The following is a 72,089-nucleotide window of genomic DNA, read 5'->3' as shown; positions in this document are numbered from 1 at the left end:
ATGTTGAGATTGACCAGCACTTCATCAAAGAGAAGCTGGAACAAGGAATTATTTGTATTCCATTTATTCAGTCTAGTAAATAGTTGGCTGATATCCTTACCAAAGGAATCAGTACAAAATTGTTCTTTCCTACTGTTAGCAAGTTGGGCATGTTTGATAAGTATGCATCAACTTGAGGGGGAGTGTTGTAATATGGGTCCAAGGGTAAATCTATCCATGGGGGTATTCTTGTATGTGGGTTTTAGCCCCAGATTGCTTAGTTATATTTTTGTCATATGATTTCAATATTATAAATAAAGGCTGGGCTATGATCACATTGATCAAGCCAGTATTCAAGAAAGTGCACAAATCACACCTGTCTTATTAGTCACCATTTTGCTCTGAAATATGGTAGTTTAGTTTATTATCTACTTTTCTTATAATCTGATATAGTTTCGGTTTAATTTCCATATTCTTTTGTTGTTATAATTTATCCATAATCATCCCATCACACCATCTAGTTTAGTATAGGCTTCTTGTGGTTTAATTTTATTGATAGTTCTGAAATTTCAACTTGAATTCTATGTTTAGTTCAACAGACAATTATTTTTAGAATTATTGAATTTCTCTCTCTAGATCCATATTCTATTCATATCAAGTTTTTCTATTTTAAAGTCTAGTTCACTGTTTAACAGTCTCTAACTTGGATCTATGATGCTGGAATAGCTCATTGATAAAGCTTTAAATAAGCTTAACCTTCCTAGCTCTTGTCAGACTGATCTGTGATCAGCTAACTTGAGTGTGATCGACAGGTTGTTTGGTCATAGAATGTGGAATTAAAAAGGTAGGAATGGATTGTTTAATTTGCTGAGAGAATTAGATGTGATAGCCAGAGAAAATTGATTTTTTTTCCCTCTTGAAATTGAAAGGAAGTGAGGGTTACATGAACAGATTAAAGTAGGTTTAATCCAGCATAACATTTCTGAAACTGTAACTTTTTCTCTGATTTTCCATGTGTGCTGAAGCTATATAAAAGTCTTAGGGTTCTTATCTTGTTTAATCACATTTTTGTTCTTCCCAACTGTCTACTCAGATTTGTATTATGCCATGAGGGACCCCTTCTTTTGGGCTCTTTTAACATCTTATGGTGTGCATTACCACTGCAACTGTGATCCATTTTATATTCGAAATACAAGTGAGATTTTGTTTTTTGTGGTATTTGAGACCATGGCACCCACAAAGATCGACACTAGGGGTGTGTACATGGGCTGAAATGGGGCTTGCACTATAGATTTCAGGATGATCCCAACCTGATCATGGGCCTAATATCATTTTAGTTCAGGCTTAATGAGTTGGCCTACGAATACTCTTAATTGTGGAATTGCCAAAATCATTGTAAGTAAATTAAAATTTGAAATTCCATGTCTGGAGTTGTAAGGTGTGCAAAGCTGATATACTTAGAACATTTCAACCAGTGTTATAAGAATCGGGATTGGATTGGCCGAATCTGATCGTGATTCTGGCCTATCCAAATTGGTTGTTCTGTATTGGATTTCTAGGGCTAGGGCACATTTTGGCCAATTCTGGCTTATTCTTGACTGATCTAGACCGATGACCGGGATTGATTTGGATTCTGATTTTGTTCTTTTTAACTTGATTTCAATGGGACTCCAGCCTTCATCTGATTATGTGAAGGGATATATACGCTGAGCAATCCAAGGCGAGGAGGACAAAAAAAGATTGTTAAAAGAAGCAATTCAAGACTTTGAGTAAAAGACAAGAATATTTAGAGATATCCTTGATGATATGCAGAAGCTTGACTTGAGCAAAGGAGGAAATTAGAACCCCATCTGGGCATGTTGCTTTGCAAACTCTTTTAGTAGAACATACTGATGTTTACAATTTGACAATTGGACTGTAAAACTTTTAATCACGTGGATATTTTTATTAGTTAAATTACATCATTTCGTAAAGATATTTTCATTATTAAATTTAAGAAATATTGATTGTAATGGACTAAAATATGATTTTGATTTCTAATCTAATGAAATGTAATGTCAATTACATAAGTAGTGGGGTTATAGTATAAATGGCAATTCTATAATTATTGGTAACAGCATAAGAATCTATTTCCAGAAACAGGTTTTATCAAATGCCATTGGTGTTTCAAATGTGTTCTGGAAACGTTTCCGGAACAGGTTTACCAAACGTTATTCCACACCCCCAAAAACGGTTTCTCAACATAAAAATGGAAAAAGACTGTTTTTTGCTATTTCTCAACACAGAAACAGCAGAAGTGTTATCAAACGGTACCTTTAGTCTCGAGTTGTGTTTGTCTCTCTCTCTCTGGATTTTTTCCGGACAAAGGGCTCACACGTGCTTTCCTCTTCTCAGTCTCTATCTCCTCCACTCTTCTTCGCACAAACCCTACCCTCTTTCTCCGTTCTCATTCCATTTAGAAACGCCATTTCTATCTATCTGACTCGCACGCATTTTAATCATTAGTTATCTCATATTTACTGTCGAAGACAATACATCCTACAAAGCAGCTTCAGGTATTTCTTAAGATTATTGTTATACTATTATTACTCACTTTTATTTTTAAGAATCTCTGTATACTAAACTAAGCTTTCTTTCTTTCTTTTGAATTTATATTCAAACCTTTAATGCTTACAATTGCAGATGGTCTCTGTCTCCCTATCTTTTCTCTCTCCCTCACCACCAGGCTTGGAGTGGAGCGAACAACAACACAGAAACAGACACATTCAACGAATAGATTAGTTTTGTAATTTTAGTATTTTTCTTATTTTTTTTGGTTGCGTTTTATGCTTTCTCTGTTAAATTTAATTTCCTTAGTTTTCTGCTTGAATTTGCTCAGAGCACTAGCTGGATTCACACTATATATTAGTGAAGGCTCGGTCTTTTTCTTTGGGATACTAATACTTATTACTCAGTTACTGTTAATTTGCAATGATGTCCATACATAGCAGTTCTCCTAGCCAATTACGATAGCAAGAACTAGTCCTAGCTCTAAGAGTATAAATAAAGGGGAAATGTGGTGCACATTGTTGCTAGTACATGCCCTCTCATACTCTCTCTCCTCCCTGACAGTATCTGACACTCTCACTTTTCTTTGACCATGTGGGCCTTGTATATGAATTGTCAAGCATTTTCTATCGTGCGCCAGTTGGTTTGGCGTGGGAGATGCAATATACTTGGGTGGTATGTAGATACCTCCTGCATAAATAAATTTACATCTTCAAAAGTTCACATACAATCTGTACATATAGAAAAATGTTGAACAAGGTCGGTCGCTAGTCTTGCATCTGTTTATGAACTGCTCCATTTAGCTTCCATTTCTACATCTAAAGCCAGTTATGATCGTTTTTTGTACAATCACTCCAGAATCCCAAGGTGCTCAACAAAATGCCAAAGTGAGTGGTGTCATTGGACAACTAATTATATGGGGCCCTCTAATGATGTCAGCGTAGTTGCTGAAGTGGCAATAGCAAGACGATGTAGCAGAGCCACGTGGCAGCACTGCTAGCGCAGCCAAGCCAGCCAGGCCAAGCATGCAAAGCCATGGGACCACGCAGTATAGCCGGCCACCCAGGGCTAGTGTGCATGCAACACACAAGGGGCAGGCTTCCACGTACGGTGGCAGCATGACTGTAGAGGTCCCCGCTTGTGGGTGCCTAGCCATGAGCCACAATCAATGCATCTTGTCTCATGACTAAGGCATTTGATGCGTGTCTTGTGTTCAACGGATAATGGCATAGGCGGCCTCAAATGAGCTGTTCTTGGGTTACAAAACCCTGAGACACAAAATGACATGATGTTAATCAGTTCCAAAGTTATGAGAACCATTGGATCAAAATTCAAGAGCTCAGATCCACTTTCAACGAGCTTGATTGGAAAGCGCATTGCGCATTAGTCACAATAGAAAAACTGCTCCCAAGCAAGCTCTGATTCGTCGCTGATAGAGATTATATGTACGCAGCGCCACAATAAATCAAATCATGATCCGATGTATCACACGTATACTGTGTGCACATCAAGGATTTCTATTTTTGGCTTGTTATTCATCCTGTGCCTTGTTCTCTCCGTCACGCAATCGATCGAACCTTAATCCATCTGCATTCTGGAGCAAAGATTGGACTCTCCATAAATGACCCGCTGGACTGCCATGCACCCCTATGGTCCTAGATTCCATTCTAAAAGATCTTGGTCATTCCCCCTTTGCCCTAATTAGATGTTTCAGGTCAAGTGGCCATAACTTAGTCATTATAAGTCTATTTTGCCCCCAGTTTTTGCAAAATGCTCTAAATTGTCCCTAGAATGTGATTAAAGGGTGTTGGAGCTTTGGCTATTGATGTTATCATTGTTGTCAACATGGTCAAATAGTCAACACACTCACAAAGTGGTTTTGGGGTTGTTGTAAAAGGTCATTGGCTTAGTTTTCAAGGCCTCGCCTAGGCGCCTAGGCAAGCGTCTTGGATTCCTTGGTCATCTTGAATTTTTACCCACTCCAACGCCTTAGGTCGCCTAGATGTAGTAACAACTATGGTCATTGGTAAATGACATGTGTGGAAGATTAGAGTAGGGCAGAGTAGAGAGGCTCGCAGGCATATTGATGTTGTGGTTAGCTTGATGAGGATGCAGGCACTAGTCCTAGTGTGCATGAGGAGTTGTTGCCGAAGGTCAGGAAGTGTTGCCAAAGTTGAAAAATGAAGTTATGCAAGGAAGACTATATGTTTATGTTGTAGCGGTAACTTCATGGGGATTTTGGGGTAACCTTTAGTTGGTTTTTATGGAAGATTAAAACATGAGAAAGAAATTCATTTGAGTCATCTTTCCAACCATTCAAATTTCGGATCAATCTGACATGAGATTTGGAAGTTATAGCAAAAACATCCTACATGGTCTATTGTGTTTTAGGAAGGCAGTGTTCTGCACATCAATCAGCTACAAGGCCAGTTTTGAGGTCCATGCATTGTTCTTCAGTTGAAGGTGGTTTCATAAGAAATGTATTCCTTTGAATACTCTTTACACAGAAAATAGAATTGGGTCAATTGGAGGTTGAGCGAAATAGATATGGCCTTTTGAATAGAAGTGTGTAATTATCCATAATTGTCAACGAGCCACTGTCGGTCAGCAATGCCTAGATGTCGACCCAAAGTGTCCTAATGTCGAGTTTGATGTCTGAAATGCTCAACAACCAAAAGATTTTGTTTGATACTCCAAGGGGTACCTAGACAATGAGCTACATTTGAGGGAAGGTGCCTCATTGTCGAGTCGGGCCTTTTGAGTGGCGAGCGACATCAACTCGTGACGTTTTCAGTTCATCTGACTTTGGATCAATTTTTTAGCATGTTTCAGGCCGAATTAGAGGAAGTCTATTTCTAGCATAGTTGTAAATCTTGAAGTTATCTTTCCAATGAAACTAGAATCAGTTCAATTGGACTTATATTGAAAGAGATATCATTTTGGCAACATTCCGTAGACACTGGTCTAAACTAAACTTTTGGACCATGCACAGGATTGGGGCTATTGTTTGTCTACTTAATAAAGGGTCTCTTTGGTATGATTTTTATTTATATTTAAAAACTTTTGTTTTGGCATCATAAGCTTGTTAAGGATGTTATTGATTGTATGTTAATGCAAGCATGCAGGTCTTCTGTCACCCTCCAGTTACTATTGTCAGCTTTGGTCAGGATTCTGTAAGGTGATGGTTTCTTCTAGAGCTTCTCTATCTGTGGTCTGGATTCTAATTCCTGCTTTTTTACTTTGCTACCAGTGTAGGCATCAATGGCATCATCCCAATGTCCTCACAACATCAAGAACCTTCCTTTGTGTTAGTGAGGGGCTCAGACCAGATCTGGTGGTCAAGAAACAGGAAGTGTACCCACAGAATGTTGATCTTCCATCCATACTGCCAAAGAACAAGAAAAAGCCTTATCCAATCCCACTCAAAAAGATCCAGCAGACAGCAAGGGCTGGCAAAAAAATCGCTGAAATGGGAAAAGAGAAGCCTCTTGAGCCTAAAAAAATGGAATAATTATGCCTGATCTGATTCATGTTGCTTATGATGTATTGGAGGCCTGGAAAATTTTGATAAGGGGACTGGGGTAGCTTTTACATGTTGTTCCTATCTATGGTTGCAGGTAACTAGTATTTGTTTTGTAGTAATTGCCACATTGTTTCTGCTAATTCATATTTTCCATAATTATTTAGCTAGTCAACCCTTGATTCCACAAATCTGGGAGGAGAGGGGTGGAATTTGTTTGATCAGGCCGGTTGAGGCTAGATGTAGCATAGGTCTAAGGGCCTTATGCCCCCTGGCCTGTAGTTTAGCCCATATCTGCCTATGTCAGCTAGAGTGCAGGCAGATCCCTTCTTGTGATTTCTTCAGTGATGATATATTTATATGTATTTGTACAAACATTTTATGATGCAAATCAACTTTGGCTCAGTATGGTAGCCTGTTTATATATTAAGTGAAAAGGCTTAAGCCATACTGAAAACAAAAGCATTTCTTTTTCTACCCAAAAGAAAATAATTTGTATTATATATGCACTTAAATAGTGGAGATCATTGAATTTGTACATATCTATATAATCTTCTATGTATGTCTAATATGTATTAATGTCTAATATGTATTACAAGTTTACCAAACAAATATATATATATATATATATATATATATATATATATATATATATATATATATATATATATATATGTGTGTGTGTGTGTGTGTGTGTATTACAAGTACTCTATTATACATATGTCAAAATTGGGCAGGGCGGGTAAGTATATCTGTAGCCCAAGCCCAACTCTAGTTTCACCAGGCTTTCACTATGTTCAATCCAGGCCTGATGGGTTTGTTTTGAAGACTCTAGCCCACTCCCACCCAAATGCAGGCTTGGCCGTGTGTTTCCACCCCTACACATTCCTAATGTATTATATTTTCTCTTTGCAGTGACTGCTCTGAAGTCCACGTGGGCCAGACAGATCATAATATCCAGGACTGCTATGGCCCAGATAGCCAAAAACGCAAAAGTTTCCACTCATGGGTCAAAGGTTCTATCAATGATGTTCTTCTCCCTGTTGAATCATACCACCTTTATGACCCTTTTGGTTAGAGAATAAAGCATGAGATAAGGTTTGACTATGACAGGATTCCGACTGTTGTGGAGTGGTGCATCCAAGCAGGGGTGGATTTACCAGGATACCCTTCACGCAGAAGAACCGAACCCATTAGAATGTCTGGGAAGAAAGTGATCGACCGAGGTGGATTTGTTGAGGAGCCAAAACCATGTCAATCTGGAGACTCTTACTCACTCATGGAACTTGATACATTTGAGGATCATGTTATGCGTTTTTCACCTCCTGCAGCATCTAATGTTTCAAAAATTGCATAGGAGACTCTCGATGCGTACGAGAAGGTGAGATGAGGTGTGAGGAAGTTGATGAGGAAATATTCAGTGAAAGCATGTGGGTATTGCTCTGAGGTTCATGTTGGACCATGGGGGCACAATGCAAAGCTTTGTGGTGCATTTAAGCACCAGTGGAGAGATAGGAAACATGGTTGGCAGGCTGCAACTACAGATGAAGTTGTCCCACCAAATTATGTATGGCATGTGCAGGACCCAAAGGGACCCCCATTGATAGGTTTGCTGAAGCAATTCTATGGTAAGGCTCCGGCTATTGTAGAAATGTGCATGCATGCAGGTGCAGAAGTCCCAGATAAGTACAAGCCCATGATGAGACTCGACATTGTGGTTTTCGACCTTTGATGAAGCTCGTTTAGCTGCATAAAATTGAAGATAGCTGAAGTTTATGCTCCTTGTATAACATATTATGTACAAATGTATAGTGCCACAAAGGTAATATATTTCCTTTGTCAATTTCCATTATTTGTTTAGCCTTAAATAAGCCATTGAAAAGTGCAGCCTCTGAACAAGGGTTGGCGAGCTTGGACTAGAACATGAGTAAGGGAGGGTGGCACCCACTGGGTATCAAATTTGTGCACCAGTTGAACTATCAAATGGCATGTATAGCATCCATGTAGGAAAGCTATGTGCCTAGTGCCTTTGCTATGGCCCTAATCTTAAAATTAGCCTCATGTAGCAGAAGTATTTGTCATATCTTAAAATGTGATAGTGTGTATTATTTTTTTACCAAAAAATATGGAAAAATATTGTGTTATTTCATCTTAGTAGTACCATCATTGTTTTTTGTATGAGTATAAATAAAGGGGAACGAATGAATCACTCTTCAAGTTGAATTTTTTAAGAGCGTACCTAGTGCATGAGGCTCCATGTACGTAGGTAGCTTTACCCCCGCTTCGTAGAGAGGTTGTTTTCTGACTCAAACTCGTGACCACTTATTCGTAATGAAGCAACCTTACCATTGCTCCTAGGTCTGCCCTCTTCAAGTTGATTTTTTTTTTTTATTAGGGAGAAAAAATGCTACTTGGTCGCTTGCGACATGTGCCCCTGTGCCTAGACACAAAGCCATGCAAAATGACTGCCACACCCCCATAGAAAAACAAAAATTCTTGAGGATGCAGTGATCATTTTGTGTGGCCTTGTGTCTGGGTGTAGGGGCCGTGCTTTACATGCAACCAGGTAGCTTTCTCTTTCCCTATTTATTATTAGTGAGAGGGTTTTCTGAGCAAGTAGGGTACTCTATTGCCTCTACACCTTACATTTAATTTTTTATTCATTATTTTTCTTTTTTGAAAAAAATAGAATAATATATGTAAGGGGTCATAGTATATGGCTATATGCCTTAGGCCTAGAGAGCCTTTTCCCTAGATGTATATACAAACCTCTATATACTTACCTAAGAAGGTCATGCTTGGCACGTTAATCAAATACTCACTTGTTGAATGCTTGGTCACGGGTTCAAGTCTTGGAAACAACCTCTTTGGAAATAGCGGTAAAGTTGCATATATTTGACCCTGCTAAACGCAGGAGCAACTGTCTTACAAGTTATCATTTTCTTTGTTTTTTGTTCTGATACAAAATGACGATTTTTTGGTTCTGTGATGTGTCAAACCTAGATATGCGTTCTGTGACCTACATGGCATCATTCATATGTTTTTTTTGGGTCATGATTACAAAAGTATCCTATTATAGGTTTGCCTTTTGGTCCGAGTCCAAGTGAATAGTTTAATGTGAAGACTTATAGGTAATTGGACACCCTGTCCTTAACAGCTAGCTTTTGAGGATGAGTTCTACCTAAGCTTCCTAACATATTTTGCACAAGAGAACCCTTTCTGCCTTAACGAAGGCCTCTCTCTCTCTCCCTCATTAAAAAATTTGATTGCAAATAAAGATTGTGGAGTCACATCATTCATATGTGGATATAATGCTTTATGATACAATAGCATCTTTATGTCTCATTTTTCTTCTCATATGAAATGACCTCATTGCCCTCCAATATATGCTATCTTTTTATCGTACCGCATTGATGCATTCCTCTATGAAGACTATGATACTTGTTCAGGAAACCCTCTCCCTTAATTTTTTGTCAGGACAAGAACTTGTTTTTTGGTCGTGTAGTGCGTGCACCAATGCAAGGGCAATGAGACTGCGTACTGGAGCATTTGACAAAAATGAGAATTTTTACTTCACTAGGGATTAAAAGGTAATTTTATGCTATCCTATGTCTAGGCACAATAACCATGAGACTCGTTTGGATCAAGATCGTCTCTAGGGAGCCCTGTGCCCAGGATGCTGCCAGGGGGCATCCAACGGTTGAACTATGCCTCACACAGCTTAGCGCACGCCTAGGGATGTGTGCAGCACTGTCTAATGACTAGTAGCACCCTGGGTGCGCTTGGCTCCCTGGAGACGATCTAAATACGACTCGTCAGGATTGTCTCCAGGGAGGCGTGAGCCCAGGGTGCTGCCAGGGGGCATCTAGCACCTGAGCTGTGCCGTATACATTTTGCACATGCCTAGGGATGTGTGCGGCACAGCTCAACGGCTGGTAGCACCTTGGGCGTGCTTGGCTCCTTGGAGACGAGCTAAATTCCATGTTCTCTCTGTGATTGAAAGCTCTTCCCTCACCCAAAGAAACCTCAACTCACTCTTGCAATTCGGCCCCATTTCCATTGTTGAAGGTACGAACTCATCTCTCTGTGTGTGTGCGCTTGAGAAAACCCTTGCCAGCTACTCCTGATTTTAGGGTCTTCAGTTGTCCTCCTCCCAGTAGCCTCTCGCTGGCCCTCTCACTCTCCCTCCCCCTCCTGATTTTGTAAACCTGAGGTCCCCATCCCTATTTTGTAAACCAAGTTTGCCAACTTTGCAGGGTTTAGGAACTAAAACCGATTCTAAATAGTAACAATAACCATATTTTGCAGGGTTTAGTAACTGAAATCGATTCCTAATCTGTGACTAGTTCTATTGCTCCCGAAGCTTGCCAATACTCCTGGCATTTGGTGAGCAGATCATAATATCCAGGACTGTTATTGTCACGCCCCCATCCCAATAAGAAATAAAATACAATAAAGGGGTGACTAGGACGACATGTGTCATCCCAATAAGCTACCAGGATCACGAATGCAGTGTCCCGATACACAGTCATTAACTAACATTGATACACATTAATATCAGAGTGCGGAAGATAGGGAATATAATATTCCAAAGATAAGAAAATACAAGCGGAAGCGTTTACCATAAAAGTGACATCATGTTCAAACTACTAAGTGATAAATATAGTTAATAGTTTCCATCTTATTGTAACTACACAAAACTTTAAGTAAGACAGACAATGTTATTATAAGGCTCAAGGCCCCAAAAGACAAAATAGAAAGGGACCAAGTCCCAACCATCAGTATGCCCCGAAGGCACAGTCATCACAAGGACATCCATCGCAGTGCTCCTCAGTCACCGCCTCTAGATCCTCATTACCAATGTCATCATAATCTGAGGACTGTACCTCGAGACCAGCAAGATAACCATCACCTGCATCAACATCTAAAATGGTGCGCACAAGGGGGGGTTAGCTTCACCGAGCTAGTGAGAGAGAAAAAGGGAATGCACAAACAACAACCACATAGTTATCATTGGTTCATGATGTATGCACATGTTAGATTCATTTTTCCACCTAGCACATTAACTAAGTCAATGGTGTATGTTACTTGTGACAACTCGGGAGTCACTGTGGGTCACTTATCTTATTGTCACAATGAAACCTCAATTGTCACTAGGGGGCCTACTCCGGTCGAAGCCATCAAAACCACCTAGTGGCAGACCCTGGTAACCATTACTATCATGACTGGCCTCTCTCACGCTCCATAGAATCCAGAGCTCTGGTTACCCAACACCTAAACCCCTGTTGGTAAGGGTCGTAGCATAAGGGAACAAAGATCCTAACCACAGATATACTACATATAAGTCCTATAGTCCCAAGAAGTATTCCGGGTGCATCAATGTCCCATTCCATCTATCACCCAGGTACCAGCACGACATGGCGCAAACAGACCAATATGATAGGCAATAGAAGGTAATATAAACATAACTAGGGTTCCAGCACCGGTGCTTCCCGGCACAGTCACCCGATACAAGAAAGAATACGTTTCACCATCACATTCACATCAATCAATCAAGATTTATATAATGCAAGTATGCAATATGCTTGATAATGATACTAGTAACATGATAATAAATGATAGTATATTCAAACCCAACCAATCACCCAAAACCCACTCACCTTTGCTAAGATCTATTTGCTTGAAGGACTGTCGATCCTCAAAAGCACTCTGATACGCGTCGGCGGACAAGTTGTTAAAGCCTAGGGTTAAATAAATCAAACGTAAACATTAATAGCTATGTAAATGGCTATGGAGTCCAGGGGTACCCCTGGTTTAAGTTTTAAACAAAGGCCAGACTCAAATCTGGAAAGACAACAACAGTGGTCGATTGGTACTAGTCCATCCAATGGACCAGTGGCAATGGACCAGTAGGGCTACAGCAACAAAGATCAATGAAGGGTTCATGGTCTCACACCAAAGGGGTCCCTAGGTACTGTTCTAAGCAATTCCCTATGTTAAGGTCCAGTTTTTCAATCAAGGTTGGTACTGGTTGATTGGATTGGTCTATCCAATGGACCAGTGACAATCAACCTAAAGCTTAAAATACAAGAACAGGACTAGATGGGCATGGTTCACATCATGGATCACACAAATGACCCATAGCAAGATGTTCTAGACATTGGGGTAGGTCAGAGGCAACACATGTCCAAGATCCCTGTAGTGGTCGATTGTACTGGTCCATCCAATGGACCAGTGGCAATGGACCTGTAGGATCACATCTGTAAAAATTGAAAAGGGTTTAATGGGTTCAACATAAAAGGCCTAGTACAAGGTTTTACAGGCCATGGGCTGACCAAGCTTGCATTTGGACAAGATTGCTGGTAGTGGTCGATTGGTACTGGTCCATCCAATGGACCAGTGGCAATCGACCAGTACCTGTACAGCCCAAAAATTTATATGGTTTCAGTGTTTTGGCTTAGTTTTACAAATCCAAAGCTAGAATTAAAGATCATGAAGTACAGGTAGGTTACTTCTATGACAAATTTCATAGTCCTAAAGGAAAATCGAACATGCATGGGAGAAAAAGTCTAATTTCATGGCTGCAACTAAAATACATGATAGGTTCAAGTTCTGGAAATTAAAGAGAGCAAACAAGGAGAGGTTTTGGGCTTGCATACATGGGGGTTTGAGGTTCTAACTGTGGGATTCACATGTAGGGAGCATGAGCTGCCACTACTATTCAAAATATCATTTTAACATCTGAATAATGATGTGTTTCATGTTCTGGAACCTTAAAGAAAAGGATTTACAGCAAGAGATTGGGTTGCATAATCATGGGTTTGGGTTCTTAAGCTCATACATATGAAGGATTTAACATGGAGGCCAAAAGATTGGTAAATCTATGGTTTAAACTTCAGAAGAGATGCAAAACAGAACCAGCAAGAGTTCAAGAGAGGGAAAAATCATGGGGTTAGGGTATTACCTTGATGATCTCAAGCAAAATGGAGTAATCTAAGCTCTCTTTCTTCCTATCCTCTTCTTCTTCTCCTTCTTTCTGTTCTCTTTTGTCTCCTCTGCCTCCAACGAAATGAATAGGGTTGTAATTTTGGAGTTAAGATGGTTTATATATGGGTAGAAGACCTAGGGTCTGTTTGGCTAGGTTAGTTTTAAAGAAAAACTCATTTTTTAGCCTATTCCTAAACACTTAAGCCTATAAGTGGGCCCCATATGGTCACATTGCTTGGGCAATATTCCCACGGGTCAAATTAGGTGCAGGGAGATGATTCGGGGTGTGAGACACTAGGCCCCACACACCGGGTGTGAAATTTACATAAGAGAGCAGCACTGGTCTATCGAAGTGGTTGATCCGGATCGACCAGTAGTGCAACAGTAGTAAAATTTGGGTTTCAAGTGGAATTCCAGATCACCTGGAAGCAGAATTGAATGATGGTTTCTTCTAATAAAATTTAGCTCTATGAATATAGTTTCTAAAAAAATTGGAATCAAAGCAAATGATGTTTGGAAGAAGAAGCTATGCCATTTTAATTAAACAAGGATCAAACTGCCAGAGTAGCAGAATTTGACCAGCGGGCTTACGTCCTTATTTCGACCCTTCTGTCAAAGCTCCACAGACTAGCCCGGACCTTCAGAATTACGAGAGGGTAGTAACAAGTAGTAAATAGGGTCAGTAGCTTACACCTCGCCTATCACGGTGTGTCCTTCGTGACCCCAAAGAGTTTCCTCACAACGATGTTTACTTCATCGAGAGACGAAGTGTCGATATGGCACGACACGGGGTGTTCCCTCCGGTACTCTTCGCTCTTAGGGCTTGTACTGGGAGGATAGTCGATGAAGTCACCGTCGACAAATTTCCCCCACTCCTGATTGAGAAACCTCTCCTCGATGGGCAAACCCGTGTCAAAGTCAATGATCTTGTAGCTGGGTTTGACCATCATCGAGAACAGCTCACCAGTATACATGGCAGCACCATCTACACGTCATGAGGTTAGAGATAAACCATTAGAATCTCAGGTGTGGATGTAACATTCTCCCAACTTTACAAGAAATTTTACCCTCAAAATTTGACGTACCATCTAAGTAACCCAGGGAAGGGTACTTCACCCGCATCTCTACTTCTGCTTCCCAAGATGCCTCCTCCTCAGGATGGTTACACCATTTCACCTTCACATAGTGAATAGGTCAATTACAAAGGTGAACAATCTTGCTGTCCAGCATCTTCTTGGGGTGCTCTTTGTATGACATATCAGCTGCAAGCTCCGGTGGTTCTTGTGATAGAACATGACTTGAATCGTGAACATACTTCCGCAACATGGACACATGGAAGACATCATGCACACCCTCTAAGGATGGAGGGAGTGCCAACCAATAAGCCACTGGCCCGATTCTTGCCAGGATCTCATAAGGTTTGATGTACCTTGGACTCAACTTGCCCTTCTTGCTGAATCGCATCACCCCCTTGGTGGGTGACACCTTGAGGAACACTTTATCACCGATTGAGAATTCCAGGTCCTTTTGCCTCTGATCTGCATAACCCTTCTGTCTAGACTAGGCTGCCTTGATTCGCTCACGAATCAAGTCCACCTTCTCACAAGTTGCCTGGATCAATTCAGGTCCAAGAATATGCCGTTCTCCCACTTCGTCCCAGTACAAAGGTGTTCGACACTTCTTCCCATACTGAGCTTTAAATGGTGCCATACCAATAGTAGTTTGGTAACTGTTATTATAAGCAAACTCAATGAGTGAGATGTGCTCATCCCAGCTGCCTTGCATGTCAATAACATAGGCTCAGAGCATATCTTCCAACTTTTGTATGGTCCTTTCTGACTGTCCGTCTGTCTGAGGATGGAAAGCCGTACTAAACTCAACAATGTACCCATAGCCTTCTGGAATCCACCCCAAAACTTAGATGTAAATCTGGGATCTTGGTCAGAGATGATACTACTGGGACTCAATGTAAGCGAACCACATTATCAATGTATAAGCGGGCCAGCTTATCCATCTTGTAGGAAATTTTAATAGGGATGAAGTGAGCTATTTTCGTCAATCGATCCACAACAACCCATATGGTATCGACGACTCTAGGTGTACAGGGTAACCTGGTGATGAAGTCCATAGTAACATGCTCCCATTTCCATTCTGGGATGGGCAAGGACTATAAAAGACCATGAGGTCGCTGCCTGTCGGCCTTCACCTGTTGACAAGTGAGACATCTTGCCACAAACTCAGCTACATCCCTTTCATTCCACTCCACCAGTAGTGCCCTTTTAAATCCCTATACATTTTTGTGCTGCTTGGATGGATTGAATAAGGAGAGTCGTGGGCTTCTGACAACACTTCCTTCCTCAATAGCTCATCGCTAGGAACACATAGCTGATCTCTAAACATGAGGATACCATCCTTAGTCAATGTAAAGTCTAGATCCCGCTGTGCATCCTCCCGAATAGCTTCAATGACCTTTTTAAATTCCTCGTCAGAAGCTTGGGCTGATTGGATCCTTTTCACAAGTGTTGACTGTACTGATAAGGCTGCCAAAGATAAGGTAACACCCTCTACCAGTAATTCCAAGTCCAACCTCCTTACTTCCTCAACAAGCCTTTCGCTAACAGCCAGCGATGCCAGTGATAAGGTCTGAGATTTTTGACTCAGAGCATCTGCTACTACATTTACCTTACTTGGGTGGTAATGGATGGTGCAGTCATAATCCTTCATCAACTCCAACCACCGCCGTTGTCTCATGTTAAGTTCCTTCTGTGTGAAGAAGTACTTGAGGCTCTTGTGATCACTATAGATCTCACTCTTTTCACCATACAGGTAATGTCTCCAGATCTTTAGAACTAAAACAACAGCTGCAAGTTCCAAATCATGGGTTGGGTAATTCTTCTCATATTCTTTCAATTGCCGAGAAGCATAGGCGACTACTTTCCCATCTTGCATCAGAACACAACCCAAGCCCATCTTGGATGCATCACTATATACCACCATCCCTCCAATACCATTAGGACTGGTAAGCATTGGAGCGAAAACCAATCTCTTCTTCAACTCCTGGAAGCTCTTTTCACAAGTGTCAGACCACTGGAACTTCACTCCCTTTTGAGTTAGTCAAGTCATCGGAGCTGAAATTCTAGAGAAATTCTCAATAAACCTCCTGTAGTAAAAGAAACTACGAATGTCTGCTACATTCTTGGGAGTCTCCCAATCAACTATCGACTTCACCTTGTCGGGGTCTACTTCAATTCCCTTGGCAAAAATAAGGTGTCCCAAAAATGCCACTTGCTGCAACCAAAATTCACACTTACTGAATTTGGCATACAGTTGGTTTTCTCTCAAGCGCTGCAATACCAGACGGAGATGGTCTGCATGCTCTTCTTCACTCTTGGAATAGATCAGGATGTCATCGATGAAGATGATAACATACTTATCTAGGACATCATAAAATACCCGGTTCATTAACTCCATGAAGGCGGCCAGGGCATTGGTCAGTCCGAAGGGCATGACCAAGAATTTGTAGTGACCATAGCGAGATCTGACTGCTGTCTTGCTAATGTCGTTACCTCTGATTTTTAATTGATGATACCCCGATCGAAGGTCAATATTTGAAAACACCTTGGCTTCTTGTAGTTGATTGAACAAGTCATCGATCTTGGGCAAAGGGTCCCGGTTCTTGATTGTCAACTTATTGAGCTCATGGTAGTCTATGCACATCCTCATACTACCGACCTTCTTCTTCACAAACAGCACAGGTGCTCCCTAAGGTGATACACTGGGTCTAATGAAGCCTTTCTTCAACAGGTCCTTAATTTGTTCCTGTAGCTCCTTCAACTCAGTTGGGGCTATTCTGTAAGGGACTTTAGACACTGGGGCTACGCCAGGTACCAGATCTATCATGAACTCTATCTCACGATCCGGTGGCAACCGTGTCAGGTCTTTCGAAAAGACGTCTGGAAAACCTTTCACCACATTTATCTCCTCTAGTGGTTTAACTTTCTCTTCAGTGTCTACCACAGATGCCAGGTAACACTGACAACCCTCATCCAATAACTTCTGGACTTGGAGAGCAGAGATAATGGCCTTCTTGGGCTTCTCCTGTCTAATGCCCTTGAACACGACTCCTTCACCTTCTTCTGGTTTGAATAGGATCTTCCTTTCTGAACAGATTAGATTGGCCCCATGGGTGGATAGCCAATCCATACCCAAAATAACGTCGGAGTCCTTTATGTCTAGAACTATCAAACTTGCTTCTAGCATGTGGTCACACACACGTATAGGGCAAGGATCATAAATCATGCTAAGTTCTACCTTACTACCCGTTGGTGTACTGACTACCAGGTTTTGGGCCATTTGCTTTGGGTTGATCGGCATTTTCTTAGCAAAAGAAGGGGATATAAAAGAATGTGACACCCCCGAATCAAACAATGCATAGGCAGGTTGAGAACAAATAAAAATCATACCTATAATAACGCTGGGATCAGCCTGGGCTTCCTCATTGGTGACAGAGTACACACGCCCTTGAGTTCTGTGGGCTTGGGAAGGGAGAAGAGAGCGAATGGCTGCCTTAGCTTGGGGTGCCTTAGGAACTGCAGAAGATGGAGGGCCTATCATCTTGGGATGTGGGCAATCTCTGATCATATGCCTGGACTCCTTACAATTATAGCATATGAGGGTCTGAGTTCCATAGTGAGGGTTCAGTGCGGGCTTAGGTGTTTGGGCTGCCTCAGGCCTGCGGTGCCTGGTTGGGGATGCAATAGAGTAAGACCCCCGTTGGAATTTGCTAGATCCCTTGAAATTAGAAGAACCCATTGGCCTCTTGCCAACTTGTATAGCCCGATAGTTCTCTCTTTGCTGGTTCTCTATAATTTTGGTGGCCTAGACCACCTGTGCATAAGTAGGGTACTCATGCAACACCACAAAGGTACTGATACTGGGCCTCAAACCTTTCTCAAACTTTCTGGCCTTGACATCATCAGGCTTCTGGTGTGCAGGTGCAAAGTAAAATAGTTCCTCAAACAGCTGCTAATAGTCGTGGTCTGACCTAGAACCCTGATACAAGTTCATGAACTCTACTTCCTTCTTATCTCAAAAGTTTTGGGGAAAGTAGTTCGTAAGGAATACTTCGGTGAACTGAGCCCATGTTGCATTTGGGTATGTTGCCCAAAAGTTTTCCTTGGAGGAGCGCCACCAAGCATCGGCCTCACCTCGGAACTAGAACACTGCACATCTTATCTTTTCAGTATCGGTGCATTGAAGCACATCAAAAATCCTCTCTAGATCCCGGATCCAGTGGGCTGGGGGTAAAGTATCATTAGCCATCCGATCAAAGGTAGGAGGGGGATGCTTCTGAAACTTCTCTGAAAGCTTAGAGGGATCCGTATAAGCCAGTGCTACTGCGGGGGCTTGTGGAACTTCTAGAATAGGAGGGGGAGTACCATGTACAATACCAGCTATGGGGACTGGTGGAGGAGGGGCTCATGCACTGCAGGGGCACTTGTTACCTCTCCCTAACAATGTCTTATAGTTGAGTGGTTATGGTTTGCATGAACGCGTGTTGTTCCTGTTGCGCATTACGGTATTCTTGTTGCGCCTCACGGTGCTCTTGTTGCATGGCACATAACATGTTCCCCAATAATGCGGCAACATCCGCATTATTGTTGATAGACAGAGGTGCCGATAAGGCCGTGTCCAAAGCATCTTCAACATCTTCCCGAGGAGGGAAACGATTCATGCTTAAACGGGTGTTGACCATAGTGGATACCTGTCCAGGTTGAAGACCGTCAGTGCATCTAAGCATTGGATAACTCCAGGGAAAGTGATCCATCCCATAGTTTGTGCACTTGTATGGTCAAGGAAATTTTAAACAGCGAAAATATTGTACATGCTTCTGTAGGAGGTCGTTGTAGTATCAGTTGGGGTTACTAACAGAAGTTTATTTTCTTGTTACCATGTTCCGTTCTCCTATTATATTCTACTATTCTCAGCTTTCTCACCAAGCTAGTCTTCTCCCTAGGTTTACACACACTTCAATTATTCTCTTAAAGTTTTTAAGTTAGAACCTAGTTGTGGAGAGTAAATCAAGTGTCTTCCGCTAGACTGTGACTGATGCAGAGCATCATGCTCTGATACCATGCTGTCACACCCCCATCCCAATAAGGAATAAAATAAAATACAGGGGTGATTAGGATGACACGTGTCATCCCAATAAGCTACCAGGATCACAAATGCAGTGTCCCGATACACAGTCATTAACTAACATTGATACACATTAATATCAGAGTGCGGAAGATAGGGAATATAATATTAAATACAGGGGTAATTAGCACGACACGTGTCATCCCAATAAGCTACCAGGATCACAAATGCAGTGTCCCGATACACAGTCATTAACTAACATTGATACACATTAATATCAGAGTGCGGAAGATAGGGAATATAATATTCCAAAGATAAGGAAATACAAGCGGAAGCGTTTACCATAAAAGTTACATCATGTTCAAACTACTGACTGATAAATATCGTTAATAGTTTCCATCTTATTGTAACTACACAAAACTTTAAGTAAAACAGACAATGTTATTACAAGGCTTAAGGCCCCAAAAGACAAAATAGAAAGGGACCAAGTCCTAACCATCAGTATGCCCCGAAGGCACAGTCATCACAAGAACATCCATCGCACTGCTCCTCAGTCACCGCCTCTAGATCCTTATTACTGATGTCATCATAATCTGAGGACTGTACCTCGAGACCAACGAGATAACCATCACCTGCATCAACATCTAAAATGGTGCGCACAAGGGGGGTTAGCTCCACTGAGCTAGTGAGAGAGAAACGGGGAATGCACAAACAACAACCACATAGTTATCATTGGTTCATGATGCATGCACATGTTAGATTCATTTTTCCACCTAGCACATAAACTAAGTCAATGGTGTATGCTACTTGTGACAACTTGGGAGTCACTGTGGGTCACTTATCTTATCGCCACAATGAAACCTCAATTGTCACTAGGGAGCCTACTCCGGTCGAAGCCACCAAAATCACCTAGTGGCAGACCCCGATAATCATTACTACCATGACTGGCCTCTCTCACACTCCACATAATCCAGAGCTCTGGTTACCCAACACCTAAACCCCTGTTGGTAAGGGTCGTAGCATAAGGGAACAATGATCCTAGCCACAGATATACTACATGTAAGTCCTATCGTCCCGAGAGGTATTCCGGGTGTATCAACGTCTGATTCCATCTATCACCCGGGTACCAGCACGGCATGGCACAAACAGACCAATATGACAGGTAATAGAAGGTAATATAAACATAACTGGGGTTCCAACACTGGTGCTTCCCGGCACCGTCACTCGATACAAGAAAGAATACGTTTCACCATCACATTCACATCAATCAATCAAGATTTATATAATGTAAGTATGCAATATGCTTGATAATGATACTAATAACATGATAATAAATGATAGTATATTCAAACCCAACTAGTCACCCAAAACCCACTCACCTTTGCTAAGATCTATTTTCTCGAAGGATTGTCGGTCCTCAAAAGCACTTCGATACGCATCGACGGACAAGTTGTTAAAGCCTAGGGTTAAATAAATCAAACGCAAACATTAATAGCTATGTAAATGTCTATGGAGTCCAGGGGTACCCTTGGTTTAAGTTTTAAACCTAGGCCAGACTCAAATCTGGAAAGACAGCAGCAGTGGTCGATTGGTACTGGTCCATCCAATGGACCAATGGCAATGGACCAGTAGAGCTGCAGCAACAAAGATCAAGGAAGGGTTCATGTTCTCACACCAAAGGGGTCCCTAGGTACTTTTCTAAGCAATTCCCTATGTTAAGGTCAGGTTTTTCAATCAAGGTTGGTACTGGTTGATTGGACTGGTCTATCCAATGGACCAGTGGCAATCAACCCAAAGCTTAAAATACAATAACAGGACTGGATTGGCATGGTTCATAGCATGGATCACACAAATGACCCATAGCAAGGTGTTCCAGACCTTGGGGTAGGTCAGAGGCAACACAGGTCCAAGATCCCTGTAGTGGTCGATTGTACTGGTCCATCCAATGGACCAGTGGCAATGGACCAGTAGGACCGCATCTATAAAAATTGAAAAGGGTTTAATGGGTTCAACATAAAAGGCCTAGTACAAGGTTTTACAGGCCATGGGCTGACCAAGCTTGCATTTGGGCAAGATTGCTGGTAGTGGTCGATTGGTACCAGTGGCAATCGACCAGTACCTGTACAGCTCAAAAATTTATATGGTTTCAGTGTTTTGGCTTAGTTTTACAAATCCAAAGCTAGAATTAAAGATCAGGAAGTACTGGTAGGTTACTTCTATAACAAATTTCATAGTCCTAAGGGAAAATCGAACATGCATGGGAGAAAAAGTCTAATTTCATGGCTGCAACTAAAATACATGATAGGTTCAAGTTCTGGAAATTAAAGAGAGCAAACAAGGAGAGGTTTTGGGCTTGCATACATGGGGGTTTGAGGTTCTAACTGTGGGATTCACATGTAGGGAGCATGAGCTGCCACTACTATTCAAAATATCATTTTAACATCTGAATAATGATGTGTTTTATGTTCTGGAACCTTAAAGAAAAGGATTTATAGCAAGAGATTGGGTTGCATAATCATGGGTTTCAGTTTCTAAGCTCATACATATGAAGGATTTAACATGGAGGCCAAAAGATTGGTAAATCTATGGTTTAAACTTCAGAGGAGATGCAAAATAGAACCAGCAAGAGTTCAAGAGAGGGGAAAATCATGGGGTTAGGGTATTACCTTCATGATCTCAAGCAAAATGGAGTAATCTAAGCTTTCTTTCTTCCTATCCTCTTCTTCTTCTCCTTCTTTCTCTTCTCTTTTCTCTCCTCTGCCTCCGATGAAATGAATAGGGTTGTAATTTTGGAGTTAAGATGGTTTATGTATGGTTAGAAGAACTAGGGTCTGTTTGGCTAGGTTAGTTTGAAAGAAAAACTCATTTTTTAGCCTATTCCTAAACACTTGAGCCTATAAGTGGGCCCCACATGGTCACATTGCTGGGGCAATATTCCCACAAATTTGGTGCAGGGAGATGATTCGGGGTGCGAGACACTGGGCCCCACACATCGGATGTGAAACTTACACAAGAGAGCAGCACTGGTCTATTGAAGTGGTTGATCCGGATCGACCAGTAGTGCAACAGCAGTAAAATTTGGGTTTCAAGTGGAATTCCAGATCACCTAGAAGCAGAATTGAACAATAGTTTCTTCTAATAAAATTTAGCTCTATGAATATAGTTTCTAAAAAAATTGGAATCAAAGCAAATGATGTTTGGAAGAAGAAGTTATGCCATTTTAATTAAACAAGGGTCAAACTGCCAGAGTAGCAGAATTTGACCAACGGGCTTACGTCCTTATCTCGACCCTTCTGTCAAAGCTCCACAGACTAGCCCGGACCTTCAGAATTATGAGAGGGTAGTAACAAGTAGTAAATAGGGTCAGTACCTTACCCCTCACCAGTTACGGTGTGTCCTCCGTGACCCTAAAGGGTTTCCTCACAGCGATGTTCACTTCATCAAGAGACGAAGTGTCAATATGCCACGACACGGGGTGTTCCCTCCGGTACTCTTTGCTCTTAAAGCTTGTACTGGGAGGATAGTCAGTGAAGTCACCGTCGATGAATTTCCCCCACTCTCGATTGAGAAATCTCTCCTCGACGGGCAAACCCGTGTCAAAGTCAATGATCTTGTAGCTGGGTTTGACCATCATCGAGAACAGCTCACCAGCATACATGGCAGCACCATCTACACGTCACGAGGTTAGAGATAAACCATTAGAATCTCGGGTGTGGATGTAACAGTTATAGCCCAGGCAGCCAAAAACGCAAAAGTTTTCACTCATGGGTCAAAGGTTCTATCAATGATGTTCATCTCCCTGTTGAATCATACCACCTTTATGACCCTTTTGGTCAGAGAATAAAGCATGTGACAAGGTTTGACTATGACAGGATTTCGACTGTTGTGGAGTTGTGCATCCTAGCAGGGGTGGATTTACCAGGATACCCTTCACGTAGAAGAACCGAACCCATTAGAATGTCTAGGAAGAAAGTGATCGATCGAGGTGGATTCGTTGAGGAGCCAAAACCATGTCAATCTAGAGACTCTTACCCACTCATTGAACTTGATACATTTGAGGATCATGTTATGCGTTTTTCACCTCCTGCAGCATTTGATGTTTCAAAAATTGCACAGGAGACTCTCGATGTGTACGAGAAGGTGAGATGGGGTGCGAGGAAGTTGATGAGGAAATATTCAGTGAAGGCATGCGGGTATTGCTCTGAGGTTCATGTTGGACCATGGGGGCACAATGCAAAGCTTTGTGATGCATTTAAGCACCAGTGGAGAGATGGGAAACATGGTTGGCAGGATGCAACTGTAGATGATGTTGTCCCACCGAATTATGTATGGCATGTGCAAGATCCAAAGGGACCCCCATTGATAGGTTTGCTGAAGCAGTTCTATGGTAAGGCTCCGGGTATTGTAGAAATGTGCATGCATGCAGGTGCAGAAGTCCCTGATAAGTACAAGCCCATGATGATGCTCAACATTGTGGTTTTTGGCTTATAATGAAGCTCGTTTAGCTACATAAAATCAAAGATAGTTGAAGTTTATGCTCCTTGTATAACATATTATGTACAAATGTCTAGTGCCCCAAAGGTAATATATTTCTTTTGTCAATTTCCTTTCTTTGTTTAGCCTATAAGAAGCCATTGAAAAGTGCAGCCTCTGAACTAGGGTTGCCGAGCCTGGATCTAAACATGAGTAAGGGAGGGTGGCACCGACTGGGCACCAAATTTATGCACCAGTTGAAATATCAAATGGCATGTGTAGCATCCATGCAGGAAAGCTATGTGCCCAGTGCCTTTGCTATGGCCCTAATCTTAAAATCAGCCTCATGTAATAGAAGTATTTGCCATATTTTAAAATGTGATAGTATATATTTTTTCTTTACCAAAAAATATAGCAAAATATTGTGTTATTTCATCTTAGTAGTACCATCATTGTTTCTTCTATGAGTGAATAAATAAAAGAGAATGAATGCATCACTCTTCAAGTTGGATTTTTTAAGAGCGTACCTAGTGCATGAGGCTCCATGTATGCAGGCAGCTTTATCCCCGCTTCATCGAGAGGCTATTTTTTGACTCAAACTCGCGACCACTTGTTCGCAATGGAGCAACCTTACCATTGCTCCTAGGTCTGCCCTCTTCACGTTGTTTTTTTTTTTTTTATTAGGGAGAAAGATGCTACTTGGTTGCTTGCGACATGTGCCCCTGTGCCTAGACACAGGGCCATGCAAAATGACTGCCACACCCCCATAGAAAGACAAAAATTCCTGAGGATGTAGTGATCATTTTGTGTGGCCTTGTATCTGGGTGTAGGGGCTGTACTTTGCATGCGACCAGGTAGCATTCTCTTTCCATATTTATTATTAGTGAGAGGGTTTTCTAAGCAAGAAGGGTACTCTATTGCCTCTACATCTTACATTTATTTTTTTAATCTTTATTTTTCCTATTTTAAAAAAATATAATAATAAATGCAAGGGGTCATAGAATATGGCTATATGCCTTAGGCTTAGAGAACCTTTTCCCTAGATGTATATACAAACCTCTATGTACTTATCTAAGAAGGTCATGCTTGGCACGTTGGTCAAATACTCACTTGTTGAATGCTTGGTCACGGGTTGAAGTCTTGGAAACAGCCTCTTTGGAAATAGGGGTCAAGTTGCATACATTTGACCCTGCTAAATGCAGGAGCAACCGTCTTACAAGTTATCGTTTTCTTTGCTTTTTGTTCTGATACCAAATGACAATTTTTTGGTTATATGATGTGTCAAACTTAGATATGCGTTTTGTGACCTACATGGCATCATTCATATATTTTTTTTGGATCATGATTACAAAAGTATCCTATTGTAGGTTTGCCTTTTGGTCCGAGACCAAGTGAATAGCTTAATGTGAAGATTTATGGGTAACTAGACACCCTCTCTTTAACGGTTAGCTTTTGAGGATGAGTTCTACCTAAGCTTTCTAATATGTTTTGCACAAGAGAACCCTTTCCGCCTTTATGAAGGTCTCTCTTTCTCTTTCTCATTAAAAAATTTGATTGCAAATAAAGATTGTAGAGTCACATCATTCACATGTGGATATAATGCTTTATGATACAATAACATCTTTGTGTCTCGTTTTCCTTCTCACATGAAATGACCTCATTGCCCTCTAATATATGTTATCTTTTTGTCGTACCTCATTAATACATTCCTCTATGAAGACTATGATGCTTGTTCATGAAACCCTCTCCCTTAATTTTTTGTTAGGACAATAACTTATTTTCTGGTCGTGTAGTATGTGCACCAACGCAAGGGCAATGAGACTATGTACTGGAATATTTGAAAAAAATGAGAATTTTTACTTCACTAAGAATTAAAAGGTAATTTTACGCTATCCTATGTCTAGGCACAATAACCATGAGACTCATCTGGACCAGGATCGTCTCCAGAGAGCCCCGTGCCCAGGATGCTGCCAGGGGGCATCCGGCGGTTGAACTGTGCCGCACACAGCTCAGTGTATGCCTAGGGATGTGTGCGGCACAATCTAACGACTGGTAGCACCCTGGGCGTGCTTGGCTCCTTGGAGACGAGCTAAATACGATTCGTCAGGATTGTCTCCAGGGAGGCATGTGCCCAGGGTGTTGTCATGGGGCATCCAGCGACTGAGCTATTTCGCACACATCTCACGCATGCTTAGGGATGTGTGCGGCACAGCTCAATGGTTGGTAGCACCTTAGGAGTGCTCAGCTCCTTGGAGACGAGCTAAATTCCATCTTCTCTCTACGATTGAAAGCTCTTCCCTCACCCGAAGCAACCTCAACTCACTCCTGCAATTCGCCTCCATCGCCATTGTTAAAGGTACGAACTCCTCTCTCTATGTGTGTGCTTTTGAGAAAACCCTTGCCAGCTACTCCCGATTTTAGGGTCTTCAATTGTCCTCCTCCTAGGAGCCTCTCGCTGGCCCTCTCCCTCCCCCTCCTGATTCTGTAAACTTGAGGTCCCCATCCCTATTTTACAAACCAAGTTTGCCTACTTTGCAGGGTTTAGGAACTGAAGCCGATTCTAAACAATAACAATAACCATAATTTGCAAGGTTTAGTACCTGAAATCGATTCCTAATCAGTGACTAGCTCTCTTGCTTCCGAAGCTTGCCAATACTCCTGGCATTTGGTGAGTGAATGATGTTTATTCCGTTCATGGATGCTTGTTAAATCATTTGAAAACCATGAAGTTGTGTAAGAGATTAAAATTTGCAATGGTCTCTTGTATTTCGTTCCTTTCATGCTTATGACATTTGTTGTTACCCTGGTTAGGAAATATTTACATTTGCTTTATATGGATGGAGTCAAATTCATTTTTTCCCCAAGTAAAATCTATAAAGTGCTCTTTATCTCCAGAAAAAGAAAGAATAAGAAACAACAGAATTAAAGTTTCAAATAAGAAAATTGGGAAGACTTGCTGGGTTTGGTTAAATGTGGGTATAACGGCTACGAGAAACAGGAACTCATGATGATAAATTTTCCTGTTTTGAATGTGAGTGTTGTGATATAGTACACATAACTTCATGGTCATTGCACTACATCAACCAATTGACAAAATTATGCTACAGATTGAACTGCAATGTGTGGGATTGGAGTGTGGATTAATGGGCCATTTGGTTATTAAAAGGTCTTGCAGACCCACAAGAATTATAGTAGCATAATTTTACAGGGTTCAGTTAAGAGAAGTGAATAGGTGTGGTAATGTGTTGGCTCTAGTAGATGGAGTAGGTACTGATTATGGGTTAGGTCTGATGCAGCTTCAATTAGAAACGGAAGGAAGAGGTCTAGAAACTAGCATATGCTAGTTTTTCTGGTTCTAAGAGTAATTCTGTCAAAGTCGTGGGATTCTTGGATTTCAGTTTTCCTATTTAAGTCATGAGTTTATTAGTCCTAGAGTCAGTTTGTGGGAATATTAGTTGTTTTTTCTTTTCAATTTATGAAGTCCATCTTTCTTTCATAGAACAATCAGAAGTTGCTATTGGACAAAGCATCAGGTTTGTTATCTAGTTTTCCTTCTAATTTTTGTTTTAAAGTTGAATAGGGGATTATTGTCTATCTTAGTAGTTCATAAATATTATAGTCCACAGGCCCTCTCGGTGTTTTATGCAATAATATAGTTAATCAACGACACATGTGATACATATATATTCCTTTACTTGATACATCAAACTTATCTTACATACAATCATGCTTTTATGGACACACTGGGTCTACCCTAAAGCCTGACTCAGCCCGACCTCGGGTCTATTGGGTTGAAGCTTGATTCATGGGCAGAAAAACCCCAATCAAAGCTAGGAAATTTTAGGACGGGCTTCATGCGGGCAAGGGTTTTTTGGTTTTGCACTCCTACAAACTGTTGAAATTTTTATTCATTCTGGATTAAGTTTTGCTTCACCCGTGGGGAAGGAAGAATTTCTTGATGTGATTCTGTGGTTGAACTCAATGTCATCATGAACTCTCACCCCTATCATACAAGATTGAAAATATATTTCCCCATACTAATTAAAGGATTCAGATTTCTTTTGGGCGATAAAGAAATTAATCCATTTATTTCTTTATAGGAAGAAAGTTCTTTGTGGTAGAGTGTGTGTCCAGTGCCTAGACACAGAGGGGGGCAAAATGACCATCCTAACCCCCATAAAACACAATAACCATCGTCCTATTGATGCCGCTGTGCATGCTCCCATTAGCCCATGCATGCTCCCCTCAATTTAGTTTGTCTCCAAGGAGGCGTGTGCCCAGGGTGCTGCCAGAGGGCATCCAGCGGTTGAGCTGTGCCGTACACATCTCAGCGCATGCCTAGAGATGTGTGTGACACAGCCCAACGACTGGCAGCACCGTGGGCGTTCCCTGCTCCCTAGACACGATCCTGATCCTGCTCCCCTGCAGAACTCTTGCCCTTTTTACTATTACTAATTTCATGGAAAAAAAAAAAAACTCTACATATGGTGAATCCCCTAAATGAACATGGGCTTAAAGGTCAAAATAGCCCAACCGTATAGATCAATTTCCTCTTGTGTAGAAATGGATGATAAGGAAGAGATGATGACAAAAATATAAGGAAAGACAAGAAATTCATGCGTTAAACTGACGAACACAAACTGCACAATCGCTGCAAAAATTTTGACCCACCTCAGGCTTCCAAATGAAAACCAACCCTAATCCCCGTCTCTTTAATTTCTGATCTTTTAATTGCCTCATTCCCACCTTCAGGTCCCAATTTCACCAACTTCTCTTCGTTCCAGCTTCGTCGACTGTTCTCTGATACAAGGTATGCTCTCTTTGTGTGTGTTGGTTTCTGTACACCTTGAAAAAGTTTGGAATTATGAATTATCACTAGTAAAGGAAACAAAAATCCCATTAGAAAGAATGAGAAAAAACTACCAATTATGTCTGTGAAAGTGAATCTTTGGTGTTATTTGGGCGAGATGGGAATCAAATAGCGAAAATACCTGTTAGATTTCAATCTGTCACTCTAATTAGCCTTTGCATGAGAATGGGGGTTGGGTTGGGGTTGGCTTATATAATCTAGGATTTTCTTATAGCTTTCTTGAGATTTTTATTATGTCAATGGACCTAACCACAACGCTAGATGCCTATAACAGTTGGAAAATATGAATTCTTGTTTTGCTCAAAATGCCAAATATGCTAAGACCAATTCAGATATTTAATTTGTCCCAAGTGTGGTGTCTAATGTCATGAAGCCATTGCATCTCCCTGAGAAAATATATTCAGTTGCGGTTGTGTTGAAACTATGTTGAGGATTTGAGTTTGTCCTAGTCAAATCGCATGAAGTGATGCGAATTTAGGTAAGGATAAAAGAAGGGGCAAGGCGGGGAGGGAGGTGAAAGAGCTGGGTCTTAGGATTTTTAGATGGGGAGAGCTCAAGTAAATTGCCAAGCTAGAAAGACAATGAATTTATTCAACGTAAGCAGATTTCAATTCTCTTTGACTCTAATCTTGCATATGTTAAAGAAATGTCAATGGTATATAGCAGACTAGTTTGTGGATTGGACTCATAATGGTTCCCCTGTGCTGGTGAGAAAGATGACACAACAGAAGAACTAGTTTGTGGTGTTTATTGCTCGAATTATCTGCAGAGAGGATCTCTCTCTCTCTCTCTCTAACCTTTTATTATTACTTAGTGTTTTTCTATTTATCTGGGCATACTTGTATTTGATGTAGCTTCTGTTGATGCAATTTTTATCAGTAATTTCTAATCACGATCATATTTTATTTTTTTCTTTTCCAGAAAACAAAAAGAGAAAATTTGTCTCATAATTTTTGACCTTCTTTTACTTCGAGGTATGTTGTTACAATCTAATTATAAATGTAGATTATATTTCTTCATAAACTTTCCATTATTGATGAATGAGTGGCACCAAAATGCAATTTCAATTGATTTCTAGAGCAATAGTTCTTTGTAATTTTTGAGTTGCATGTTGATGATTTACCTTTTTGTGTGATGAACACAAATTGTTTATTAACTGGATTATTTATTTATCTGTCAGAGCACTTGAAGCTTCATGCTGTTAAACTAAACCAATCAAATGCAATAAACACTTCTTGAACTATTAAACTTAATGGAATTTATTTAGTTTTATTTATAAGTATTTGCAAATTCATCATTGATAACTTATTTTGGTGATCATCATAAGTTCGAAATGCCATGAAACATTCTGTAGAATGCCATTGTTCTATATATAACATGGGCCTACCAATTTTTTTGGGTGTGGAAAGGCAGTCATCAAGTATTTGTCTAAATGTGCTGCAGATAATAATACCCTGAACCTACTTTTAGGAATAGGAAATAGAACCTGCTGAAAGTAACCAGGAACTAGATTTTCTAATATAGAAGTACTGATGATGGGGTCGGCTAGGCTGAAAGGAAACGAATGCTAGCAAACCAGACAGCATAAACTTAAAGTGGACAGAATTCGATGAAAATGAAACTAATATATTCTAGAGGACCTATGGGGGTGATTATGTGGTAGAAATATCAAAGGGAGTTAAGGGTTGGATGAACAGAAACTTGCATAAACAGAAAATAGAAAGTCTAGAAACAGAAAAAAAAAATAGTAAGTTAATAAAACTGATATAACTCATGATCTAAACACCAAATTTAGGTTGAATGGAGTAGGATAGAAGGAGAATAGCATTGTTAATTTCATGCCAAGTTGATGGTCAGATTCTATCTGTTGATTGAAGATTAGACGATGCTGCTGTCCAACAGTATATCACAGAGATATAAACAGTGCTGGAAAATTGATAGAACCTAAAGAGAACTTAGATAATAGTATGAGAAATTATATAAACACAAAGAATGAGATCAGACATCACCTAAGAGTTGACGATGATGAGAGGTGCAGTTGCTGGAATATTGATCAGAGAGTGAATGAAAGAGAAAACACAAGAGAAAAGATGAAGAAAAGAACAAGAAGATACCGCACTAATGCAAGTTTTTGCATGGTGTGCTCAGTTCGTTGACGGAACAAGAAACTCAACAAACAGGAGAGTAGCCTTAAGGTGGTCCAGCGCATTCCAAGAGGAAGACGGGGAGAGCAACAAGGGGATTTCACACTGATCTACAACACTACTGTTCATCACATTCACACATCTATTCTTTTTTATGCAATTCTTATGCGTGAATTGAGCCTTTCATCTCCTCAACCAGATCAATTAGGGCAATATCTACCCGTGAAAGACATTGGCTTCACCACCTGTGGCCTACGATTGGGCTTCACCACCTTGGTTGTGACTCATTCACAACAGCACATCACTCTAATTGAGCAAGAATTATCAAACAACCAAAATCGTGGGCTGTAGTAGCACAACTGGTGTAGCACTCATATACTATTTGGTGTAGTGAAGGAAGCTATCACGCTAGGACCAATTCTGGTAGAGAATATTATCCAGATCTAAAATAAAATACCTGTGATGGGGATGAAAATGAATGATGGAGATGATGAGGATGATGATGAAGATGATAGTTCAAGATGGAAGGTGAAGGGTCAGGTTGTGGAAGGGGTAGATGGTATGGAGGTAAGATAGTAGATGGAAAGGTGCAGCTCAGAGTCCCACTAGTTGCCAACCGTCGGAGTCCCACCTTGATCCCGTTCGAGTCTCACAAACCTTCTATCTCACAAGGAAAAACTGTCACAAAAGGAGTAGTCATATTTCAAAATTTTCTTGGATTCTTGGATTATTGAGCGCTCACCCATGATTTCAATTTATAAATTAAGGAGGTTAGCATTTGCAATTCCCAAACAAAGGGAAGAATTCCAATGGCTGGTTACATGAACAACTCAAACATTAAATGGTCATTCACCAAAAAGAATAAAAATTAAATGATCTTTTGGAATTCCTAAGACATGGGGGGAGGCTTCCAAAGACAATATCTACTTCTAGATAAACTAAAAGACTATTCAATACTACCTAGGAAAGTAAAATTGTTATGTGCCTAATGGGGCCCACTCTAGTGTATGGGCTCTAGATTTAGCCAGCCTAGCAGGGATAGGTTGAAGGACTTGATTTAACGCGTTCCATCACACCATCTAGTTTAGTATAGGCTTCTTATGGTTTAATTTTATTGATAGTTCTGAAATTTCAACTTGAATTCAATGTTTAGTTCAGCAGACCATTATTTTTAAAATTATTGAATTTCTCTCTCTAGATCCTACTCTATCCATATCAAGTTCTTCTGTTTTAAAGTCTAGTTCACTGTTTAACAGTCTCTAACTTGGATCAATGACGCTGGAATAGCTCATTGATAGAGCTTTAAATAAGTTGAACCTTCCTAGCTCTTGTTAGACTGATCTGTAGATCAGCTAACTTGAGTGTGATTGACAGGTTGTTTGGTCAAAGAATGTGGAATTAAAAAGGAGGTAGGAATGGATTGTTCAATTTGCTGAGAGAATTAGATGTGATAGCCAGAGAAAATGGATTTTTTTTTCCCTCTTGAGATTGAAAGGAAGTGAGGGTTACATGAACAGATTAAAGTAGGTTTAATCCAGCATAACATTTCTAAAACTGTAACTTTTTCTCTGATTTTCCATGTGTGCTGAAGCTATATAAAAGTCTTAGGGTTCATATCTTGTTTAATCACATTTCGGTTCTTCCCAACTGTCTACTCAGATTTGTATTATGCCATGAGGGACCCCTTCTTTTTGGCTCTTTTAACGTCCTATGGAGTGCATTACCACAACAACTGTGATCCATTTTATATTCGAAATACAAGTGAGATTTTGTTTTTTTTTGGTATTTGAGACCATGGCACCCACAAAGATAGACACTAGGGGTGTGTACATGGGCTGACATGGGCCGTGCACTATAGATTTCAGGATGAACCCAACCTGATCATGGGCCTGATATCATTCTAGTTCAGGCTTAATGAGTTGGCCTGCGAATACTCTTAATTGGTGAATTGCCAAAATCATTATAAGTAAATTAAAATTTGAAATTCCATGTCTGGAGTTGAAAGGTGTGCAAAGTTGATATACTTGGAACATTTCAACCAGTGTTATAAGAATCGGGATTGGATTGGCCGAATCTGATCCTGATTTCGGCCTATCCAAATTGGTTGTTCTGTATTGGATTTCTAAGGCTAGGGCACATTTTGGCCAATTCTGGCTGATTCTTGACTGATCCAGACCGATGACCGGGATTGATTTGGATCCTGATTCCGTTCTTTTTAACCTGATTTCAATGGGACACAAGCCTTCATCTGATTATGTTAAGGGATATATACACAGAGCAATCCAAGGCGAGGAGGACAAAAGCAGATTGTTAAAAGAAGCGATTCAAGAATTTGAGGCAAAGACAAGAATATTTAGAGATATCCTTGACGCTATGCAGAAGCTTGACTTGAGCCAAGGAGGAAATTAGAATCCCACCTAGGCATGTTGCTTTGCAAACTCTTTTATTAGAACATGATGAGGCATAAAACACCCCACCAATCAGAAGCGGCCTCATGGCCGAGCCGAGGTCATACCAAGAACTGAATTGAGCTAAGCAGAAGACCAGGCTGACCCGATTTGGGTAAACCCTACTACTTGGCCGAGCTCGTCAGACACTTCCCAGTCAACCAGACGCTGAGCCTAACTTGTACGGGTCCGATGAGGCCGACCTAGCAGGCCGAGCTTTGGCCGCACGGCACGATAAATCAGTACTCACCCAAAAATCCCCATCACGGGTGAGCTGCATGCCCGCCGACCCCATGGTCCGGGCCTACGCAGGTTGGCCTCGATTGGAGCACCAGAGTATGGCAAAGCCCACACAACTAATGATGACCCTCACTCAGGTCATACGGGCCGAGGTTGAGCTCTTAGGCCAACCTCTGTGGCCGAGCTCCGACGCTGAGCTCTCCACAAAGGCTACCATAGCGCCCCACCAGAGATCACGACACCACGTAAGCACCACCCGGGAATCACGGGATAAGAATCGAGTCACGATCTCATCGCGATACCAAATCACACTCCCATTAGGACTCTTACCTTAACAGGAGTCCGACCCCGAAGCAAATTCTCCACTCCACTCCGCTCCGCGGGGAAGAGCCTTACCAAACAAGGACTCTTATCATACTAGGACTCCTTTAACCGCCTCATCTCCCTCTATAAATACTAAGGTATGGAGCTCTATTGCTCATCTCGCTTTTACTAGCTGTTACGCTATTGTACTGGTGATCTAACTTGAGCATCAAAGAGTCCTAGGCCAGAGCCACACTGGCCCTCTTGTGCTCATTACTTGGTCCTTGCAGGCTCATCCGTGGGCGAACCAAGCGTCGGAGATTTCCACACGCAACAGATTTGGCGCCATCTGTGGGAACGACATCAACAAGTCATCGTCGTTTCTACCAACTTGAAGAGCAACAATAATGGTGCACACGAGGTCAGGGCAGCATGGCTCAACTTCCTGTGGGGATGAGCTATAGCCCGTTGTGTAGGCGAGGCGATCACCGCCCCCGCTGCAGGGTGCGACCGAAAGACCCCCTCGGGCAGGGGGTGTGCAGCCCATCACGGGCGCCGCGGTCAATCCCATTCCCCCACTAGAGGGTGGGAATGGCAGAAGTGTGCTAGACACAGCAGCGACTGACCGGGTACAGGTCGAGCCAAACTTGAGCGGGTTGGGCCTACTAGTGCCACCACCCTTACCGAAGAATTTGGAACCCGAAGCCCCAGCAAATAATCGGCAAGTTATGGACTTGCAACTGTAGACGATCCACACCAACGAGATGCTGCGTACTTTCATGAACCAGATGGCCCGGGGAGGGCTGATGGGCCAACTAACGGTCGCGCCCCCTCCAGCCCCGGCGCACGTAGAAAGAAACTTGCAGCAGAATGGTGGCCAACGTAGGGCCGAGCCTAGCCGGGCTGCATCATCGCACCGGTCTCGTCAGAAGACTCCTCCTCCACACCTTAGTAGAGGCACTCGGCGGGATGAGCAAGAGCATCACCGAAGCCCGGGGACAGGGTAAGAAATTGAACCAGCAGGCTCAGTAGTAAGGAGGTCGGTATTTTTCGGACGACTCAGAGAGGACGGGCAGCCGAGGGGAGTCCGAGAATGGGGGAACGAGCCAAAAGAGGAGCTTCAAGTTTACTTAGGCGCTACCCCGGTAGTGGTCAACGCGGTGTTAGTTAGGGAAGAAAGTCGAACTCAAAAACCCATATACTCCATCAGCCACGTTCTTGTTGACGCCGAGACGAGATACTCCGGGTTCGAGAAAATAGCATTCGCTCTTGTCACGGCCATAAGAAAGCTAAGGCCGTACTTCCAAGCTCATCTAATCGCGGTACTGATCGATCAGCCACTCAAGAAGATATTGCACAAACCCAACATTTCGGGATGGCTGATCACCTGGGCGGTTGAGCTGAGTGAGTACGATATAAGCTATCATCCAAGGACGGCGATAAAAGGACAAGCCCTTACCGACTTCATCGTCGAGTGCACAGGGAATGACCTCGAAGTCGAGGAAGAGAAGACAGCAGAAGAGGCTGGGGCTACGGTCGACCTGACCTGGACCATAAATGTCGACGGCTCGAGCAACTTCGGAGGAAGCGGAGCTGGCCTGATCCTGGTGAGCCCCGAGGGGTTTCAGATTCAATATGCCCTAAGGTTCAAGTTCCCCGCCTTGAACAATGAGGCCAAGTATGAAGCCCTCCTAGCCGGACTTCGAGTCAGCAAGGCAATGGGCGTAAGGCGATTGAAGGTACGAGGAGACTCCCAACTCATGGTCAACCAAGTCAACGGAGACTATGAGGCGAAAGACGAAAGGATGATAGCTTACCTAAGCCGAGCACAAGATCTAATCTCCGAACTCAAGCACTTTGAGATGACCCAAATACCGAGAAAAGAGAATGCCGCGGCTGACTCCCTATCAAAGTTGGTCGAGGCCGACCTCCAATATCTGAGCTGATCAATGTACATAGAGATCTTGGAGAAGCCATCCTTATAAGAAGAAAGCGTAAAGCACATTGAAGAGGACGGGCCGAACTGGTTGGACCCCATTGTCAACTACTTAGAGAATGAACTGCTCCCGGAGAACCGAGACGAAGCAAGAAAGGTCAAGATTTGAGCTACCAAGTACACCATGATTGACAGAGTGCTCTACAAAAGAGCAATCTTGGCCCCTCTTCTCCTATGCCTTGGACCGAAGGGAGCCGAGTACGCCTTGGCCGAGGTACATGAGGGAATATGCGGGAGTCACATGGGTGGCCGAGCTCTTGCATACAAGATACTTCGACAAGGATTCTATTGGCCAATAATGCAAGAAGAGGCCATGAGGTATATGAAGACGTGCAAGAAGTGCCAGCTGTTTGCACCAATTCTGAGCCGACCAGCAACAAAGTTGACCTCAATCCTGAGCCCAATCCCTTTCGCTATGTGGGGAATGGATATTCTCTGAGATTTCACCCTGGTATTGGGAAATAGGAAGTACGTGGTAGTAGCGATCGATTACTTCACTACGTGGGTCGAGGCCAAGCCCCTTGCAACCATCACTGAGAAGAACATGGAGAAGTTCTTCTAAGATAAGGTCATCTACCGGTTTAGACTACCAAAAGTGCTCATCACCGATAATGGCACGTAATTCAACCACCCGACCTTCCGAGAGTTCTGCGAGCACTTCTACATTGACTTCCGACCCGTCTCAGTAGCTCATCCACAAGAAAATGGATAAGTAGAAGTATCCAACCGAACATTACTCGCCGGCATTAAGAGAAGGTTAGATGAGGCCAAAGGAAGATGGGTGGAAGAGCTCCCAAGTGTCCTATGGGCATATAGGACGACGGTAAGAACAGCAACCGGGGAGAGCCCTTTTCACCTCGCTTATGGGACTGAAGCCCTCGCCCCAATCAAAATTATGGCATCATCGTACCGAGTGCTCAATTTTGATGAGAAGACCTATGAAGATAGGCTGAGAGCCAACCTTGACTTCCTCAACGAAGTTCGAGAAAATGCCCTACTCTGGAACTCGGCATACCAACAGAGGATGGCAAAGTACTATGACTCAAGAGTAAAAGAGCTGCACTTCCGTCAAGGGGACCTCGTCCTCACAAAGCTCAGCGCATCCTAGCCAAGGCAGCAAGGAAAGTTAGCACCAAATTGGGAAGGCCCGTACATAGTCTCCAAGCAAATTCACCCAGGGACGTATCGCTTGCAGACTCCGGGGGGCAAGAAGGTACCGAGACCTTGGAACTCAAAAAATTTGAAGAAATTTTTTCAGTAACTTTCTTAAGTATCCTGCTTGGCAAGGTTTATGACGAGCATGATTATATTCGGCTTCAGCTCCGATGTTTGATTCAATAAAACAAAGTCTTTCTCCACCACTTAACGTATTTGCAAGCTCTTAAATCAAAGTCATAAGACCGGTCCTCATAGACCTGGCCGACCTCGAAGATTGACCCTCATAGGTCGGCAACGAAGTCGTAAGATCGGTCCTCATAGACCTGACCGACCTCAAAGATCGACCCTCATAGGTCGGCAACCAAGTCGTAAGATCGGTCCTCATAGACCTGGCCGACCTCAAAGACCGACCCTCATAGGTCGGCAACCAAGTCATAAGACCGATCCTCATAGACCTGGCCGACCTCAAAGACCGACCCTCATAGGTCGGCAACCAAGTCATAAGACCGGTCCTCATAGACCTGGCCGACCTCAAAGACCAACCCTTATAGGTCGGCAATCAAGTCACAAGACCAGCCCACAAAGACTGGCCGACGCCTGAACCAACAAGAGCAAACTCTCCCCTTGGCCGAGCTGAACAAAGTTTGAAACTAAGTTAAGGCATTATGCTTAGCTAGGGAGGCTGCTCGACCACGCATCCGCTTATATGGTCGCCGGTCTGATTTGACCGTTGGGAACAGCGAATTAATTAATCAAAGCAAAAATCATCCTAACCTCGGACATGGCATGGCCGAACCGACGACCCCGTGAAACATGGATAAAAAACAGCCAAGTCCTTAAGCTCGGCTAACGGAACGGGTCATCAGCTCGGCCACAACATCAAATGGAATAACATACACAAGGAAAAGAAGGTTAAGAATGCCGAGCTAAAACACTTGGATAAATTCTGACAAAAATAGATTTTCATTCAGTATAGGCTGACTGCTTAGCATGGTTACAAGGTGGGCAGTTGGGCCCAAAAAAAAAATAAAATTATTACTTCTCAATCTCCACGGCAGTGGACTTGGAGGCGACCTCGGCGACATCCACGGTGGTATGCTCGGCAAGGAGGTCTTGGGGCTTAGCGTCAAGGGCGAGAGGGTCGCCCTGCGTAGGTTCCTCAATGGGCAGACCTATGTGACCTCGGCTCCTTCCTCATCTCCTAACTCCCCGGCAAAAGTAGTCGCATCATCGTCAAAATGTGAGAGATTGAGATCGGGATAGGCCGCTTTGACCTCGGCCAAGAGATCAGCCCGGCCTGCCTCAAAACCCTCGGCATAAGGAGGCTTCCTAATCTCATGGCACACATCAGCGTACTCCTTCGATTGGAGGTAGTCATTGATCGCCTCATCCCGAGCCAGGGCCAGGTCCTCCTTGGCCTTCTCCCTCACCTCGGTGAGCTGAGCCTGCAGAGCCCGGACCTTCTCCTTCTGCCTGGTCACCTCGGCCTTAGAGCTCTCCACCTCGGCCTCGGTGGCAGTAAGCTTCTCTTGAATCTCCCGATGCCTCTGAACGGCATCCTGAGCATCCTGGTAGGCTTTTTTGCACTGGACGCCCAAGGAGTGGTTCTCGGTCAAGAGCCGCTCAAAACAAAGCATGGTCTCCACTGCCTTGGCGAAGCCTTGCAAGAAAGCATTAGAACAAAAGTCAGGTCAGGTTACACAGGTCGGACCTAATCACAAGAGCCGAACAGGAAACTTACCATATTGAAGTCCTGAAACAAGGTGGAGAGGAGCTCGGGGTCAGACAGTGCCTCGAGTTTCTCCCTGTCAGTCGGGAGCCGACCTGCATCCAGCCATTCCTTGGCATGCGCAGTCGACGTCAATGCCGAGTCCCCTGGGAAGAGGAGCCAGGTCGGCCTCACCGAAACGTTGCTGGCCGAGGCCCTCCCCAAGACATATCGGGAGATGTTGGGGGGTGAGGCCACGGGCGGAAGGCCACCACTCGTCAGATTGACCGAGAGCTTCTGATGCTTGGTATCTTTCGGCGGGCTCCTCTCGCCTTTCCGGCCCTTCCCTTTCCTCGGAGACCCCGCTGGGTCCGTACTCTTCTCGACCTCAAGGCCGACCACGACGTTTGGCGGGCTCGGCAACACGGCCTTGCCCTTGGGGGCCCTAGAGGAGTCTCCCCGGGACTTCTTCTCGGCATTTTTCTTCTTCCGGTCCCCGATGGTCTCAGCACTTAGCCGAGCTGTATCCATAGGGGGAATATGGCTGACCACTACAAGAGAAACAAAACGTCAGAAACAAACCAAAAAAGAAAAGAAGACTAAGTGAAGGGGTCAGCTCGGGCAGCAGAAACAAGCTCGGCTCGGGCTCCTACCAGGGGTCATATGCCACCTTTGAAGAAACTCCGAATCCTGAAGCTGGAGGACATCGAGGGGCGGATGCTGGGAGATCAAGTCAAGCGAGGTCAGCTCATTCTCGGTCAGGGGCAGTAACCTGTTGACGTAGTTCAAGTGGATCTCCTTCCACTCGGCTCGGAGAGGGCTGTTTGGAATCGAAGCAAAGAAAAAGCAAAACTTCCAATGCTTATTGAAGCTTGACGTGCCGACCAAAAACTTGTGGCCGCCCAAGGACGCACTCTTCCCAGATCGGCGGCTGAAATAGTACCACACCTTCTCTGGAGACTTCTTCAAGAAGAAGAGCCGAGAGAAAAGTGCCACCCTTGCACCTCGGCCCATCTCGCAAAACAGGGCGTAGAAGCCGTACACGGCCAGCCAAGAGTTCAACACCAGCTGACCTAGGGACAGGTGGAAGTGGTCCAAGATCTGGTCCACCAGGCCGAGGACGGGGAGCCTGAACGCGTACTTGAAGGGCAGCTCGTACAAAGCCACCTCGCCGGGCCTGATGTAGCAGGCCATCTCCCCTGGGTTAGGAGCTCGGAGCTGGATGTCCTTGGGGATGGCATAGGTCGTCCTCAAATAGTCGAGGTCGGCATCCGTGGTTGTGCTTGAAACGGTGTCGACACTCCCTTCTTCGAGCTCAGGGGCGTCAGCGGATGAGTTGACCGAACCAACCCCCACTTCTGAAGAATCGCCCTCACTTGACTCCTCATCATCGGACGAGGACGATCCAGAGTTCTCGGCTCGGTCCCCGGCAATTGGTTGGGCCACGAGGCCAGACTCCAGGGGCAACGGAGGCTCCACTACATCAGGCTTGTCCGAAGTCGAGCCCAACAAGTCTACGGTGGGAGAACGAGCGGGGAGCTCTCAGCTCGGACTCGCGCCCTCTGCCGCCCCAATGAGCAGCTCGCCCATGTGACTACTACCAACTGACATACGGGGCGGAGAGGACTTACTGGTTGAAGAAGAGCTAAAGATGAGCTGAACACGAACGAAGCAAGAGCCGAGCTGATCACGAACCGGAAAGCACCGAGCGCTGCAAAGCTGAGAAATCCGAGCTTGCCGAGAAGTCAATAACTTGGAGCAGTGAAGAATGAACAGTTAGGAGTCGCCTATTTATAACTCTTGGGCTGAACTGATCCAATGGCCAAGGAGAGCTCAGCATAATTCAACGGTCCAGATCAAAAGATGTTTCGAATTCCCGAGCCTGCCATAATGACTCTGCTGATGTGGCACTAACGCTCAACCGCCAGACCGTACAATGTCAAATCCATGGCAAAATGAGCTTGGCTCAGCCGTAAAAATCTTTCAGACAAGCAGACCAGGAAACTTCACTCATCAGTGCCAAGCCGACTCCTGATGAGTGAGGGGGCCTGTGATGAGGCATAAAACACCCCACCAATCAGAAGCGGCCACATGGCCGAGCCGAGGTCATACCAAGAACCAAATCGAGCTAAGTGGAAGACCAGGCTGACCCGATCTGGGTAAACCCTACTGCTTGGCCGAGCTCGTCAGACACTTCCCAGTCAACCAGAAGCTGAGCCGAACTTGTACGGGTCCGACGAGGCCGACCTAGCAGGCCGGGCTCTTCTGTCGATCTTTGGCCGCACGGCACGACAGATTAGTACTCATCCAAAAATCCCCATCATGGCTGAGCTACACGCCCGCCGACCCCATGGTCCGGGCCTACGGAGGTCAGCCTCGATTGGAGCACCACAGCGCGGCAAAGCCCACACAACTAATGACGACCCTCACTCAGGTCATACGGGCCGAGGCCGAGCTCTTAGGCCAACCTCTATGGCCGAGCTCCGACGCTGAGCTCTCCATGAAGGCTACCATAACTCCCCACCGGAGATCACAGGGCCACGTAAGCACCACCCGGGAATCACGGGATAAGAATCGAGTCACGATCTCATCGCGATACCGAATCACACTCCCATTAGGACTCTTACCTTAACAAGAGTCCGACCTCGAAGGAAATTCTCCACTCCGCTCCGCTCCGCGGGGAAGAGCCTTACCAAACAAGGACTCTTACCATACTAGGACTCCTCCAACTGCCTCATCTCCCTCTATAAATACTAAGGTATGGAGCTCTATTGCTCATCTCGCTTTTTAATAGTTGTTACGCTGTTGTACTGGTGATCTAGCTTGAGCATCGGAGAGTCCTAGGCCGGAGCCACACCGGCCCTCTTGTGCTCATCACTTGGTCCTTGTAGGCTCATCCGTGGGCGAACCAAGCGTCGGAGATTTCCACACGCAACAGAACATACTGATGTTTACAATTTGACAATTGGACAGTAGAACTTTTAATCACGTGGATATTTTTATTAGTTAAATTACATCTTTTCGTAAAGATATTTTCATTATTAAATTTAAGAAATATTGATTGTAATGGACTAAAATATGATTTTGATTTTTAATCTGATGAAAGGTAATATTGTAGACACCCCAATGTTGCTCGCAAAATATCCCCCAAAGCCATAAAATGTCCAAGCCACCGAAGTCCCCCCAGATAAGATTAATCGGCTAAAACTAAAATAAAAAACCCAAACCAGTCTAAATCTTTTTAGCCCAAACCCAAATCAAGCCTAATAAAACCCAAATCCAACTAAAAAGGGGTAGTTTGGCCAAAAAATATAAAAAGAAGGGACAATTCGATCAAAAGAAAGAGAAAAAAATCCCCTCCCCTCCCCTCGTGTCTGAATCGATTGGTAGAGATCGAAGAGAATAGTCACTGAGATCAATCGAAATTTCTGCAGATCTGCCCGATTCCAGGTATGATTCTCCATCATTCTTGGAATTTCTTGATCTATTTGAATCTCTTTTGATCTATATATTGTTCATTTTTGCTGAATCAAGAAACCACGATTGATCTATCTTGTTCTGGAAATTATTACCTATGAATGCAATGTATTTGATCTCTGTGATTGTATAGCCTTAATCCTCTACTGGAGACTACCGTGACCGGATCCCTTTCTTGATATACTTCTTTCATGCTATTGAGATTACAGCTGTGTGATCGATCGTTTATAATCTTTGTATTTTTTTGTCATGGAAACCCTATGTTTTTTTCTAGATGCATGTTCCTACAGTTTCTGATTCTTAAATGTATCTCTGTGACCTATACTTTAATTCTTTCTCTGTGATCAGCAATAGATATAAGAATGTATTGAAATCACTCTCAGTGAATGACTTAGATATGCCATTGTCAGTCTTTGTGAATGATGTCAACTGGAAGATTGCATATCTCGTTAACTTGCACTTCAGTTCTTCAGTTTGGTTTCTGAGCAGCCTTAGATCTGAAAATGCCTCTCTCTTGATCAGCTTCTGTCTTTAGTGCTTTTAAATCTTTGAATGCATGTTCTTTGAGATCTGTGTCTTGATCAATTCCTTGATTAGATTTAGACTTGGGATTGCATGTATCAGTTGTGTTCTTGACTAAATCTTTAGATCTAAAAAAAAGAAGTGCACAGTTGCTGTTTATTTCTCATAATCTCTGTGAGTGTCCATCCTTAATCTCTTGTTCTTACATCTTTGTGAATAATGAACATGATCTTGATTCTGTGGATGATGAGCATAGATCTTCATTTTAAGAAACCTATTCTATCAAAGTCTAAATAGATCCCTTATGCGTGTTTCATGGAATAAAATCTTTTTCTTCTTTTTAATCGGGTGGATCTTGTATGCCTCTGTTTCATGAGTTATAATCTGTTTGGACCTTTGCATTTTATTTGTCTCATGAATCAGAATCCATTTCTGTAAAATCCGATTGGATATAGTATGCTCTATGTTCTTTGATTTCTGAATTTATCATGTTCTCATTTGATTTACATGATGAGTTGAATGGGATTGATCCTTATTGATCCTTATTGGTCTATACTTTTTGATCCGTATTTTGCAAGCCCGTAGAGGATTGGGGAAGCCGATCTATAGGTTCTAATGCATGTTATTTGGGCTTATCTGAATTTAACGATCCTCACACTTTAAATGTACAGGCCCATCGATCTGCATACTTTAAACGTACAGGCCCATTTCCATTTAAATCAAATGGGTTCCATATGATAATTGGTTAGGCCCATTAGAATATTGTTACGATCCATTTGAGATTCATATGCTTGAGATAAACACTTGGACTCAGTAAGGTTCACTATAACCATCATGGTTTGGTCCCCAAATCGAATTTATATGTGGTGAATCAAAACCCAATCAGGCTCATTCAGATTTGCCATTGATTACTCGAGAGATTAATCTCTTCAATCAGGCTCAGCCCAGTTTGAGGCCCAATCAAACCCATCGTTGGTTGTCAAAATCATTCAATCCATTTCAGGCCCATATTAGTAATTGGGTCCAATACAATAGTATATGTTGGGTCAAACCTCATCACAAAGTATCAACTACTTGATCCAGGCCAGACCCATTTGAAATTCTGCTATAACCACCCAAGGTCCAATCCTTAAAACAGACTTGCATTTATTCGTTTGTGGCTTAGTCAGATCCATCAGATTTTGTCATGGTCCATAAAAGGGACCAATCCTTTAGATCATTTTATCTTGTTTAGTCTAGGCCCAGTCCGGCCCATTTTAAAAGTAAAATTTTGTTTTGATTTTCTTTTTCTTTTCTTTTGCCTTTCCTTTTGTTTTTTAAAACCATTTTTGCTTTTGATTTCAAAAATGATTTTTCATTGCCATAGATGAACGGCTTAGATCCAATCATGATCTTTGGCCCAAATCATTTGGCATACATTATCCGGCCCTAGGAAATCACTTTTAACCGACTGTATCTTGAGTCAAGCTCATGAGACCTTGGGATATCATATCCCTAAGACATGCATACGGGTTTTAATCAAAACCCATCGTCAGTAAATCATCCGAGTCCCTACCCAATCATTTGGCTTTCGAACAAGTCTATCAAACAATTGGGTTTGAATCTGAACCCAATTAGGTCCTTATTTTCTATATGCATTCCCTTTAAAGCATATCATTTGGTGTTGGTCTATGTGGTGAGCTGCATTATGGTTGAGTCGTTTTCTGCATCCGAAATACCCTATATCGGCTAGTCCAATATACGGGTACCCCTAGGGCCATTCATTCTCAACTTATCAATATGAGTTGGGTTTTCTCTTTCCGAATCTATTTTGTATTTTATATTTGAATCTAAGATCTTTTTAGCCTTATCCTTTTCCTTTGGGTCCAATCCAAGACAAATCAAAAGATAAACATAAATAATCGCAGTCTTCCAAAATAGGACCTTGGGCGCTAGTGTATGATCCAATACCGAGAATCATGATAGGATACGATCACAAAAATTTAGGCTTAGAACATTTTTAGATCAATTTCTCCAAACTAATCAAATTGGATCTTTTGACCGATACGTCCGGCCCATGCTCTCGTATCTCAATTATTTAGTCCTTTCCATTTACTTATCATTATTTGAGTCATATATCTTTGAACTCTTGTGTGTGAATTATCTATTATCATTTGATCTGTGCTTCATTCTAGTTCATTTGATTTAATTTATCATTACTATTAAGATAGCAAACATAGCAATCTGGTTTAGGACAACACTTGCCATAGCACATACCTAGCATAGGAAAAGTGTCCATTATAGAGAGTTGTTTAGAGTCTAGTATAACAGGGAGACCGATCTTTCGGTCGGGCAGGTTGGGTGCCTAACACCTTCCCAATCTGTAAATTGACACCCACTCAGAATTTTGGGAATAGTCTGATGTCTTATTCAAGATTGAAGTCTTAACATTCTCTCCTCTGAAGGAGGAGGAATACTTTTGGGTCGTAGGCCCATTTACCTAGGCGGCGATTTCCCCTTTTTGGTTCGATGAGTCCTCTTATGGCATCAGTGTGACTCATTACCTAGGCCATCCCATTTATACACCACGTCTGACCATGCGGTTCGATCTCGGACCATCCATCCCGGACCGAAGAGACCCCCGTTCTCTACAAATGTCAATTACATAAGTAGTGGGGTTATAGTGTAAATGGCAATTCTGTAATTATTGGTAACAACATAAGAATCTGTTTCCAGAAATAGGTTTTATCAAACGCCATTGGTGTTCCAAATGTGTTCTGGAAACGTTTCTAGAACAGGTTTACCAAGCGTTATTCCTAGGGCTGCAAGTTTGGCCCTATCGACCCGAACCCGCCCTGAGCCCGAACAGGGCCTGGGCTAAGATTTCTGGCCCTGAGGGCGGGTTAAGGCCAAAAATTCCTGGCCCTGAGTCAGGGTCGGGGTCGGGTCAGGGTTGAGACCTTGGGCTCAGCCCGACCTTGATTTTGACCCTGATTTTTTATCCTGATTTTGGAACTGAAGAAATTTCTTTATTTATTAAAAAATAAAAGCTATTACTAATATAAACAAGTGCTTAACGCACTTTGTAGTTTATGTTGTGAAAAAACCAATTGGTACAAAAAGGTCTTGGTTTCAAGTCTCCTCTCTCTCATCTTCTCTAGACTAGACTTGTTATTTTAATTTAATTATTGCAGGGCCAGGGCCATTCGGCCAAGCCGGACCCAATCAGGGCCAATTAGGGCGGGCTTGGGTTGGGCTTGGCCCGTCAGGGTCAGGGTTGGGGTCAAGGTATTTAGGCCCTGAGTCAGGGTCAGGGCGGGCCTGGGCCTAGCTAAGGGGACTCAGGGTTGGGCTAGGGCTTTAAAAAGCCCGGCCCAACCCGACCCTGGTGCAGCCCTAGTTATTCCACACCTCAAAAACGGTTTCTCAGTATAAAAATGGGAAAAAAATGTTTTTGTTGTATCTCAACACAGAAACAGCAGAAGCGTTATCAAACGGTACCTTAGTCTCGAGTTGTGTCTGTCTCTCTCTCTTTGGATTTTTTCCGGACAAAGGGCTAACACGTGCTTTCCTCTTCTCAATCTCTATCTCCTCCACTCTTCTCCCCACAAACCCTATCCTCTTTCTCTGTTCTCATTCCATTTAGAAAAGCCATTTCTATCTATCTGACTCGCACGCATTCTGATCATTAGTTATCTCATATTTATTGTGGAAGACAATACATCCGGTAAAGCAGTTTCAGGTATTTCTCAAGATTATTGTTTTACTGTTATTACTAGGGGTGTCAATGGGTCGGGTTGGACCGGGCCTGCCCTAAACCCTGACCCGACCCTAGAGGCCTTAACCTGACCCGACCCTGCCAGGGTCGGGCCGGGTCGGGTTGGTCTTGATTTGTGGCACCGTCCACGTGTCTCATTAGACCATGTTTTTGTAACATAGGATCTCAACTTGTGGGACAGCTAATAAATATGTTGAAAAAAACGGCGTGTGTATAGACTCTCTCTCTACTATTGTAATGGTGTCCCCTCAATAGGCCTGGAAGCTTATAGGGGCTACAACTAAATAACAATCATGTCAGTGACTCTTTTTATGGCCCTGATCGAAATAGTAGATGATCTACTCTTTTTATGGGTTCCCACTTCATGATGATCACAAAGCTAGTAGTTATCTCTCTACAATTCTCTTCTATTTTTTTTTTTCTGTTTTGTTTTTGGTTAAGAAAATACTTATATTAAGTATATAATATATATATATATATATATATATATAGAAAATACTTATATTAAGTATATAATATATATATATATATATATATACAGGGTTGGGTCGGGCCGGGCTGGGCTAGGCCCAGGATCTAAACCCTGACCCGACCCGACCCTGCCAGGGTCAGACTATAACTAAACCCAAACCCGCCCTCAGGGTTGAAAAATCAGGGTCGGGCCCGGGCCAGGCTCAGGGCTGGTTCGGGCGGGTTCGGGCCAGCCGGGCTTTATTGAAACCCCTAGTTATTACTCACTTTTATTTTTAAGAATCTCTATATACTAAACTAGGCTTTCTTTCTTTTGAATTGAATTTATATTCAAACCTTTGGTGCTTACAATTGCAGATGGTCTCTGTCTCCCTATCTTTTTCTCTTTCCCTCACCACCAGGCTTGGAGTGGAGCGAACAACAACACAGAAACAGACAATTTCAACGGTTAGATTAGTTTTGTAATTTTAGTATTTTTCTTGTTTTTTTTTGGTTCCATTTATGCTTTCTCTGTTAAATTTAATTTCCTTAGTTTTCTGCTTGAATTTTCTCAGAGCACTAGCTAGATTCACACTATATATTATTGAAGGATCGGTCTTTTTTGTTTTTGGGATACTAATACTTGTTACTCAGTTACTGTTAATTTGCAATGATGTCCATACATAGCAGTTCTCCTAGCCAATTGCAACAACAAGAACTAGTCCTAGCTCTAGGAGTATAAATAAAGGGGAAATGATGTGCATATTGCTGTTAGTACATGCCCTCTCATACTCTCTCTCCTCCCTAACACTATCTGACACTCTCTCTTTTCCCTGACCATGTGGGCCTTATATACAAATTGTCAAGCATTTCCTATTGTGTGCCTGTTGGCTTTGCGTGGGAGATGCAATGTACTTGGGTGGTATGTAGATACCTCCTGCATAAATAAATTTACATCTTCAAAAGTTCACATACAATCTGTACATGTAGAAAAATGTTGAACAAGGTCGGTCGCCAGTCGTGCATCTATTTATGAACTGCTCCATTTAGCTTCCACTTTTGCATCTAAAGCTAGTTATGATCGTTTTTCGTACAATCACTCCAGAATCCCAAGGTGCTCGACAAAATGCCAAAGTGAGTGGTGTCATTGGACAACTAATTATGTGGGGCCCTCTAATGATGTCAGCGCAGTTGCTGAAGTGGCAGTAGCAATATGATGTAGCAAGATGAATCCTTAGTTAAGACTTCGCGTTCCAGATTGTTTGATCAATCAGTAAAATTCGTGTTTTTGTTCAAGTTGTATGTGTAGAGAAGGTCCAAGATCTCTGTAATTCACGATCTTCTGAGCTGACCAAAATCCTACGGTACTTCCTCTTTCTTATGACTAGAAAATCGGTTGTGGTGGTCTAGTTTGTTGACCAAAGAGCATTTCTCCAGCTGTGGGGCTTACTACTTGGGTTTGCCATAAATTATCCGGACCTTTGGCATTTGCGAATTTTCAAGATGATGTGCATCAATGATAACTGATATTGATGTCAATTTAGTACTTTGGAAAAGAAAAACTTCTCTATGATTTCTCTCAAAAAAGTTGCATTGAACATTCAGACGTGCATTAATACTTTTCTTAATTCTCTTTCTCTTTCCTTGCAACAATGATGATAGCATGTGATTGAACCTCACCCATCAGACTAAACTAGTGGCCTTGCCTGGACCTGGGGACTATGTGCACTATCAGCATTTGTAACAGCTATTCCTTGAACCATAAATTAAAGTAGAGAATGCAACAAGACAAGGGTAGGAACTTTACCTTCCTTTTTCCGATTTGAACAGAGAAATGATTGAGCAGTGAGCGTTTTGCTTCTCTAACTTGACAATAAACAACAGCCTTGGGGATGGAATTATTTAGCGCATCACATACCATGCCCACATAAGCTAAGACATTTGACCCTGCGAGCAATTCATGAACTTATGTTAAGAGTTGGGACAAGTGCAAACTACACAAAACACCATTCTTTTTTAGTCTGAATCCGTAAATCCATGTAACAAAAACTTAGAAAAAGCAGTTGCTATACCAATCCTCTGGAAATGGTTCTCTGAATATCGGTCCATATTAGAGCCTGTAGCATTAGAGCCTGAAGCATTTGAGCTCTTCTCTGGCTCCGTAGGGAGCTTCCGGAAGAATTCCACTCTCAGATAACTAGATTCCATGTCCACCAGTCGTATGACAGTTTTCCTGCTATCTTCACGGAATCTTTCTAAGGCTTCTCCTGCTATGTCAGTTTGTAGTGTTGGGAACTGCTTCAATTCCTACAAAATGCCATTAAGGGTAACCTCTGGAAGCAAATACCACCCATAGCAATATACTCAAAGGTAGCAAAGGCATTCATACTTGGAATTAGACTGCTCCATTCATGTCATATTAGATGTGTGCTGGTTTAGATGCCTAAGTTTGTAAAGACAGCATTTGTATGCGTATTAAGTTTTGTATCAGTTACATCATTGTGGAGAACTAAGCATCTGCCCTGTAGTTTAAAGGGAAAAAAATGAGACAAGAAGAAACCAAAATAGAATTTTTTTTTTTTAAAGAAAGAAACCAAATGGAATTGAACATAGTTGTCAAGGCGACTCCTAGGTGATCAGGCGCTTTTGGACCATGCACAGGATTGGAGTTGTTGTTTGTCTACTTAATGAAGGGTCTCTTTGGTATGATTTTTATTTATATTTAAAAACTTTCGTTTTGGCATCGTAAGCTTGTTAAGGATGTTATTGATTTTATGTTGATGCAAGCACGCATGTCTTCTGTTACCCTCCAGTTACTATTGTCAGCTCTAGTCAGGATTTTGTCAGGTGATGTTTTCTTCTAGAGCTTCTCTGTTCTGTGGTCTGGACTCTAATTCCTGATTTTTTTATTTTGCTGCCAGTGTAGGCATCAACAGCTTCGTCCCAATGTGCTCACAACATCAAGAACCTTCCTTTGTGTTAGTGAGGGGCTCAGACCAGATCCGGTGGTCAAGAAACAGAAAGTGTATCCACAGAATGTGGATCTTCCACCCATACTGCCAAAGAACAAGAAAAAGCCTTATCCAATCCCACTCAAAAAGATCTAGCAGGCAGCAAGGGCTGACAAAAAAATTGCTGAAATGGGAAAACAGAAGCCTCTTCAGCCTCCACAGAATGGAATACTTGTGCCTGATTTGATTCCTATTGCTTATGATGTTTTGGAGGCTTGGAAAATTCTGATAAGGGGCCTGGGGCAGCTTTTATATGTTGTTCCTGTCTATGATTGCAGGTAACTCGTATTTGTTTTGTAGTAATTGTCACATTGTTTCTGTTGCTTCATATTTTTCATAATTATTTAGCTAGTGAACTTTTGATTCCACAAATCTTTGAGGAGGGGGGTAGAATTTGTTTGCTCAGGCCGGCTGAGGCTGGATGTAGCACAGGTATAAGGGCCTTAAGCCCACCTAGCCTGTAGTTTGGCCCATATCTGCCTATGTCCCCCAGAGTGCAGGCAGATCCCTTCATGTGTTTTCTTCAGTGATGATATATTTATATGTATTTGTACAAACATTTTATGATACAAATCAACTTTGGCTCAGTATGGTTACCTGTTTATATATTAAGTGGAAAGTCTTAAGCCATACTAAACACAAAAACATTTCTTTTTCTTCCCAAAAGAAAATAATTTGTATTATATATACACTTAAATAGTGGATATCATTGAATTTGTACATATCTATGTAATTTTCTATGTATGTCTAATATGTATTACAAGTTTACCAATATATATATATATATATATATATATATTATAAGTACTCTATTATACATATGTCAAAGTTGGGTAGGGCGGGGTAGTATATCTGTAGCCCAAGCCCAACCCTAGTTTCACCAGGCGTTCACTATGTTCAATTCAGGCCTGATGGGTTTGCTTTGAAGACTCTGGCCCACTCCCACCCAAATGCAAGTCTGGCCCTGTGTTTCCACCCCTACACATTCCTAATGTATTATATTTTCTCTTTGCAGTGACTGCTCTGAAGTTCATGTGGGCCAGACAGGTCATAATTTTCAGGACTGCCATGGCCCAGGCAGCCAAAAACGCAGAAGTTTCCACTCATGGGTCAAGGGTTCTATCAATGATGTTCTTCTCCCTGTTGAATCATACCACCTTTATGACCCTTTTGGTCGGAGAATAAAGCATGAGACCAGGTTTGACTATGACAGGATTTCGACTGTTGTGGAGTTGTTCATCCAAGCAGGGGTGGATTTACCAGGATACCCTTCACGCAGAAGAACCGAACCCATTAGAATGTTTGGGAAGAAAGTGATCGATCGAGGTGGATTTGTTGAGGAGTCAAAACCATGTCATTCTAGAGACTCTTACCCACTCATGGAACTTGATACATTTGGGGATCATGTTATGTGTTTTCCACCTCCTGCAGCATCTGATGTTTCAAAAATTGCACAGGAGACTTTCGATGCGTACGAGAAGGTGAGGTGGGGTGTGAGGAAGTTGATGAGGAAATATTCAGTGAAGACATGTGGGTATTGCTCTGAGGTTCATGTTGGACCATGGGGGCACAATGCAAAGCTTTGTGGTGCATTTAAGCACCAGTGGAGAGATGGGAAACATGGTTGGCAAGATGCAACTGTAGATGAAGTTGTCCCACCAAATTATGTATGGCATGTGCAGGATCCAAAGGGACCCCCATTGATAGGTTTGCTGAAGCAGTTCTATGGTAAGGCTCCGGCTGTTGTAGAAATGTGCATGCATGCAGGTGCAAAAGTCCCTGATAAGTACAAATCCATGATGAGGCTCGCCATTGTGGTTCCGGTCTCTAATGAAGCTTGTTTAACCGCATAAAATCGAAGGTAGCTGAAGTTTATGCTCCTTGTACAACATATTGTGTACAAATGTATAGTGTCCTAAAGGTAATATATTTCTTTTGTCAATTTTCTTTCTCTGTTTAGCCTTAAAGAAGCCATTTAAAAGTCTAACCTTTGAACAAGGGTTGGCAAGCTTGAACCTGAACATGAGTAAGGGAGGGTGACACCCACTGGGCACCAAATTTGTGCACTAGTTGAAATATCAAATGGAATGTATAGCTTCCATGCAGGAAAGCTATGTGCCTAGTGCCCTTGCTATGGAGAGAATATGGATCTTAATCTTAAAATTAGTCCCACGTAGCATAAGTATTTGCCATATCTTAAAATGTGGTAGTGTGTATTATTTCTTTACCAAAAAATATGAAAAAATACTATGTTATTTCATCTTAGTAGTACCACCATTGTTTCTTCTACGGGTATGAATAAGTAAAGGGGAATGAATGAATGACTCTTCAAGTTGGATTTTCTAAGAGCGTACTTAGTGTATGAGGCTCCATGTACGCAGGCAGCCTTACCCTCGCTTCATAGAGGTTGTTTTCCGACTCAAATTCGCGACTACTTGTTCGCAATGAAGCAACCTTACCGTTGCTCCAAGGTCTTCTCTCTTCAAGTTGAATTTTTTTTTATTTATTAGGGAGAAAGAATGCTACTTGGTCGCTTTTGGCATGTGCCCTTTTGCATAGACAAAGGCCATGCAAAATGACCACCACACCCCCATAGAAAGACAGAAATTCTTGAGGGTGCAGTGATCATTTGGTGTGGCCTTGCGTCTGGGTGCAGGGGCTGCACTTTGTATATGACCAGGTAGCGTTCTCTTTCCCTATTTATTATTAGTGAGAGGGTTTTCTGAGTAAGTAGAGTACTTTACTGCCTCTACACCTTCTCACATTTAATTTTTTAATCATTGTTTTTCTTATTTTAAAAAAATATAATAATACATGTGAGGGGGCATAGTATATGGCTATATGCCTTAGGCTTAGAGAGCCTTTTCCTTAGATGTATATACAAACCTCAATGTGCTTACCTAAGAAGGTCGTGCTTGGCACGTTGGTCAAGTGCTCACTTGCTGAATGCTTGGTCACAAGTTCAAGCCTTGGAAACAGCCTCTTTGAAAATAGGGGTAAAGCTGCATACATTTGACTCTGTTAAACGCGGAAGCAACCTTCTTACAAGTTATCGTTTTCTTTGTTTTTTGTACCAAGACCAATGATGATTTTCTGGTTCTGTGATGTGTCAAACATAGTTATGCGTTCTGTGACCTACATGATAGCATTCATTTTTTTTGGTAATGACTACAAAAGTTTCCTATTAGAAGTTTGAAATTTCACTTTTCTTCTCTTCAATTTTTTCGTGCAGCCAAAGGACCTGCTAAACGTGGGAACAACCTTCTTGCAAGTTATCGTTTTCTTTGTTTTTTGTTCTGAGACCAATGAAGATTTTCTGGTTCTGTGACGTGTCAAACCTAGCTATTCCTTGTTTGACCTACATGGTATCATTCATATGGTTTTTTTGGGTAATGATTACAAAAGTTTCTTATTGTAGGTTTGAAATTTCATTTTTCTTCCCTTCAATTTTTCGTGCAACCAAATGGAACTTGAATTAAAAAAGTATCATTATTAAATATGGGAGAGGGTTTCCTACACTGTCCAGTAGGGGTATTTATGATATATCACCCCTCATATGAACAATGATATGTGTGAGATTGTGCAATTTGATTTTTGAGCTGGTGTTGTACAGATCTTTTTCCACTAAAAAATGGTAAGAAATTTAATTAATTTATATAATTATATTCGATAATGATTACAAAAACTTGTTTTTATAGGTTTGAAAATTTTCATTTCCCTTCCCTTTAATTCCCCTTGCAATGGGACAAAGCTTTTGTGTCTATGGATAGAGGGTGGCACAATACTCCAAACTTCTTCATGTTGATGTAAAATATTTGGATTTACCAATAGTGGATTATAGTACAAACTACAGCTGCAACTAGGTTGGGTTAGGTCAGGCTTTTTAAAACCTTAACCCAACCCTGAGTCCACTTAGCTTGTCTCAGGCCCGGCCTTGAATCAGAACCTGAAAAATTCAAACCCTAACCTGTCGTCAAGGCCGGGTTGGACTAACCCCGATTGGCCCAGACCAGGAAGAAGAAGAAGAAGAAGCACATAGACGATTAGCAAATTAACAGTTTCCTCATGACAGTAAATTAAAAGCATCAATAACAATAACTTGAAAAAAATGAAAATCTCAAAGTAATATCAGACTTGTATAGTTCCAGAACCAAAAACATCTAATAATTACCATGTAGAATCTCTACTAGTTTGGATTCTGATGTCCTCTAATCATATTAGAATTATTTGTTTTAATTGTAGAACAAAAGATTAAGCAATGAGAAGATGTTATAATATGAGAAGATGTTATAATATGAATATTAATCTAATGCTATTTTGCATTAGCTAATTTGAAAGCAACACAAATAGATAAATTCATGGTTGATGCATTAGAGCATACATGTAAGAGTATAAAAAATGTAAAATAGGAGCATAGAAGCAATTGCACATATCTTACTTTACTATTCAAATGCATCTTCAGTAGATGTATTATTTTCAATTTTTTTTTCTGCTTCAGTATTATTTTCAAATTGATGATCCCATCAGGTCCAACACACGATTTAAAAGTTTATCACTTCTATCAAACAAGACAACAGACCAAGCTGGGACAGGCAGGGCTCAGCCTAAGGCCTGACCTGGCTTGACCCAGGGCTAGAAATTCTCATCCCTGGCCCATTCTCAGGACCAGGGTATCTCAGCCCAGGCGTTGTTCGGGTTTAGGGTAGGCTCAAGCCAACAAAGCCAAACTTGTAGCCCTACTACAAACAAGCTGGTGGATGGTACCCTCAACTCATTTCTATAAGGGGAAAATACTATTACTCCACTTACGCTTAACCTATATTTACTCACTCTCCTACCCCAAATTGCTTTTCTAGTTCTACCCCAAAAACAAACTTCTACCTTTCTTTCTTCTCTGTTAATTCAAAATCCCTGAACTACCCATCAAATCCCCTCTTGTAGCTCTCCTCCAGCAGCCCACCTCTGCTATCTAGATCGCTGCCCAATATAAGATTGAGGGAGGATAACAACTCAGTAAATGGAAATGGGAAGCAACCCCCCCCACCCTAAATTGGAGGGTGAAACCCTCTAACAACAAAAATAGAGGTTTACTAGAAGCACACTAATTCATTAAATAGATACTACTCATCAAAGGGAAAATAAGTGAACTTAATTATAATAGAAAATACTGCAACTTCAAAGTTTCTGAATAATGGCATTCTTGATAATCAAAATTAACATTCATAAAGTGAAAATACAAACTCTACAAGTAAGAGCACTTTAATCAACCATGACTAGTGGCCTCTGCTGTGCTGTCGGATGTGCACCGTTGTCCCACCAGTACTATAGAGGATTTTAATACGTGACAACTCACCTGTGGGCACCCCATAAACATTTCTTTTTTTTTTTTTTTGGTCAAGGATCAAAAAGAATTGTATTAATGTGAAAGAAAAGTACAACAGGACAACGTGTAGAGCTCCTCTGTAGCGTGACATAGTGTGCAGCGCATTATCCGATGGCCCGCAATGCTTGGGCACGCAGCCCAACACACTGGTGGGGTGTTGGGCTACATGCCTAAGCATTGCAGTCCGTTGGATGTGCGCTACATAGTGTGTCGTGCTACAGAGGACCCAAGTCCAGAGGACAATACCCAGTTGGAAACAAAATTACAAAAAGGGATGGTTAGAACCCACCTTAAGCAATGTTGCATCAACACGACAAACCAACCTACAACATTAATTACAAAATCTATATCTTGACATTCCCAAACTATCTCTTCTAATTTTCTCTAAAATATGAAAAAAAAAAAAAATCAATAAAATTTCATCTAATTAATGAAATTTCTGGAATAAGATTAAAAACTAGATAAAGCAGAACAAAGAGGAGAAAGGACAATCAGATCCATCCCAATTTCCCTTGCTTAATTATTTTCCCCAATCTCTCCAACTCAGTCATTATAAATACCAGTACATAAATTCCTTCCACCTTCTTATGTTATATACAAACTCTACCCTCGAGTTAAAATAGGAAAATAGGAAAAAAATCCAAATGAAATAAAAAGATTAAAAAAAAAATTCAACTTGCAGCAAAGCTTTGTCAGGATGCATCTCCTCTCCACACTTTTTTTTTTTTTTTGTTTTGTTTTGTGAATAACAATTCGTTACAAAAAGGAGAAGGAAGAGGAGGGCCCAAGGGGGAGAAGAAAACAAAAGGCAAAACAAAAAATACAAAATAACAACACAGGTGGAGACCCCAAGAGGCAACAATAATCCTATTTCTAAGGGAATCAACACATCTAGAAGGTACCACTGACAAAGTGACAATTTGTTGTTGATATCAAAGAGAATGGAGTCTCATTTCTATCGAAAGGAATGAGAGTTGGATCATCTCCTGAAATTGCGCTCCAATCAAATATGATGAATTGTAGCACCAAAGACTAGCTTACCCATAAGATCACAAATTGATGAACCCCTAAAGGTCATGTTCACCCAAATCCATTCACATTGAAAAGGTAGAATTCTTCTTCTTCGAGGCCAATAATGAGCAAGAAGCAGTTCCAAATCTTTAAGAAGAAAGGGCAACTGAAGATGTGGTCAACGTTTTCATTGGCACTCCAACAAAGACAGCTTGAAGGAGGAACTGGGATGTGTCTCTGGATAAAGGACTGTGTTGGGAGGTAGTAAGTGAGGGCCCCACAAGAAGTGAAGTTGTGGCAGGGAATAAAGGACTTGAACTAGACCAAATTGCCAAGGAACAATTGGAGCACGAGTTCTGAAAAGGTCCCAAGACAACTTAGAGTTGGCTAGCCCCGAAGCAGAGGCCGACCAAGTGACCAACTCTCCCCCAGCAGGAGACCTTCTAGGGATACCCAAGAGAGAGTATGCCAAATGGAAGCCAATTGGGGAGAGGAGATAGGAGGAACCCAGTCATTATCATGAATAATGTCAGAGACCAATGCTAATTTGTTCAAACCCAAGTTACAAATGGTTCTGTCAGCCATTAAAGGAAGGAGAACTCCTAGGGGGTGCCAAGAGATCAGCCAAAACCTAATAGACGCACCATCATCAATCAAAGAGTTGATAACTCCGTAAGCAAGAGGTTTAAGCTTTAGAGTCTTTCTCCAAACCCAAGAAGCATCAAAGATATCAGTGTCAATTCAGTACCAAAACCGTTTACCAAACTGGTACCTTACCGTACCGAATACAATTTGGTATGATACCGATACGGGAAAATGGTACCATACTCTGTACAGTACGATATCGGTATGGAGGTTGATACTAGAGGTACATACTGATACTGCACCGAATTATCGAATACCGGTATCGTACCGAATTGACACCCTTAATCAGAGATGGGAGCCATCCAAATCGTTATTTCTGAGATGCCTAGAATAGACCCAATCAACCCATATGTTTTTCTTCTTGGATGCAAACTTCCAAATCAACTTGAGGATACCCGCCGAGTTGACATCTTTTATACGCCTTAACCCCAAACCTCTCTTAGCTTTAGGAAGGCAAACAAAGGCCCAAGAATTGGGGTGGAGAAATCTAGAGCAATCTGATCCTTTCCCAAGGAAGGAGCACATAAGAGCTTTAAGCTTCACCATAACAACCTGGGGCAAACAAAAAAAATACTTGACCAATAAATATAGGTAGACTGAAGGATCGATCTGATTAGTTCAAAATGGCCCGCATAGGATAACAACTTATCCTTCCAATGCTAGAATCTCTTATGCACGAGGTCGAGCATGGGGGTACAATGGTGGGTCATGAGTCTAGATGGAATCATCGGCAACCCAAGGTATTTGAACAGAAGGAGACCCAGAGAGAAACCAATCAATTCCTTCAAACAAGACTTAACCTCTTCCGATGGAGGGATTTGGAAAGGTTCATGTGGAACTCTGACATAGAAGACTCAATTGAAAGAGCGTCAGCCTTGAAGTAGAGCATAATAAGGTCATCTGCAAAGACAAGATGGGTAAGCTTTAATGCCTTGCATTTAAGAGGGGGGGGGGGGAGGGTGATAATAAGTTGTTGGATTGAATGCTTCTAGAGAACTTCTAGGGCCAAGATAAACCTTAGAAGATACCAATAGAAGAGGAAAAGTAGCCTACAGGGTTACCATTTACCAGCACAAAGAAAAACGGAGAAGAAATACAGTGGTAAACCCAATTGGTGAAGGGAAGGGCAGCTCAGTTGGTCCTTGCCAATAGAGCTACCCTTTGGGGTTCCTTCATTATTAATTATTATCACTTACAACTCCATTGCTCTCTGAATCGTCTCAAGGCCCAAATAGACCTTGCACCACCTTGGTTATTACACCAAGTTCATTTTCTATCTGTCAATGAAAATCATTTGTTTCTAACCTTTCTTTCCTCTTAATTTTGAAATGGCCAAGTTCTGATTCATAAAATTTATTGCATATGTAATTTTTCTAGAGAAAAGAAATAACAGGTAACATGCACAGTAAGATCATCCTCCACCCAGCCCCAAATGAAATTAAATTAAGGGAAAAAGAACGGCGACAGGTCCTATGCTGCAGTGTGTACCTGTGTCCAGGCACAGCCACATGCGAAATGACCGGCTCAAAAGTTTAATATTCATAGGTCCAATACTCCAAAATATTTAATCAACGAGTCAACTAGATTGAATTCTAACTTGAAGAAAACAGAACCATTGACCACTATTTATCCATGCATATATCATGCCCTAGATGGGGGGAAAAAACTGGTTAAATGCAAACCCAACTTTAAGATCTTTATACATCTGGGCTTTTATTAAGTTGAGTATAAAAAGAATAATTGAATTAACTGATTAGGTAGTGTGCATAGCAGTCTGTGCTAATGCATATGTGTATAACCAAAGGCATTTGCGAGCATGACCATCCACATTTATTCTCTTCATTTCCATCCTACAGAGTCTATTTCATTCCTAGCTTTCTTGTAGAGCTCAAGCTTCTTAGCTAGAGCTTCCCTCTTCTCCATGAGTCCTGGGTCCTCATCTAACATCGCCCCTAGCTGCTCCTTCTGTATAGAAAACCAATTTATAGTCAGCTTCAATACCTTTTTCACAGTAAGATCACCCAAAGTAGATTTATTTGATTACCTGTGTCTATGGTCAGTCTAAGTTTCCTTTATTTAAAACTAGAAACATCTAGATTAGTTAAGACTTTGCATTCCGGATTGTTTGATCAATCAGTAAAATTCATGTTTTTGCTCAAGTTGTATGTGCAAAGAAGGTCCAAGATCTCTGTAATTCACTATCTTCTGAGCTCACCAAAATCCTACTGTACTTCCTCTTTCTTATGACTAGAAAATCAGTTGTGGTGGTCTAGTTTGTTGAGCAGAGAGCATTTCTCCAGTTTTGGGGCTTACTACTTGGGCTCGCCATAAATTATCCGGACCTTTGGCATTGGTAGATTTTCAAGATGATGTGCATCAATGATAACTGATATTGATGTCAATTTAGCACTATGGAAAAGAAAAACTTCTCCATGATTTCTCTCAAAAAAGCTTCATTGAACATTCAGACTGCATTAATACTTTTCTTAATTCTCTTTCTCTTTCTCTTTCCTTGCAACAATGATGATAGCATGTGATTGAACCTCAGCCATCAGACAAAACTAGTGGCCTTGCCTGGACCTGGGGACTATGTGCACTATCAGCATTTGTAACAGCTATTCCTTGAACCATAAATTAAAGTAGAGAATGCAACAAGACAAGGGTAGGAACTTTACCTCCCTTTTTCTGATTTGAACATAGAAATGATTGAGCAGTGAGTGTTTTGCTTCTCTAACTTGACAATAAGCAACAACCTTGGGGATGGAATTATTTAGCGCATCGCATACCATGCATAAGCTGAGACATTTGACCCTGCGAGCAATTTATGAACTTATGTTAGGAGTTGGGACAAGTGCAAACTACACAAAACACCATTCTTTTTTAGTCTGAATCCGTAAATCCATGTAACAGAAACTTAGAAAGAGCAGCTGCTATACCAATCCTCCGGAAATGGTTCTCTGAATATCGGTCCATATTAGAGCCTGTAGCATTGAAGCCTGAAGCATTTGAGCTCTTCTCTCGCTCCGTAGAGAGCTTCCGGAAGAATTCCATTGTCAGATAATTAGATTCCATGTCCACCAGTCGTATGACAGTTTTCTTGCTATCTTCACGGAATCTTTCTAAGGCTTCTCCTGCTGCTGCTGCTATGTCAGTTTGTAGTGTTGGGAACCGCTTCAATTCCTACAAAATGCCATTAAGGGTAACCTCTGGAAGCAAATACCACCCCTAGCAATATACTCAAAGGTAGCAAAGGCATTCATACTTGGAATTAGACTGCTCCATTCATGTCATATTAGATGTGTGCTGGTTTAGATGCCTAAGTTTGTAAAGACAGCATTTGTATGCGTACTAAATTTGGTATCAGTTACATCATTGTGGACAACTAGGCATCTGCCCTGTAGTTTAAAGGGAAAAAAATGAGAAAAGAAGAAACCAAAATAGATTTTTTCTTTTTAAGAAGGAATCGATTCGATTGGTGTTTGAATCATTTTCTTTACACCCTTCCCTCCTGTCCCCCCCCCCACCATAAAAAAAAAAAAGGAAAAAAATTCTATACTTATTTTCGTAATAACAGCCAAATACTTCCACCTTAAAGGATACTTCTGAAATGATTGATCCGCTTATTTCATTATGATTTTGTAGCTTACATGTTTGTGGTCTTCAAGCTCTTCAACATAGATTATTCATGTATTTTGTGCCTCACCGGAACAAAATTTATTCCCCTACCTCTTCTCCTGTAGAGGTAAACAGTAGATGGTGGAATTCAAGGCAGGCCCAACAAGGCCAGTGACACATGTTATGCATTTTGGTAAGCATATACCCGAATGCCCCTGGAAGTTCTTCCTATTCAGCTTTTGTTGGTTTTAGTGGTACATGGCTATGCAGGGTTGGTGGGGTTTTGAGGATCTTAGGGGCTCACAAATTCCTTGATAGTGGAGCTCTACATGGGTTTTTGCTAACTTGTCAGTCCCAGGTGATGTTACTTCTCTTCCTTGCTTCAGTTGGTGTAATTATAAATGGATATGATTAACCTATTGTTCCGTTAGTTTCACCATACAGTATTTTACAGGGAAAATATTATTCACTGCTAAGTTTATTTTTCATATTTTGCCCCCTAAGTTCTCTTTTCCTGGTGTTTGCATGTATTGTAGAAAATAAGAAGAGAATCTGCTCTTCTTTAGGAAAAAAAATAAATAATAGCATTCAAGTGCATTTGAAAATCAGATCAAATGGTGTTCAATGCACCTGAACTTTCAGATACAGATCTGTGTTGTTCTAATAAAAGTTGAGACACAAAATTCCATGAACCCTAGATGGAGTTTAAGACAAGCTTTAAAACTAGTTTTGGAGCAAGGTTCAAGGTCTTAGTATCTCGGCTGGTTTCGGTCAGCCAAAAAATTGAGTTGTCTCGGTAACTTGGTGAGATCTTGGCCGAGTTGGTGCATTTTTTATGTTAAATTTCAGCCCTTGGTTTCGGTGGCCATATGACTTAGGTCATGAAACTTGCAGGACACCCTATTTTAGGCCTTGTATACATGGTGGAACCCTTAGGTTTTTTAAAAATCACACTCAAAATGGTAGTTTAACTTAGGACCCTAGGTTGGTAGTGCACGTTATATATATATATATATATATATATATATATATATATATATATATATATATATATATATATATATATATATATTTGTTTTTATTTATTAATGATATGACTAATTCCACACAATCTTTAGTATTAGAACATATATAATTCAAATCAAACAAGAAAAGAGAAAATAAGGAAAGCCCCCAAGGGGGCAGGAGGGAAAAAGCAAGCTTCCCAATCATATCACAAATTGAATTTCCAGCAAAAGACATGTCCACCCAAATCCACTTTCTATTGAAGGGAAAAATTCTTTGCCTCCTAGGTCCACAACACTCAAAGACTTCTGCCCCAACTGAGGAGAATGAGGATTTGAAGAAAAGGTGATCAACATCTTCCGTGGCGTTCTGGCAAAAACAACAAATAGTGGACACTAGGATATGCTGGTGAAGAAGAAACGACTGCGTTGGGAGGCAGTTTTAGAGGGTTCTCTCTCCATACACAGAAGTTGTGGCGAGGGTATGGTCTTTAAACCGAACGATTTTTCTCCATGGGGAGGTGGACCGCCTTGATCTGACAAGGTCCCAAGAAGACTTTGCATTGAACATGCCTGAAGAAGATGGAGACCAGCTAACAATGTCTCCAGTACTAGAAGGCCTTCTAGTAATGGAGGAGGGGGGAGGGAAGGGGACTCCAGCCATCCTGGCAGATGATATCCGCTATTAAAGAGTGTTTGTGGAGATCCACTCTATGAAGCTCTCTGGAGCCAATGAGGGGGAGGTCTCCCAATGGATGCCAATGATCTAACCAAATCTTAGTAGAAGTAGCATCATCAACCTTGCAACTTACAGCCTCAAGGGCTGTAGGCTTGAGGTTTAGGATTTTTCTACATACCCAAGAAGCGTCAAAGCATGGGGAGACTGTCCAAATGGAGTCATTCTTAAGCAGCGATCCAACCTACCCATATATTTTTCTTCTTGGCAGCAAGCTTCCATATCAATTTGAAAATTCCAGCCGAATTTACCTCTTTGATTGTTTGCTAACCAAGGCCTCCCTCTAACTTGGGAAGACAAATGGAAGCCAGCTCATAGGATGAAGGAATCAAAGAGTTCCTTTCCTTTCCATAGAAAAGAACAGATAAAAGATTCAATTTCCTTGATGGTGGACTGTGGCAGCCAATGATACCAGACTAATAGATGTATGAAAAGATTGAAGGACAGATCTGATAAGTTCCAAGCGGCTAGCATATGAGAGGAGTTTGCCTTTCCATAACTGAAGTCTCTAGTGCATGAGATCAAGGATTGGAGTACAATGATGAGCAGTCATCCTAGTTAGAATAAGAGGCAGCCCCAAATATTTAATTGGGAGATGGCTGGAAGAGAGTATCAGAGAACGGCCAAAAATAGATGAGATTTTTGGGGATTGATTTTGAGGCCAGAGTAATTTTCAAACTGATTCAAGCATGCCATAATAGTCTCAATAGATAAAATGTTTGCTTTGAAGAAGATCATCAGGTCATCTGTAAAGGCTAAGTGGGTGATCTTAAGATTCTTGCACTTGGGCATATGAGAGATGAAGTGTTGATTAGTCTTGCATTGGACCTCCCTTGAAAGAACTTTCATGGCTAGGGTAAATGATCGGGCTATAATTATGCATTGAATTTCTATTTAATTTTTGGTTCCAATTAAATATCTTTGGATTAATTAATTCTATTTTGCTATGTAATTGTGATTGCAGGGTGTTACAGGGTCATGTGCATAAAAGATGTTGAATGGAAGGATTTGATACAATCTAGGCACCAGTCTACCCATGGATCGACTCAGATGTGATCCAGGGCAAGATGGGAAGAGGTTTCACTGAAGACCCAAGGGCATTGAAGAGTTTTCAAAGTTAAAAGGGCAAGTCCATGTTATTTACAAGGACAAGCAAGCAATTTACATTCCATCTAATGCCACTGTGTATAAATGTTCTGAGCCACCTCATGGATGGCTAACAGCTAAAAGTGTGAAGTTCTGGATAAATTGGCAGATAAATGCATAGATAACTTTCATGTCGTAATGAGAGCAAGATGAATCGGAAATGGAAACTAAAGATCTGGATATTGAACAGGGCATAGTTAAGGACAATGCTTGCTAGAATTATAAAACAGCATCATAAATCTAACTTTTGAGAAGATAGGAAGATATAACCAAACATTGTAAAAATTGATTTATTTTCACTACAAGTGATAACTTGAAATCATGGTAAGTTCCATTATTCTTCGTAGTTTTGTTAATTCAGTCATATGCATATTATTTTGGAGTATTATGACCAAAATAAAACAAAGAGTCATTTATTATTTGATTGAAATGTCAACAAATCTGGATAGGTTGCAATCACTTGACTGAAGTGTTAGAATTTCAAACAGAATGATGGATAGATCGAAGATCATTGATTTTTTACACCACTCCGACAGACAAAAATGGAAGACCTGAACCTGGAAGATAGACATACTTGTACAATTTCTACATATCATATGAAATATTTTAAATTTTCAGAAGATATCCGATATTTGGTTCATATCGTCTGGAACATTAATTGGAGCAATTTTAATTCTTGGATTGGGTCCATCCGGAGCTAGGATGGAGAGATATTTTCAAAAAGAGGATTTTGACCAAATTTAGAATTTAGGTTGATTTTTAGATTTAAATAAAGAGGTTAAATTCTCTCTCCTCTACTTCTATCTCTCTCTCTCTCTTCCCTATCATTCTCTCACACGGTTCTCTCTCTCCTACCTCTCTCATCTTCTCTCTCCCCAATCCTTTTCAATCCCTATTACCTTTTCTGTCTCCCACTTTCTCTCTTCAAATCTCTCTCACAAAATCCTTCCACTTGACGTCTCTTCCAACTCCAAAATCTCACCCACGATGTCCTATCTCTTAGGGAATCCTTTGTTTTCCTTTTATATTTTTTGGGAGATCTGGAACCAGCAGCCATCCATGATCTAGCATAGCAGCCCTTCCATCTTCCACCATTATTCTTCTCTTCTCAAACACTTTCTTCTTCTTCCAATGTTTTCTTCCTGGACAGCAACTTGCAGAGATCGCCAAGCCCACCTCCATCCAGCGCCTTTATTGAGCACCATCAATCAACATTGCATCAATTCAGCCTCTTGCGTTTTGACTCCATGGGTCATCGTCTCCAAAGCATCCTCCTGTCGATTTGCACCATGAGCGGCTAAGTCTCCTTTCTATCCTTAGGTTTAGATGAAATTTTTGTTTATTATTATTAGAATTCTGGTTGTAAAACATACTCGATTGTTTGATGTTAAAGACCCCTTCCCTTATGGATGATTTTAATAGTTAAATCAGTTTAGAATATTTGTCTTTGTGATTCACTTATTCTATTCAAACAATGGTTTATCTGTATGTGATCTGTGACAAACACTGACGATGGTCTTTAACCAATCAAACTAATCATGCTAAGCGAAAGTGATAGACGATAGTACTTGACAGGATAAGTTATACTTAGGGTAGCTTGGAATCATATTTCTTTTTGTGGTTGCATTGGAACTTGTAGTTTTAGTGAACCGAAGTATGCGCCAGAGATTATGTAATAATGCCAATATAGATTCAAAACCTAAGGATAGTTTCTTCTCATTAATTCACCTCTTTGTTAATTAGTTTTTACTTAGTTTTAATTTAGTTTTGAATTTTGCAAATTTGATTTTCAAAACAACATTCACATCAATTTTAGTAAATTTAGCCTTTTAGTTCCCCGTGGATTTGATCCCTATTTACCACTATTCTAATTAGTTTAATTAGGGTTTATTTTTAATCTCATAATCTTGTCGTTAAGAGATAAAAAATAAATCCTAAATTACTGCTAGAACAATAGTAAGAAGGGATCGAATCCACGGGAATTGGAAGGCTAAATCTACTAAGATGATGTGGAGTGGTTATGAAAAGCAATTTGCAAAATTTAAAACTAAATTAACGACTAATTAACAAAAGTGAGAATTGATGAGAAAAACTGCCTTTTGGTTTCAAATCCCCATTGACATGATTATTTAACTTTGGCACATCCTTCGGTTCATTATAGCTACAAGCCTAATGCAACCACACAATGATAATTTTAGTTCATCCTATTTATAACATATCTTGCCGATCATTATCGTCTTTCGCATACGCTTAGTTCAGTCAGTTATAGGCTATCATTGGTGCAACCAAAATTTTGATAAAAACTATTGTTTCAATAGAAAATATGAATCACAGAAGCACATTCTCTAAACTAAATAATGCAATTAAAATCATCCATAAAGGGATGGAGTCTCAACATCAAACAATCAAGTATGCTTAAACTAGAAATTAAATAACAATTGTCAAAGGTTCATCTACACCTAAAGACAGAAGATACTTAGTCACTCATGGTGCTAATTGACAGGGGGTAGCAATAGTGAAGACGATGATTTTCCATAGAATACAATACGTAGGTGGATGGCGATGCAGTGACAATGGTGACGACGAGGCTGCTAAAATGATGAGAGCAAGGCCGATCCGTGCACTGGTTCCCAAGATAAAACATGGAGAAGAAAAGGATTGAGAGAGAAGAATAATGGTGGGATGATGGAAGGGGCCTATGTTGGATCGTGGATGGCTGCTGGTTCCAAATCTCCCTAAAAATAAAAGGAAAATGAGGGATTCCCTTAGAAATAGGAGATCGTGGGTGAGATTTTAGGGTTGAAAGGGACGTCAAGTAGAAGGATTTTGTGAGAGAGATTTGAAAAGAGAAAGTGGGAGAGAGAAAAGGTATGATAGGCATTGAAAAGGATTGGGGAGAGAGAAGATGTGAGAGAGGTAGGAGAGAGAGAACTATGCCAGAGAGTGATAGGGAAGAGGGAGAGATATAATTAGAGGAGAGAGAATTTAACCTATTTATTTAAATCTAAAAGGTCAACCTAAATTATAAATTTGGTCAAAATCCTCTTTTTGAAAATATCTCTCCATCTTGGCCCCGGATGGACCCAATCCGAGAATTAAAGTTGCTCCAATTAATGTTCTGGATGGTATGAGCCCAATATTAGATATCTTCTGAAAATTTCTCAATTTTTTGAAATTACGGTTATGCTCTTGTGCTTGATTTTCCTTTGTTGCCCAATTTCTTGGTCATACTTCTAATTTGAGGTGAAAATTCTTCAATGCCCTTGGGTCTTTAGTGAAACTTCTTCCCATCTTACCCTTGATCACTTGTGAATTGATCCATGGGTAGACTGGTACTTAGATTGTATCAAATCCTTCCATTCAGCATCTTTTATGCGTATGACCCTGTAACACCCTGCAATCACAATTACATAGCAAAATTGAATTAATTAAACCAAAGATATTAAATTGGAACCAACAATAAAATATAAAGTCAATGCATAATTATAGTTCGATCAGTAAATATAAGGGGAGATAGTGGGCAGACTTGCCTAATGCCAACCGAAGAGGAGAAGAAGCCTACAGGGCTACCATTGGCCAATACTGAGAACTGAAGGGAGGAGATGCAGTGATAAATCCAGTTGATAAACATCGGAGGAAATACCATTCTGTTCAAAACACTGATGATGTAGTCCCATCTTAGGGAGTCAAACGCTTTGTGAATGTCAATCTTCATGAAGAAAGCAAGAGTGTGACATTTCCTCTCGAAACCACGAACCAAATCATTGCAAAGGAGAATGTTGTCTGAAATGTTTCAACTTGCAATGGAAGCTGATTAATTGATATTGACAAGGGAAGCCACAACCAGGTTGATCCTATTGGAAAATACTTCGGCAATGAACTTGTATAAAGTGTTATAGACAAAGATAGGCCTGGAATCTTACATGGAAGATGCACCTTCTTTCCTCGGAATAAGACAAAGGAATGTTTGATTTGTACCTTTATTCTGCTTGGGATTTAAAAAGAAGCTCTGAATTGCCTTGATGAGGTCAACTTTGACAATATCCCTACAGGAAGACAAGAAACCCATACTGAACCCAGTCGGACTAGGAGCTCTTTTAGTCTTCTGGGAGAATCACTTTAAGGATCTCATCTTCATTTGGGATTGCTTGCAGAGAGTGGAGAAGGGAGCGAGGGATGAACTTGTTGATAAGCCCATCAGGGATGGGAGTTGATGAGATAGGGGAGATGGGGCAGTATAGCTCCTTGAAGAATCGGACTGCTTCCATCCTAATGCCCCATCACTGAGGAAAAAGGGGATCCATCTAGAGCAATGAGCAAGGGGATGGAGTTGAAATTGGTTCTAGCTTTCATTGTCTAGTGGAAGCAGGCAGAGTTGGTATCACTAGGCTGAAGCCGTTTGACCCTTGCTTTTTGCCTTGAAAAACTCTCCTCTTGAGCCACCAAGGAAGAGAGATCTAAGGCCATTTTCTTTTCTTCTTCAGCCAAATGGACTGAGGGTGTCATCTTGAACTCTAGTCTGGATATCAGAAAGCTTGAATCTACAGGCAGCAGGAGAAGACGAATATTTCCAAAGGAGTTAGCATTCCAAGCTTTAAGAGCACTCTTGACATTACGGGGGTTCTTGGCAAAAGCAATGAGAGGGGTAAAAAGCATGGACAGGTTTATCCCATGCCAATTGGACTATAGAGACGAAATTCAGATGAGAGGACCATATGTCAAAATATTTGAAGGGTTTTGGGCCAAAGGAGATGTATGGTTGGATGAGGAGAGAGATGGAGGAATAGTCTGAGATGTCGGGGTGATCAAAGGTGGCCTGAGAAGAAGGGAAGGTGGATAAATAGGCTTCATTGACTAAGATTCGATTAAGTTTACAGGCAATTCTGGACTCCCCACTTCTTCTATTATGCCAAGAGAAGTTCCCGACCATCTTAGATCATTCACACTGATGTTATCAATATAATCATTGAATGCTTCAACTGAAGAAACATCAATAGGATCACAACCCTTCTTTAAATCTTTAAGTAAAACCCTTAGTTTTTTTTAAAAATCCACTTGTTCCAAGCTTGGTTATGTAAGATTTGGTAAAAAAAAATCAGCATTTGGGGGGGGGGGGGGGGGGGAGGGGTTGTGCATTCACAGTCGAAACCCACCGAGACAGACAAGACTGATCAAAATTCAACCAAGTCTCGTCAAGTTGAGGCTTTTATGTCAAGTGGATGGTAACAGTTTTGACCAATATGAGATTTCAGACTGAAATCTCGGCAAGATGTCGACATTTCAACTGAAACCTTGTTCATTCCCAAACTTGCCTGTGGTTTCGACTCGGTAACACACACTTGTTGATTCCCTAACTTGCTTGTGGTTTCGACCTCAGTAACACACACACTAACTTGTTGATTCCCTAACTTGCCTGTGGTTTCGACATGGCAACACACACACACACACCGAGATCTCGGTGAGACCTCAAACCATGTTTCGAAGAGGAAACTTGCAAGAAATTGAAAACACACATGCACACACACACACAAACAAACCAAGATCTCGGCGAGACCTCAAACTATGTTTCGGAGAGGAAACTTGCAGGAAATCTTCAATTTCAACTCAAATTAGAACATTGGCCACTTGACTTTAAATGAAAGTTAGATTTAACCAAGACGTATCTTTTACAACTGGATTGGATAAGAAACAGCCCAATTTAACATTGAAATCGACAAATTATCAGAGAAGCTCCAACAATGAAGGATGAGAACAAACTCTCGATACACTCAAAATCTGGAAAATGATTTTATAAAATTTTCCAGATTTCGTTTTATCGATTATAACCCCCAAATAGAAATATTTTCCTGAATTCTAAATTCCTCATGTGAAACAAACATTTGCAAATATTGGAATCCCTTTAAATAATTTATTGAAATTGATATACAGAAGAACAAACAGATCATATAGGAAGGATCTTATGATTTCTTAAGTGTATAAAAATAGTCTATAAGTAGAGAATCCAAGTATGAGCAGGCAGTTCCACCCTTCGTTTGAACTGTTCCTCAAGATACGCATGTCCATGCTAAGAAAAACTGACCAATCTAAACATTATATTACATATATTTAGAAGAGCCTGGATTTTCTGCTAGGCCAAAAGAATATGATGAATTGGATGATTATGATCCTTGGATAGGAATACTTTAAGTATGAATATCCCAAGAGTATGATATGACGATATACCAGTGTTACAATTGGTGGACAGTCTTTATAGATATCTTAGATTTGCTTCTGACATGACACTGTTACTCTTAGGCTTCTGATTTTCAGTTCTTTTTGATGTTCTTGTGCACCAGTATGGCGATTTTAGTAAATTTCCAAGAAAACTGCTAGATCTGTACCATTCCTACTATTAGGAGAATGTTTGGATTTGAATCTCCAACAGAATTTTAAATTTTCAAAATAGTTTGAATTATTCAAACCATGTGTAACCTCTTATCCCTACATGTTAGCTTGTTCAATGCTATCCAAACTCTACAACGGATAGCATCCCATTGTAACTAAATGTAAATTAAAATTCAAATATAAATACACCTCAAACTCAACGTTTTGAGATGAGGAAAAATTCTAGAAAATACTCTATTTTCACATGGTATCACCTGCCACACGATCTTCTACGTGGCCAACAATGTCTTCCGCTCCTTTGCCCTCTCCTTTTCCCACTGCCAGTTTCCAACACCATATCACCTTAAAGCTCTCTGCTGATAATTTTCTGTTATGGAAAACGCAACTCATGCCTCTACTGCGTTCCCATAATCTTGTGGGTTTCATTGATGGTTCTACCATCTGCCCACCAATGCAAACACCAGCTTCGTCTTCTGCTTCAATGGCTACTTCTAGTCCCACCTCTTCTCTTATCAATCCGGACTATACTGAGTGGATTCACAAGGACCAGATGGTCATGAGCTGGCTCCTTGCATCTCTTACCCCTAAAGTATTGCCATATGTTGTTGGCCTCACAACTGCGGCTGAGGTCTGGCATTCTCTTGAAACGGCATTTGGCACCCTATCCACAACTAGCATTCTTCAACTCCATATGCAGCTGCACAACACAATGAAGGGTGACAAATTAGTAAGCACCTATCTTCAAGAAGTGAAATACATCATTGATCAGTTGGCTGCAGCCAACAAATCTCTCTCTGTGAAGGAACTCAATGCCATTGTCTTTAAAAACTTGGGAGAAGATTTCAGCGATATTGTGTCAGCCCTTGCAATCAAGGCTGAACCAGTATCATTCCATGATCTTCATCGTCTTCTTTTTAGTCATGAGATGCGAATGAAGACTGCCCAAAGTGTTGTTGAAGCCAATCTCTCTCATGTTAAGGCCGATTCTTCCAAGAGCACCACCACCTCTGTTCCTTTGCAACAAGGTATTCTTCCCACTCTCGTGCGTCCTGCACTTCAGCCCAATCGCAGCCAAGGCCAGCGTCCAAGGAGGAAGGATCGCTGTCAAATTTGTAACAAGTTTAATCACACTGCAAGCAAGTGTTATTTTCGGTACTCCACCAACTCTTCAGCCCAGACTCCACCCACTGCCAATATGGCTGGAATTCTGCCTGCTTCATCACCAAACCTAAAAGAATGGTACCCTGACACTGCAGCCAAGGTTCGAAAACTCGGGTCTCGGTGCCAACTCGGACCCTTGAAAAATCGAGTCGAGTCGAGATCTCGCTGAGTTGTTGCACTTTTTTTTTTCTCGACTCGAAGCCTCATCTCGGTGGGTTTTAGACCTAGTTTGGGTCTGAAACTTGGTATTCAACCTATTTTAGGCCATTTAAACACAATGGCACTATCAGATTTTGCAAAAACTAAGTCCAAATAGGAGTTTCAATTAGTAGAAAAGCAGGACAGATACTTACTTATGCTAGAAACCAGGATAGACACAGGACAAACACACTTATTTATGCCTAATATCATTTAAGTAAATGATATTGCATTTACTTAAGCTATTATTCATAAATAAGTAAATACCCCCCCCATTTGAATCCAATAAAAATAGTTAAAAAATCAAATTGCAAAAGAAAAAAAAGTCAACTCCCCAGTTCAAGAACAAGAACCGGATTTTCGGCGGTAGGTGCAATTTTCAAACTTTCTAACGCAACTGGATTTTGACAGCATTCGTGCACACCGAATTAAGTTTGACCGGTACATAACTCTTTCAATATAAATCAGATTTTAGCAATCTTGGACTTGTTGGAAAACTTTGTTTTGAAAGCTTTCCAACAAGTCCAAGATTGCTAAAATCTGATTTATATTGAAAGAGTTATGAACCGGTCAAACTTAATTCGGTGTGCGCGAATGCTGTCAAAGTCGCTCTGAATGGAAATAATTTTTTGGACATCAAAACAAATGAATATTTTACCGCACTTTTGGTTTTTAGCAATGTTTTACCATAATAAGATTTATGGAATTTTTAGATTTGAGAAAAACCCCAGCATTAGAAAGTTGAAAATTGCACCTACCACCGAAAATCCAATTTTTGTTCTTGAACTGGGGGGTTGACTTTTTTTCCTTTTGGAATTTGATTTTTTAACTATTTTTATTGGATTCAAATGGAGGGTATTTTCTTATTTATGAATAATATCTTAAATAAATGCTTTTGTATTAGGCATAAATAAGTGTCTGTCTTGGTTTCTGGCATAGATTCCCGGCATAGATAGGTGTCTGTATACCAAGAATTTCTAGCAAGATCTCGAGATCTGGCACTCATGTAAAGGACCTAGATGGGCATTTTTCTATGTCAAACCGAGAAACTCGGACATCTCGCCAAGAAAATGCACTTT

The 72,089-nt window shown here is 41.4% G+C and overlaps 3 protein-coding genes and 1 pseudogene across 3 annotated transcripts; 3 read left to right on the top strand and 1 right to left on the bottom strand.

Moving 5' to 3' along the window:
- The first annotated feature begins 5,645 nt into the window (after positions 1-5,645).
- On the top strand, positions 5,646-7,886 carry LOC122647595 (annotated as a pseudogene).
- Positions 7,887-22,631: 14,745 nt separating this feature from the next.
- LOC122647594 (APO protein 1, chloroplastic-like) lies at positions 22,632-23,662 on the top strand. The gene is made up of 2 exons (XM_043840954.1): positions 22,632-22,792; positions 22,897-23,662. Exons 1-2 carry the CDS (start codon positions 22,632-22,634, stop codon positions 23,660-23,662), a joined length of 927 nt encoding a protein of 308 aa, XP_043696889.1.
- A 24,801-nt stretch (positions 23,663-48,463) lies between these two features.
- LOC122647593 (phragmoplastin DRP1C-like) lies at positions 48,464-49,771 on the bottom strand. Its single transcript, XM_043840953.1, has 3 exons — positions 49,673-49,771; positions 48,789-49,023; positions 48,464-48,663 (listed from the first exon to the last, which is right to left on the bottom strand). The coding sequence occupies exons 1-3, from the start codon at positions 49,769-49,771 to the stop codon at positions 48,464-48,466; spliced, it is 534 nt and encodes a 177-aa protein (XP_043696888.1).
- An 85-nt stretch (positions 49,772-49,856) lies between these two features.
- On the top strand, positions 49,857-51,675 carry LOC122647592 (APO protein 1, chloroplastic-like). Its single transcript, XM_043840951.1, has 2 exons — positions 49,857-50,005; positions 50,743-51,675. The coding sequence occupies exons 1-2, from the start codon at positions 49,857-49,859 to the stop codon at positions 51,578-51,580; spliced, it is 987 nt and encodes a 328-aa protein (XP_043696886.1). The 3' UTR covers positions 51,581-51,675.
- Positions 51,676-72,089: the final 20,414 nt, after the last annotated feature.

Source organism: Telopea speciosissima, unplaced genomic scaffold, assembly GCF_018873765.1.
Source record: "Telopea speciosissima isolate NSW1024214 ecotype Mountain lineage unplaced genomic scaffold, Tspe_v1 Tspe_v1.0084, whole genome shotgun sequence".
NCBI classification, from domain to species: Eukaryota; Viridiplantae; Streptophyta; class Magnoliopsida; order Proteales; family Proteaceae; genus Telopea; species Telopea speciosissima.
The sequence above is the reverse complement of the archived record's forward strand: the minus strand, read 5'-3'. Positions and strand labels throughout refer to the sequence as shown.

Excerpts from the sequence above, each read along its gene's own strand:
- LOC122647594 (XM_043840954.1), top strand. The coding sequence starts at position 22,632 with ATGCCACGACACGGGGTGTTCCCTCCGGTACTCTTTGCTCTTAAAGCT. Across the intron at positions 22,793-22,896 it reads GTCAATGATCTTGTAGCTGG|TTATAGCCCAGGCAGCCAAA; the intron begins GTTTGACCATCA and ends TGGATGTAACAG.
- LOC122647593 (XM_043840953.1), bottom strand. The coding sequence starts at position 49,771 with ATGGGTGGAAGATCCACATTCTGTGGATACACTTTCTGTTTCTTGACC. Across the intron at positions 49,024-49,672 it reads AAAGGAAGGTTCTTGATGTT|GAATTGAAGCAGTTCCCAAC; the intron begins GTGAGCACATTG and ends GGCATTTTGTAG. Across the intron at positions 48,664-48,788 it reads GAACCATTTCCAGAGGATTG|GGTCAAATGTCTTAGCTTAT; the intron begins GTATAGCAACTG and ends AATTGCTCGCAG.
- LOC122647592 (XM_043840951.1), top strand. The coding sequence starts at position 49,857 with ATGGGAAAACAGAAGCCTCTTCAGCCTCCACAGAATGGAATACTTGTG. Across the intron at positions 50,006-50,742 it reads GTTCCTGTCTATGATTGCAG|TGACTGCTCTGAAGTTCATG; the intron begins GTAACTCGTATT and ends TTCTCTTTGCAG.